This window comes from Lontra canadensis, unplaced genomic scaffold, assembly GCF_010015895.1.
Source record: "Lontra canadensis isolate GAN:19392208 unplaced genomic scaffold, GSC_riverotter_1.0 scaffold5, whole genome shotgun sequence".
Lineage (NCBI taxonomy): Eukaryota > Metazoa > Chordata > Mammalia > Carnivora > Mustelidae > Lontra > Lontra canadensis.
In genome coordinates this window covers 16,651,223-16,723,311 of record NW_022630999.1, presented here as the reverse complement: position 1 = coordinate 16,723,311, position 72,089 = coordinate 16,651,223, and the positions used below count along the sequence as shown (strand labels likewise).

At 41.9% G+C, this 72,089-nt stretch overlaps 2 protein-coding genes across 4 annotated transcripts in view; one reads left to right on the top strand and one right to left on the bottom strand.

Moving 5' to 3' along the window:
* The window catches only part of SMIM3 (small integral membrane protein 3), an 18,874-nt gene extending 4,096 nt beyond the window's left edge, over positions 1–14,778 (bottom strand). The window contains exon 1 of one of the 2 annotated variants that reach the window (XM_032851576.1): positions 14,278–14,778. The gene's annotated coding sequence lies outside the window, so the exon portion shown is untranslated. Of the gene's footprint in view, positions 1–13,802; positions 14,085–14,277 lie in introns of those variants that run through there. The other variant, XM_032851577.1, reaches the window with a different exon arrangement.
* Positions 14,779–35,623: 20,845 nt separating this feature from the next.
* DCTN4 (dynactin subunit 4) lies at positions 35,624–65,310 on the top strand. 2 transcript variants are annotated; one of them, XM_032851569.1, is made up of 14 exons: positions 35,624–35,788; positions 38,650–38,720; positions 40,943–41,121; positions 48,070–48,113; positions 49,531–49,638; positions 50,744–50,764; positions 51,185–51,258; positions 51,485–51,597; positions 51,928–52,037; positions 56,362–56,435; positions 58,389–58,443; positions 59,455–59,562; positions 61,217–61,314; positions 63,743–65,310. In XM_032851569.1, exons 1-14 carry the CDS (start codon positions 35,654–35,656, stop codon positions 63,954–63,956), a joined length of 1,404 nt encoding a protein of 467 aa, XP_032707460.1. In that variant the 5' UTR covers positions 35,624–35,653; the 3' UTR covers positions 63,957–65,310. The 2 variants fall into 2 exon arrangements, with proteins under 2 accessions (XP_032707460.1, XP_032707461.1); XM_032851570.1 differs by lacking the exon at positions 50,744–50,764.
* Positions 65,311–72,089: the final 6,779 nt, after the last annotated feature.

The window sequence follows — 72,089 nt, the reverse complement described above, 5'->3', positions numbered from 1 at the left end:
GATTACATCAACAGCTAGCTTGCCCTGGGCCAAAAGAACCCCACAAAAGCCGTTTCTGGTAAACCCATTAACATCAAACAGTTTCCGTGACTCCAAATGCCAGGAATAATTTCCCTGGCTGACTTTCATATGGAAAACCTGTCATTTACAGGAACTCAGCCTTCAGGGCTCATTCACCACCACGAATCACAGCAGCTACAGCCAGCCATATTTCACAGAAGGCTAAAACGGATGTCTGGAGGTCTTTCCCCGCCTTAACCCCACCTTCTTCCAGAATAATCATTCAAAGACATAAATCCGATCAAATCACTGCCTGAGCAACACAAAGCAGAAGAGAACAAGTAGATGAATAAATGAAACATTTTCTGTCACCTGTACGCTAGATTGTACTCTTTTGCACATGGCGTTATTTAGAACCCTGATCACAAGAACAAAAGCAGAGCTGCTCTAGGGGCTCCTGGGTGGCTCAGTGGGTTAAGCCTCTGCCTTCGGCTCAGGTCATGATCTCAGGGTCCTGGGATTGAGCCCCGCATTGGGCTCCCTGCTCAGCAGGGAGCCTGCTTCCCCCACCACCCCCGCCTCTCTCTTCATGCCTCTCTGCCTACTTGAGATCTCTCTGTCAAATAAATAAATTAATTAATTAATTAATTAATTAAAAAAAAAAAAAAAGCAGAGCTGCTGTAGAATGCCAGGAAGGAGGCAAAGGAGGGGTTTGGGGTTCCAGACTTTAGGACTGGATAAATATCCTTAGAGCCATAAGCAATAGAGATTAGGTTGCTCACCCCTTTCCCACATAAAATTCAAACTAAAAGCAATACCAAACCATAACACCTAAAACTAATTTTCCCAGGTGTTATTTTGGTGTCCCTGCTTACAGCACAGCCTGTTTACTTGGTACAGCACAGCTGTTTGGCTTCCCCTTAAGCCCCTGGGCTCCTCAGAACACAGTCTGAAAACCACAGGTTGTGATATTCTCCAACGGCCCTCCCAGGGCCACTACTGTTCCAGGGTTCCAAGACTGGCCATGACCATGGCCAGGTGTCCGAGCACACAGGGAGTTCTCACTCCTTGTTTCAACCTTCTCAGTCTTCAAACGTGCCCTCCAACGGGCTGTTTCTTCCCATGGAACACCTCTCCCCACAGTGAAAGACAAGTTTTGTCCCCAAAATAAGAACTATGTAAAGCAGATGCCCAGCATCTTTAACGGCACACTGGAAAGTTTTCCTTGAGAAAAAGCAGGACTCTAGGCTTCTGTTAGCTGACTTCTGTTTGACCTCTATCTGGCATCCGGGTGCGTGGTTCCTTGTAAGTGCATAAAACCCTGTTTCTTGGCACATCTAATTAATAACCACAGATCAATCTGCTTATCATTTGCTTTGCAGATACACTGCTTGTTATTTCTGATGAATGGGTCACGTCAGACTGTGGCCCAAATGATTCATATCACAAATTTAACCGTATCACAGATAAAGATGTGATGTTTTTATGACCATGGGAGGTAAAACAGCAGTTAGGACTAAACTCCTGTCAATTTAAGCCGGCATACTTTATCTCCTAATGACCTCATTAAGTGAATAAGTAAGCACTGACATATGTTCAATATAAGTTTGTCTAAGAAGCTGTGTTAACACCACTCTGCGCTGACAAGCAAATAGGCCACTGGCATCACCAGCCACTGATGCCATCTGGGCCCTTCACCACGAGCCCTATGAGAGGCCAGTTTTTATAAGCAAGTGAAAATCTTTTGCAGGAAAAACAAAAATGATCATTCCGGCCAATTCTACCATATGGCAAATTTTCTAGCGCCGACAAAAGATATATAAATTTCATATATTAAAATTTCCTGCAGTCCATAGTTTTAGAATAACTGAATGCAGGATGACTACTCTGTGCTATCTACCCACCTTTCCATCACGAGACTCACTCCCTAGCAAGCAGCTCTCACCCTCTGACGAAGTAATATTGGTTTTGGTTAAGCCCCCTCAGGACAAGTAACTCTGTCCAGGATGTCTGTTTGTTCGTTTGTTCATTCATTCATTCATTCATTCATTCATTCAAATACTTGCTATATACTAGGTGCTCTCTTAGGAATTACCGTTATTTACTCAGAAGATATGACTCACTTCCAGGAAGCACAGAGAAGTTAAGCACCCCTCTTCTTAAATACAGCATCAAACAAGCCAGCATTTAACAAATACCAAGTGCTAAGTACTGGGCAAGGCCTCATCCCACACATTAACTTACTTAAACTTCACAATAATTCTGTGTTGGATACATTATTTTACAGATGTGGAAATGAAAGCCAGGAGAGGTTAAGCAGCTAGTGATCATAAAGCTAAGCAAAGTGACATTCAGACTCAGGTCTCCTGTCCCTATGTTCATCTCCACAGCCTCCACACAGACCCAGGAGTAAGAGAATGGACTAGGAATATGCCAGATCCACAGCTTTTTTTCCTAAGTCTCAGTCAGACGCATTGCTTTTGGCCAAATGCATTCTAGTTTTAGAGAATTAAGAAAAGAGACACAGTCTACAAAAATCAGGACTTTCACTTCTGGTGATGGCAAACTAGACCATTCTGACCAAACCTCCTACTGAGGACAACTGGAAAAATTGGACCCCCCCCCCCAAAAAAAAAACAAACAAACCTAAAAAACTGCCTGAAGGCACTAAGAAGTAATAAAATAACAAGGACTTGCCAGGCTAAGATCTAGAAACAGACAGAAATCCAGGGAGGTGAGCCTGGCATTTGAAGCAGCATTTCCCCTAGTGGAGGATGGAGACTAAAGAGTTTCTGACAGACTCAGGGATCTAAGAACTGCCAAGACAGGGAGAATAAAACCTCTGCATTCTGAGGTGGGACTTCAAAGGGCACTCAGTGCTAAGAGTGAACTAGAAGCTTTCCAACCCCAGAGACTGCGACCCAGGTTTGAATCCTCACAGTCCCTGGAACTGAATTAAGGTTGTCTCACACTGCCAGTTCCTCCAGGGGCCAGGCAGCAGCAAACCTGCATCCTCTCCGGAGGAGGGCACGTCACAATCGGCTTCAAAATTTTTTTATTGAAACGTACTGTCTAATGCAAAACTGAGAATAATCGGGACTGAAAAAAGACAAGATGACAAGAACAGAACCATCAGAAACAACAGACAATAGAAAAAGATCTACAGGGGCTCCAGATATTGGAGCTGTCCCTCAGGCACACCCTTTAAATAACCTTGCTTACTATGTTCAAGGAGACTGAGAATTTTGACAGAGAACTGGAAACAATAAGAAAGAACATGACAGATTTTTTTTTTTAAAGAATCAAATAGAAATTCTAGAACTGAAAAATACAAATAGAAATAAAAATTCAACAAATGGGCTTAACAACAGATGCAACATAGAAGAAAGAAGAATTAGTGAACTAAAAAGAAAAAAAAAACACTTAGAATGAAGCAGAGGGAAAGAAGAGCACATTATTGTAAGTCTGCTGGGAACCATAAAGAGAAAAAACAGTATCTTCAAATGAAAACCAATTAGACTGACATCTAACTTCTCAACAGAATGGAATCTGGAAAAGAGCAGAATGATATCTTTAAAGCGCCAAACAAAAATAACTGGCAAGGGTTAAGATGATATAAGACATTTTCAGACAAAACAGAATTAAAATAGCAAATAAATAGTAAAAGAAATAGAATTAAAGTTTTCTAGATTTCTTGCATTGTCTGGAAAGGGCAGAAGAACCAAATAATATTAGACTTTGTTAAATCAGAGATATATACTGTAATCTCTAGGATAGTCATTTAAAAATAGTGAAAGAGTACATAACTTCCAGAGAAAAGGGAAAGAGGGAAAAATAGAACACACTGAACAAAGAGAAAACACAAAGAAAGACAGTAGATTTAAACTTAAACCAACAAAAACCACTGGCATATATATATAACTTTAAAATATATACAAATATACATTTTTTATAAGAGACACATGGGGATTCAGAAAGATTAAAAGTTAAAGGACTATAGGGGCGCCTGGGTGGCTCAGTGGGTTGAGGCCTCTGCCTTCGGCTCGGGTCATGATCCCAGGGTCCTGGGATCAAGCCCTGCATGGGCTCAAGCCCTGCATTGGCTCTCTGCTCAGCAGGGAGCCTGCTTCCCTTCCTCTCTCTGCCTCTCTGCCTACTTGTGATCTCTGTCTGTCAAATAAATAAATAAAATCTAAAAAAAAAAAAAAGGACTCAAATACCATCTATTCACGAGTTGTTTAAGCTAGTAGAGCTATCTTACTGTCAGAGAAAGAGTTTTAGGCAAATAGTATAACTAGGGACACCAAAAAATAAAATGATTTTTAATTTTTCTGTACCTAATTTCAGAATTATAAGGAGAAACAGATGAAGCCACAGTGCACTGGGGGAGTTCAACACAACTCTTCTGAATACTGATAGAACAAAAAGTTTTTTTAAATCAGCTAAGCACAGAGAAGAGTTCTTAAATTAATAGTTTTCTATAATATATGATTTCCAATATAAAGTACTAAAACTAATTAAATATAAAAAGTTAACATTTAAATTTTTATCTCTGGGAATAATTTTTATGTATTAATATATTTACTATAATATTAAATTTAATATTTAACATATATAATGGGAATATACATTATGCTATATTTATATATATGTATATAAAATTCCTAATTATGTAGTAATATAAATTCATTTAATGGTATTGGAAGAAAATAACTTTGAGGATAAGTACATGAGAAAAAAGGGAAGGACAAAATACTGCATTAAAAAACAAGTTGAAAGCAGAATAATTTTAGTGTAAGAACAAGTGGTTTTTAGAACTGATTTTATATGCTAAGTCATTTGACCTAACTCACAAAACAGAAAGTTGGTTCTAGTATGCTCAGAACTGTAAAGAGGATATTTCTATAAAGCGACTGTGGTAAGTAGAACTCTAAGATGAGCCCCATAATCTCTGTTCCCTGGTGCCACCCCTCAGATTAGGTTAGGTCACATAACAAGCATGAAGGGATTTTGCAGATGTAGTTAAAGTTCCAGATCCCCTGACTTTAAAGTAAACAGAAAGATCATCCTGGGTGGGCCTGACTTAATCAGGTGAGCGGCCTTCAGCCAAGGACTGAAGCTTTCCCTGAGGTCAAAGACGCTGCTCTGCTGGCCTTGAGTTACAAGAAACAAATCTGCCAACAACCTGAGTGAGCCTGCAGGCAAAGTCTTTCCTAATTCATCCTCCAGAGGGAAATACAACTTGGCTGATACCTTGACTGAAGTTTTGTAAGGGCCCACCAAGGAAACTATGAGGTCATGAATGTATTTTTAAGCCACCAAATTGGTGCTGATTTGTTATGGCAGTAACAGAAAACTAACACAGCAATACTATTTCATAATGGGTTTATTCTGTGGAGAAGAAATCTCTACAGAGTCATAGCATTCTAGAAATCTACAAAGAATTTAGATACTACCTAGCTTAAACCACACAGCCTCCCTTCCATTTTATAGGTGAAGGAAATGACTTGCCCAAGGTCACACAGCAAGTTAAGGGCAGAACTAAGGGGAAAACTCAGGCCTCCTGGTCTGCTCTTTTTTTTTTTAGATTTTACTTATATATGTGAGAGAATGAAACAGAGAGCGCACTCATGAGAGGGGAGAAGCAGACTCCCTGGTGAGCAAGGAGTCCAATGTGGGACTCAATCCTGGGACTCCAGGATCACCACCATAGCTGAAGGCAGTTGCTTAACCAACTGAGCCACCCAGGCACCCCAGCATGCTCTTTTCAAATGCCATCGCTCTCCTGTTTAAGATGTTTACTGGGAGAAAGTAAGGAGTCCAGGTGGAGAAAGCAACAGAAGGGAACAAACTGATAGCCGAACGACAGCCAGCCAGGCTTCTTGATTCTACCTCTTTACTGCGTAAAAGCCATGGGAGCCTTGATGCCCTGAGCCCTAGGCCACATCACAGTAGGTGGGACAGGTGAGACGGTTTTTCAGGGACACACACACACACACATACACACACACATACACATACACACGACCCTCAACCAAAAATAAGTCCTGTCAGAATCTCTGGTGAATGCAGTTCCATCCTGATTCAAGGTCCAAATGCAAATGAATCGAGGGAAGAAGGTAGTGGCGAAGCCTGTAACTAGCATCCCTCACCGTGAGACCATCAGGGAAGAGGAAGAGACGCGGGCACCTTACTCGTCGTGGGAGAGCCCACCAAGGTGGAGAAAGGCACCATAAGCGTCTGGGAGGAAGGACGGGACAACGGGCCTGGGTTCCAGCTCTGTCACAACCCGGACTTCACAGCTCATTCTCCTCTCAGAAAGCACCCCCTCTACTCAGCGGTAGGGGTACTGAACACGCGGGTCTTGAATCAACAACTGCCCGAGCTCCTGGAGGCTGTAGGGTGATGGGAGTGCATCGGAACATAAGGAACACTTGGGAACAGTGGGGAATTCTCCTCCACACTCCCACAACAGTGCTAAGAGCCCAGGCTCGGAGGTGGCTTGGGTATCCATGTGACTCCACCACTTTCTCGCTGACCTGTGTCAGATAAGTTATCAAACTTCCTGATGCTTCCATTTACTCAGTTGAAAACAAAAGCAAAAATGGCCAAATAATAGTATCTTCCCCATAGGGTCAGTAGAAGTCCATGAGAGGATCACATGTAGTACTTGGCAGTATTCTGACCGGCGACGGGCACTCCACAAACACTCACTCCATGATTAGTCATTCCTGGCTGGGGGGGACGCGTGCACCCAAGCAAAGAGCCTCCCCACGACCCCCACAGTTAGAATTTATTAGGATCCTTGATCAGTGCATGTCTTCCCTTTATCAACCAAGATGACAGAGGCTCAGGCAGAGGCTCTGTCATCTTAATGTCCGTATTAATGGAATTTTTAAAATCAACCAATGACATGCTTGATTAACCTGACAGACTCCTCCAGTCCGAGCAGGAAACAGAGGGCGCAGCAATTCAGTACACACGGACGGTGCCGTGATTCACGCTGGGCATCGAGGAGTGGGGGCAGAGATGGAGATGTTTGTTCCTAAGAAGCTCACCCTCTTCTGCAGGGAAATGACATCGCTGGTAAACTGCTGGTTGCCATACAAGGCAGAACACTCCGACTTTGAAGGTGTAAAGCACACGCTCTTGGAGAAGAGGAAGGAAGCAGAAAGAGAAAGAGACCGCAGGTAAGACGATCTTTGATCTGAATGCTGCTTTCCATCCTTATCAGACGTGTGACTTGGGGAAAGTTACTTAAAATCTCTAAACCTCAGTCTTCTCGTCTTTAAAATAGGGACACTAAGAGCCACTATATTGAATTCTACTTTTGTGAGGATTAAGCGAGACAACAGGCACATAGTCCTGAAACATAACAGATGCTCAAAGAAATACTCATCTTCATTCCTTTGCTCTTATCTAAGTAAAACAGAAAAAAAAAAAAAAAAAGAAGGGGAACTGGGCGCCTGGGTGACTCAATCGTTAAGTGTCTGCCTTCAGCTCAGGTCATGATCCCATGGTCCTGGGATCAAGCCCCACATAGGGCTCCCTGATCAGTGGAGAGCCTGCTTCTCCCAATCCCCTTGCTTGTGTTCCCTCTCTTGCTGCCTGTCAAATAAATAAATTTTTTTTAAAAAGGGGGGGACTTTGATATAGGCTTTGAAGAGAAGTAGGTGTTCAAAAGGAAAAAATAAAGAGAAAGGCAGAATGAATAGACTAGCTACATCAATGAAGCCCCACGGTGCTAAGATATAGGGCATGCCGGGGGGCATATGAAGCCCTTATGGCTTAGGCAAGAAGCTTAACCGTTCTAAGCTTCTGTTTCATCTGTAAAATGGGAACAGGAATAACTACTGGTAGTAGCTACTTGTTCGGGATATCTTGGGGTCTGAATGAGCTGATACCTACAAAGCACTGACTTCAGACCATGCCTGGTACACATAAGGGCTTCATCCACGTAACACTGAGCTGGGGGACACAGCCGAGCTCCTAAATTCAGAGCATTCAGGGGCCCCACTCCGAGGCTGATCTAGGAAAGCACAGGGATAGTTTCAGACGCACAGCCTTTGAGAGTCTGTCCAGGCTTTGATCTCCCGCAGGAAAAGCACACCCTGCGCATCTGAGCCCAGCATCTGAGCCCAGGTAGCAATTAACTTCCGAGGGATTGCCCGTGGTTATCCAACCGGTTTTACCACCAAGGAGCTCACTGAGGAAGAAGGCAATAAAATAAATGACTTCCTGCTGGCGGGCAAGCTTAATTATCCCAAAGTGGGAGAAAAAGCAGACGGAGGCTGGTGGCTTCCTACAGGTGTGGCCTCGGGCCAGCACTGCCAGGGCTCTGAGCAGACAGCTCTGGGCAATGAGGCCAGAGAGCAGGCAGTGGGCCCCAGCTCTGAGTCACTGACGCCAGTGCTATCTCTTTGGGCATCCTGCCAAATAGGGAGAATGAGGCTGACCGTTCCCACCCAGGGAGCAGACTCGGGGGCTTACCAGCATCATTCCACTGACAGGACCCCTTCCTAAGGCTCTACCCTCAGGAGGAGCTAGTGCAATCATCTGAGAAGAATGGAGCATCTAGGCCAGACAGAGAAAGCAAGTCCCGAGAAGAGGCTCCACTGACCACTTACTAGCCTGGGGCAGCTACTGTCCTGATTCAAGTCCTGCTTGCTGTTCCTTCTCCTTAGAATGCTCTTCCCTGCAGATCTTGCTTTGCCACGACCAGTGTCTCAGTGTCCAGGTCTCAACTTAAAGGTCACCTCTTTGGAAAAGCCTTTCCAGAACCACCTCGTTAAATCACTACCCTCCTTCGGCCATCACGCTCTGTCTCAGACCTTGTTTTAATGTCTTCAGACACTGTTCACAATCTGAAAATTAGCTTGTTTGTTCGCTGGTGTGTGTGTTCTTCCTGGCTATCGTTACCCACTCAAATGCAAGCACAGGAGAGCAGAAGACTTGCCTCCCATTCCTGGCTGTACCGCCAGCACCGCTCATGGGCCCTGGCACACAGGATGTGCTCACTAAACCTAAGATGGGTGAGGGGGGAGTACAGACAGACAGGAGAACTTCAGACTTCAGCTTCGGTGGGACTTAGCTGTCCAGAAAGTGTCCTCACCCCCATGATCTTAAAAGTCAGAATCCCCTCTCGAAAACAAAATGCATCCTCTAACTTGATCACTTTCCGGGCTCTCTGTGCATGCACAAGGATTATGAGGGGCTCCTCCTTTCCCAGACTAGACTGTACCTACCAGGCAGAGAAGGGAGGAGGGCTGACCTTTCAGAAGAACGTTCTCTAGGATTCCCTGTGCTCCAGAGCTGGGCATGGAGCTGAGTGTGGGGGTGGGGGAGTTGCGGTCCGCAGTAGGAAACTTTCCTTCTCTGTTCTCAGAACAGAAAGCTGATAAAAAGGGAGGGGATTTCCCAGGCTTACTCCTGGGTGGGGGGGGGGCGAGCATCCCCATCTCACATTCACCCTCGGAGACAGTCTTCTTCCCCTTCTGTAATAGCCTCAAGCATTTACCAAGCCAAGCCATCTCACTAGGGACCTCTGTTCCAAAGACGGGGCCAGAGGAAGGGACGGGCAGGACACATAACTATCAAAAATGTGAAATGAATCAAATCAGAGGACTTTCTCCAATAACCCGAGGTCCCCGAGGAGCACTCTGTTCTTGTTTTGCCCCAATTGGCTTCTGTCTCCATCAAAATTCTTAACAGTCTAAAGACCTTTTCCCTGCCTGAGTTTCTATCTGCTCTTCTGTGGCTGGAAAAATGGAAAAACACCAGGATATTTCAAAGAGATCAGAAAGACAGCCAGAGCTATTCAAGTCTGCACGTACCCATCAGACCCAGCCAATCACAGAGTCTTAGAAACCAACAGGGAGCCAGCAGAGAAGCCCAGGCCAAATCCACAGCATCCTGCTTAAGCCTCTACCATCCATCACGGTTATTTGCCAGTGACTAAGTGCGTGCTGTGTGCTGGGCCAACAAAGGAGACTCTCCTTGGGGTGGGCTGGGAAGGGGAGAGGGTAGTTAGGTCAGTGACAAAGCTGCAAGGGCACCACAGTGCTGTGACTCCCCTACAAAGCTATGTGATCAGGAATAGTCAATCTCCTAAAATACAGACAGCAGACAGAACAGCGGCCCCTCGAAGATGTTCACGTCCTGGTCTCTGGAACCGTGACTATGAAAAAGGAAGCATGACTCAGAGGGCAGAGTCATGAAAACAGGGGCAAAGGAACTCTGCAGATGTGATTAAAAGACTCTGAGATCAGGAAATTCTCTTGGACCACCAAGTGGGCCCAGTCTAATCACACAAGTCCTTTAAAGTGAAGAGAAAGGCAGGACGGTCAGAGAAATATGGCATGAGAAGCACCTGTCTCACTGTTGCTTGCTTTGAAGACAGAGGAAGCTGGCTATGAGCCAAGGAGTGAGGAGGTCTGCAGAAGCAGGGAATGGCCCCAGCTGACAGCCAGCGAGGAAATGGTGACCTTGGTCCCAAAGCCACAGGAACTGAATTCTGCCATCTGCTCAAATTAGCGAGGAACCAATTCTCCCCTAAAGACTCCAGAAAGAAATTCAGCCTACCAACGCCTTGATTTTCTTCTAGAAAGACCCACACCAGACTTCTGACCTGGCGAACCATAACAAACAAATTTGATTTTTTTGAAGCCACTAAATTGATGTTATGTTGTTACAGCATTAGAAAATGACTACACTGTGTGAGCCTGACTAAGTCCCTCCTTCAAACTGGGCCTCCTTCTCTCATCAGTCAGTTGGAAAGGGTGGCCACGGTGATCCCTAAAGGTCCAGCTGGCTCTCCAAGTCTTACTCTGCTCCCCTGACACCCTACCTCCTCTAGAGCCCTGACCCAGGTCCAGGATGGTCTTAGGTTGAAGGCCATTAAAGAAAAAAAAAGAAAAAAGAAAAAAAAAGAAAGGACCAAGGAGTGGAGAACATGAATCTTTAAAAGCCCCAAGGTGTTTCCTAAAATGCTACCCAGCATCGTCAAAAAAAAAAGTCTCCCGTTTTGCCATTTGTTACTTTCTTGACCATCTCCGAGAGGAATGAGGTGGAAAATCTGGGAGAGCAAGAAAAAAAATCTCCAGGATCAATTGGCAGAAGCTGGCCAGAGCACCGAGTTAAGGATTACCTAGCCTTGCAGAGATTCCAAGGTGCAAAGCCCCGATTGTCGATTGTCGCTTGTCAGCATCAGCCTGGGGTAGGGGATTAGGACTGATGACAGGCAAGCCACACATAGGTCACCAGCACTTGACACTGACTTGGGGAGTTTAGTTTTCTCTGTCATTCCTTCTCCCTCCTCCATTTCAATCTCTCTGATCCTATGTAGTTGGTCACCAGCAATTCACAAGTCCAGTTGGCCAATCGGAGTCCAGATCAGTAACATAAGAAAACTAAAGCTATGCACCACTAAGCGATGTAAAGTACACAATGTAGTTGTTGAATCTGGTTTGCTGTCATCCACTATGCTAGCCAGGGATAGTTCCGGCCCATTCCTGGCCACCGCTGAGCTTTTCTCTTGGATGTTTCTGTTTCCCTAGTGAGTTGGAAGGATACTAGGGTTCCTAGCGATTTACTAGTCCAGTGGCTGTCAAATTCTTACTTATCCTCCCCTCAGTCACCCTGCAAGTAAGTGACAAAAGCAAGATCTGAACCCAGATCCCCATAATTCCAGTGAGGTTCAGAGGTTCAGAGCATAGGCCCTGAAACCTGGGTGTAAACTGCAGCTTCCTGTGATCACGGGTGAGTCCCCTACGCTCTCTGGAGCTCAGTCTTCTCAACTATAAGATGGATAGAATGGTGGTCTCTACCTCATAGGATTGTGGTAAAGACTAAATGAATTAACACATGTAATACGCTTAGAATAATGCCTGGCTCATAGTCAGCACTCAGTAAATGTCAAGTACGATAATTTTTTAAGTAGGCTCAACATGGGGCTTGAGGTCACTACCCGGAGATCAAGACCTGAGCTGAGATCAGGTGTCCGACACTGAGCCAACTGAGCCATCCAGGAGTCCCTCAAGTATGATCATCACAACATTTGGCTTGTCCGGCCCATTGGGGAGAGTGTCGCAGGGTGTAACACCAGCATTTACTCCTATAAACTGTGAGTGTGAGTATACATGTCTATCTTTGAATCCACTGCCAACAGTGGCAGTGTAATACCAATGAAGAGAAAGATTCTCATTCCTTGGAGATATTTCCTTTATCTGAAACAACAGAGAAGAAACAGATGCACGCTTTTTAAAAGAAGGATCAGAATACAGGTAGGAAAGCCCCTGAAACTGAGACTGCCACTTACCCCCTTGGCCTGTCTCACCTGGGTCCCATATGTGACCCAACCACAGGAGGCTCCCAAAGTCTCTAATTTGGTTTATGTCTCAAACACCTCACCCCCAGCTCAGTGACTCTTAGGCTATGCCAGAGACAGGGGATCCCCAGACCTTTCACGCAGTGGAGCCCACAGCTGGGATGCCCTGAGAGGTCACTGTTTGGAACATTTGAGAGAGCATGACTTGTAAGCTCTGTGGCATGACTCATAACCCCGGGACAGCTAGAAACAGGAGGTCCCTGCTGCGGTGGAGAAGTGCTTCTCCTCAGCTTTTTCGGTCACTGCTTCATAAGTACATGATGTCCTGGGGCTTGGCTGGGCTGTCTTGCGTGCACTCACGGGACAGTTGGCTGGCCCATGGAACCCAGAGAGCACATCATGCCCAGCCGTAGCCACCCAGCTGTTCCATCCCTACTTCATTTTACAGACGTGGAGAGCCGGGTCAAGATGGGGAAAATGTCTCATCAAGGTGACTCCGAATGTCTCCTGACTTCCAGAGACTTGTCCTTCCCACCCCACCCCCACCCCCAAGCCCCATTTGGGCATTTGCAAGCCTTCCTATTCGCCCACTGCGGTGATACCACAGGTCCTAGCAGCTGTTCAAGGAATCTTTGAGACGTCAATGTCTGAGATGCGGTCACTACCACCGCCAAGAACTCTGAGGACTCAATAGAGAAAGACCCCTGAGAACCGCCCCCACCGCCCCCCACCCGGGGTGCCAGCAGGACCAGGGTCAGTGGGGAAGAAAGGGTGCGGCTGCAGGAACAGGAGTCCAGCCCCGCTACTCAAAATAACAACCTCCCACAACTGTGCAGGTTTTCAAGGTTTACACCGATCCTTCCTCCACACTGTGAACAGTACTGAGCACCTGGGCCAAGTGTTCAGGAGGCTTCGGAGATGGGCCACGGAGAGACAGTCTCCACCCTCAAGGAATTTGTGGAGGGGTGGGGAGAGAGGGGTGGGGAGAGAAGGGGTGCAAGAGAACCCACGACTGGAACAACCAAGTCCGAAGTAAGGAGGCAGGAAGAGGAGGGCACCTGGAAGGAAGGCTCCTCTCCATGATGCTCTGCACACCCCCTCTCTCATTTGATTTCTGTACGCAGAAGATTATTTTCTCCCTTTCACAGATGGAGAAACAGGGCCGCGAGACAGGATGGGGAAACTGCTGGTGCGGGACCAAGGGAACCCACACCCCACTCCAAACTCCTGGTGCCTCCCACGCGGGGCTTTGGGAGAAGCCGCCGGCCGCGGGGCTGGGCTCACCCACCCGAGCGGCGGCTCCCGGGAGGCCCCAGATCGGCCGAGAAGGTGGCTTTGGCAAGTTCGGGGCTGAAAAAAAACAGAAAAGGGGAACGCAAAAGTGATGACGGGGAGGAAGGAGGCAGGAGAGGGGGACGGAGAGGACAGTCGGGAGGACGCTGGGGTAGGAACTACGGGAGAACGGAGCCCCACTCACCCCGGGATCCGCAGAACCTCTCCGCAGGAAAGCCCGAGGTCCCCGCCGCAGTCGGATCGCGCAGGGTCTGCCGGAGGCTCGGGGCAAGGCACGGCTCCAGCGCTTCCCCAGGCTCGCGGCGGGAGGCGGTCCAGCCCCGGGGGGCGTCTCGGCGCGGCACGTGCCCGGCCCTCGGAGCCCGCGGCGGCAGGAGCGCGCAGGAGCGGCCCGGACGCGCGGCTCGGTCCCCGGGCTGCGCTCGGCGGCGCTGGAATGCGCGGCCGCCAGGGACCGCCCCCGGAAAGCCCGGGCCCCCGGCCGCAGCCGCGCCGCCCCGCGCCGCCCCGCCCCACCCCACCGCCCCACCCCACCGCCCCCTCCGCGGCCCCGGCTTCCCCTCCGCCCCCGCGGCCGCCCCGGCTTTTCCTCCGACCCCGCACGCACTGCGTGCAGCCCCGCGCGATCTCTTCCGCCGTCGGGGCTCCGCTGTCCTTACCGTGAACACGGAGGGTCGGGCGGACCAAATTCCTTTCCGGCCAAAGTCTGGCGGACGGGAGGGGCGGAGACTCTCAGCTCCTGCTGGGCGGTGTACGGAGTGTGGGATCCTTGACGAGACTCTTCGCAAAGTGAGGCTAATGACACCTGTATCCCAGCCCTGCTGTGAGGACGGACTTAGACGCCAGTGGGAAGCTGGTTGGTTGTCTGCTGTGACACTCCCCTGAGCATCCTGTTCGTTTTTGTGACAGCAGTGAGATGGCCCGATCCAGGGTGCTCATGGGCCCGGGAGACCTGGCTTCTGAGGTCTCCACGCCCCGCAGTTCCCGGCCCAGCTCCCACACTGGACAATGCGACTGTGCGAGCTCCTGCAGCCTCTGTGATGCACTGGGGACAGGGACTCGGGTCCCATCTTGGTACCCACAGCTTTGAATTCAGCAGTCGAGTGCTTTTCAGTCTTGCTCTAAAAAACAGGAACTCAGGCCTTGAGCATCAGTGTGACCTTGAGGAGACTTGGAGCCCAGTAGTGTGTCAGTTTCTTCCTCTGCGCACTAGGTTGAGAACTAGCTATACTGCCTTCCCAGACCTAAATCGGATATGGTGTGGGGGCTGAACTTAGCCCCTACTGTCTTCTCTGAGTCGGGGATGAGATCAGCAGAAATGACATCTAAATCATCACTACCAGATGCCAGTTTTTTTTTTTAGAGCGGAAACAATGAGGATGAAGGGAATTGACATGAAAAATGATTTGACAAAAATTCTAGGAAATGTCACCCAACATGTTTTAATCAAAAGAGACGTGTGGAAACTTAAAAACAAACAAGTATCACACAATTCTGAATATTTTAATACAAAACTCTCAGTGGAAAAAAAAAAGTTAAGGAGGACAGTCTCAATTTAATACAACATGTTCCCTGGTTAGTGGAAGGAGTAGGGGATTACTCTGGATGGACACCTGGTAACTCTCTGTGCCCGGTGTGAATGCGGGCTTCCATCGGAGAGAATGCAGAACCCCAGGGCTGGAGCCAGCACTAGCAAGACAGTCTGCCTTTCCCAGGTCACAGTCTTTCAGTACCTCTTTAATAATGATTTGCCCTGGGACCCAAAAGTGAGCCAAAAGAGAAAATTGAATAATAACCTATGGGAAACATACTACATTAGCTCTGTCTCAGCTGGGTTGATTTTGCTGAGGGAGCTTTGGAAGAGAAGAATAATGGATGCCGTGTTGGGGTAGGAGGAGGGGGAAAATAGCCAATTTCAGTACCAAACTTTGTTACAGCAAAACCAAGGGAACAACTTACATTTCACTTCCTTGGTCCTCAATTACAAGTACTCCAAAGGGAAACCATCAAGAATTTAAAATAATAGGGCCGCCTGGGTGGCTCAGTGGGTTAAAGCCTCTGCCTTCAGCTCAGGTCATGATCCCAGGGTCCTGGGATCGAGTCCTGCGTCGGGCTCTCTGCTCGGCGGGGAGCCTGCATCCCTTCCTCTGTCTCTGTGCCTACTTGTGATCTCTGTCTGTCAAATAAATAAATAATCTTTTTTTAAAAAAAGGAATTTAAAATAATAATAATAATAATAATAATAATACCAGAGATCCCCCTGATAGTTGGGGGGGAGGGGATTTGATGGAAAGAAGTTGTAGCCTAACAGCATTCTACCAAAATACTGCCTACCAGGGTCCCCACTAGGATACAATTTATCTCAGAAACCCTCTCAATGAATCACACCTACGCAAGAATTTTCTTCTTTCATATATTTTTCATTTGCACAAGTACATTTATTCAGCTTGGGGAAATAATGTGGTAAATTGGATTGGAAGCCAGGAAACCAAAATTATGAGTCTATCTAAGTAGCTAAATGATCATCGATGCCTCAGTTCCTCACTCATAAAACAGTAAAATGAGGGCACCTGGGTGGCTCAGTCAGTTAAGCATCTGCCCTTGGCTCAGGTCATGATCTCAGGTCCTGAGATCGAGTCCTACCTCGGGCTCCCTGCTCAGCGGGAAGTGTGCTTCTTCCTCTGCCCCTCACTCTACTTGTTCTCTCTGTCAAATAAATAAATAAATAAATAGTAAAATGAGACCTATTCCTTCCATCTGATACAATTATTGTGTGTAAAGATTTTATTCTGTATTTCTTTATTCAGAAGTATTCACTGAAAGTCTCATTTATGTTCTAGGTACCGAGGAAGACAAATTCTCTTTATCGTTTGACATCTAGTGGGGGAAATGTTCACCATAAATAGGCAAACAAATAAAAAAGTAAAGCAATATCAATTTGTGGAACCATGAAGAAGATAAAATGAGATGAGGTAATAGAGTGATGGAGCACATTTTATGTCTTATCATGGACATTGTAGTTAATCTGAATTTCTTAAATTGTTTGTATTATCAATGATTCTATTATTCTATAATATATAAGCTTAAATGTAATTTTCTAAGGTCTTTCATTACACTCTAGGAATTTAGACTGATATTAAATTATTGCCTGAATAATTTGTAAGGAAGATAGAATACAAAAACATTCATCACCAAGCATGGTTTGTGTGCATGCACACACACACACACACACACATTCCTTTTTCTCTTACTTTTACATGTTTGCGCGAGTGGATAAACCTTTGGGGTATATTAATGTATATGTTCAATTTTGCCACTTTAAGAAATGCAAATAGGATATATGTAGCCATAAGAGGTTTTACAATGCTTGCTTTGCTGGTCTGTAAAATGTTTGTATCTTTCAAACCATACTCAGTTACTTGCCTGCAGTTATCTACTTGAGGAAATAGAAGGTAGTTACATTGCTTAAAAGATATGATTTATGTGCTAAGAGAGTAGATCTTAATGTTTTCACCACGAAAAAGAAAGGTAACTATGTGAGAGGATGGAGGTGGTAGCTGATACCATGGAGGTGATCACTTTGCTATTTGTAAATGTATCATATTAACATGTTGTACACCTTAAGCTCATACTATGTTAAGGGTCAATTATAGCTCAATAAAGGAGGAAAAAAGAGAAATGGGTAGGATCCCATTTTACTCAATATGATGAAGACTTAAAAAATCTTTTTAAAATACACAAAATAAGATATGAACAAATGTATGAACATATCATTTTTCAAGAAGAAAAATCTAGTTTCTAACAATGCCAATTCTCTCAAATAAATGCATAAACCTAAAAAACATTGTAACTTATATGGGCCATTCAGACTATCTTAAGAATTGAAGTAGTAAAGAAATACAAATATAGAATAAGATTATGAGTGCAATTTTGTTATCAAGGGGAAAAAAGCAATTTCATCTTGAAGTAAAAAAAAAACTAAAAACTGTGCCTGAATGTGAAAGATTAGCAAGAGACAAATTTTGAATGGGTAAATTGTAGAAGTCTGATGAAAAGAAAACTTTGTTTCCTTGGTTTATAATACCTACAAATAACGAGTCTAGAAGGAAGCAATGAAATATGTTAAAATTTAGACAAAACTGGCTCTGTTTTAATGGGCTTACTCATAAGACTTTAAAAAGGTCTTTCTGGCAATTGTTACATTAATGCATGAGTAGAATTTGGCTTTGTTTTTCTCTGTGTTAAAATGACAAAATGGCCTTGGAATATTCAGTTTGGTTTTGTTTTTGTTTTTGTTTCTGGTTTTTGTTTTTTTAGAAAGGCAGATTGCCACATGTAGTGCCTCTTTGGATGTGTCTGGAGTTCTGAAAGTTTGACTACATTGCATTCCCCCAGAAATGGACCTTGAGATCTTGTTTGGGAGGATCTAGCAGGAGAGTGAAGTTTCTCATATACCCTCGATCCAATAATGGTCCTTCTCTATGGGAGAAGGTCATCCTCTTTCACTGCGCTCAGCTTCCAGGCAGGACACACAAGGAGCAGTGAGGGAGGAAGGGGACACCCATGTAGCCAGCTAGATCAGCCGAATCAACTCTGGCGATCAATGGGGTGATGTGTCGCAGCCAGACAGCACTCGTATCCTCAGTTTCTTCTTAATAAGAGATAGTGAGGGGTGCCTGCGTGGCTCACTTGGTTAAGTGTCTACCTTTAGCTCAGGTCATGATCCCAGCATCCTGAGATCGAGCCCCACGTCCGTCTGGCTCCCTGCTCAGCACAGAGTCTGCTTCTCCCTCTGCTCCTGCTGGTACTCTCTCGCAAATAAATAAATAAATAAAAATATTTAAAAAAAAAAAAAGAGATAGTGAAAGTTACTTTTAATTTCTGTTAATCTGCTCAAATAGCAGATATTCTATATCTGATCAGCATAACTTTTCTGTATTTTGTGCTCTGTCGTGCCCTTGATTACTTAAAAACAAAACAACAGAAGTTCCTCATTTCTTAAATAGCTAACATTCCTTATAATGATACCTACAGTTGTGTTTATTTAGTACTAGTGTGTTGTCACTCTGATCAATAGCCAGCCAAGCTACAAACCATTCATGGTTCCCAAGCATCTATGCTTCTGTCTTAAGCTAGGGATGATTTTTCTTTGAAAATACCTTCCCAAGATCAGTTGGATAGTTTATAAAAATGTAATGTGTTTTTACATATCAAAGCATCTTTGGTGCTTTCTAGATAGCTGAACTACCAAAGGCTTGGTCTCGCACCTGGTCATTCATAATCAGGAGGGATAGTAGGTAGAATTAGGTATATTTGAAATGCTCCATATGTCTTAATTGGCTCAATACTGTTATAAGATTTGTGTTATATGCTAAGCCCACAAAATGGAATAAACTAACCAATCAAAAAAGTACATTCTAACTTCCCCATGTTTATTTTGAAGAGTAGATTTGTCCTGGGGGGCGCCTCTGTGGGTGAGTGAGTTGAGCATCTAACTCAGGTCATGAGCTCAAGGTTTTGAGACCGGGCACCTTAATGGGCTCCACGCTGGGTGTGGACCCCGATTAGCATTCTCACCCTCCTTTTCTCTACCCCTCCCCTTCTCTAAAAAAATTAAATAAATAAAAATAAAAATGGAATTGTCACTGTGCCCATGTCCACAGTACACTCTTGAGAAAACACAGCCATAAAAAAAAATAACCCAATAGGATTTTACTCTATTCTGATATGGTTGTCTAGTCTAATAAGTTAACAGAGGCTTCAGTCTAATCCGCAACAAGTGGTTTTTGCTTTCTTTACACATATACTTGAAGTCCTAAAGTGTCTTCAACAAAGGACAGTCCCAACAACTTGGTGAGAAAGATTGTACCAGATACTCTTAACTGGAATAGATTTACAGAGTCTGGCTTCTCACCATAAGCTAGCATTGCGACCACAAGTAGCTATCTATAGACTGAACCACAGGACTGAATCGGGATTGTTCAGACTCTTTTTAGACCAGAGACAAAAAACTTCATGGAAGTATACTGTTGATCCCAAGTTTATGAATCAAGAATCAATCACATTAGCCAAATAAGTTCATGAAAGGAATGTAATTGTAGTTATTTGTTTTAGAATATTATTGGATTGTTTTTAATGCTTTGTATTTGATGTATTTATAAGGAAGTCTTTTTTTCTCCTTTTTTTTCTTTTATGCTTTCTTCTCAATCTAACTATAAGGCTCAATTTAGCAAGCTATGCTTATCAAACTAAAAGGAAATATTTTTTAATGATATCTTGTTCCCACTGACCCCTCAGAATTCAAGAGTGAGCACTTTATTGAGTCTCTAGCAATGTGATTTATTTGTAAAGATTGAAAGAAACCGTCGTCCTCTTTACCAAGATGTAACTGGACAAATCAATTACCAAACAAAGCCATCTAAAGGGTTTTATATTTGAGCAAAAAATTCATTTAATTGGCTATGATCTTGTAACCATTAAGGAAGAAGAGTTGTGCTTCCTGTGTGTACAGTGACGTCCCAGGAGACTGTTCTGGTGAGCCTATTCTGTGGCTCATACAGTCCCAACAGATGGTAAGATAGTAAAAAAGATCACTTGCTGGCAGGTCACCAACCTTAGCAAATGTTGGGGACCTTGAGAAAAGATGAAGTCTCTTACTTTTAGGGACTGCAAGTAGAGCCTGATAGAGATTAATTTTTTAGCTTTGGTTTTCTGGTACTGGAATAGATGAGCAAAGACATCAATCACTGAATAATTAAAACATTAACACTAGAAAACACCCACTTGATACTAAAGAAAGCAGCAAAGAAGGAATAAAAACAAAAAATACGTGTGAGATATAAAAAACAGTAAATGAAATGGCAGATGTAAATTCAACTCTATTGATGATAATATTGAGTGTGAATGAGTGACACAGTCCAATCAAAAGGCAGAGATTTTTCAGACTAGATAAAATAAAAACAGAGTCCAACTATATGCTATGTACAAGAGGACACTTTTGATTCAAAGACCTGAATAGATTGAAAGTAAAAGGACAGAAAAAATATATGACTCAAAGCAAACAGCAACCATAAGAAGGCTGGAGTGGCTGTATTGCTAACAGGAAAAAAATAGACTTTTAAACAAAATGTTACTAGAAACAAGGAGGCACATTTTATAACAATAAAAGTGTCAATCCATGAGAAAATTGTAAACATTTGCTCACCTAGCAACACACACACACAAACACACACTATAAAGGCTGATAGAATTGAGGGGAGAAAGAGACAATGTGATAATAATTTTCAGGGACTCTCATACCTCACTATCAATATTGGATAGAACAAATGGACAGAAGATTAACAAGGAAATACAAGAACTGGACAGCATTATACACATGATCCAAAAGGCAGATCTACCCAGTGACAGAAGAATACCCTTTTTACATGCACACAGAATATTAGACAGATTTCTGGCCATAACATAAGTCTCAATAAATTTAAACTGACTGAAATCTTACCAAGCATGTTCTCTAATCAGGCAACGTGTAATTGGAAATGAATAACAAAAAGAAATTTGGGATATTAATAAATATGTGGAAATTAAACAGCATACTATTAAATAACCAGTATATCAAAGAAGAAATCACAAAAGAAATGAGAAAACGCTTTAAGATGCCTGAAAATGAAGACACAACATACAAAACCCTATGGAATACAACTAACGCAGCAGACAGAGGAAAATGTATAGGTATAAATACCTACATTAAAAAGGAAGAAAGATCTCACATGAACAACCTAAACTACCACTTAAGACACTGGCAAAAAGAAGGGCAAACTGAACCGAAAGGAAGAGAAGGAAGGAAATGATAAGAATTAGAGTTGATATTAATGACAAAGAGGATAGAACAATAATTAAGAAAATCAATGAAACCAAAAGTTGCTTCTTTGAAAAAATCAACAAGATTGACAAACTTTTAGCTATAGGAAAAAGGAAAGACAAAGATGGCCCCCAAACTTGTGTGTATATTGCCCTCTAGGGCATTAACCAATTTTACATCCAACTTGTCAGTCTTTTTTTTTTTTTTAAGATTATATTTATTTATTTGACAGAGAGATCACAAGTAGGCAGAGAGGCAGGCAGAGAGAGAGGGAAGCAGGCCCCCCACTGAGCAGAGAGCCCAACTCGGGGCTCAATCCCAGGCTGAGATCATCACCTGAGCCGAAGGCAGAGGCCTAACCCACTGAGCCACCCAGGCGCCCCCAACTTGTCAGTCTTATTCCAGCATTTTTTTCTCATCCTGCCAGTTCCGTCATTAAACATTTAAGTAAAACTTTGATGCATGCTCACTGTAGGTATGTATAAAATTTATATTTCAAACATTTTCAAAATTACACGTTGAGAAACTGCTTGGAGAGAACTCAGGGCTGCAAACAGATCCCAGACTCCTTAAACTCATGCCATCCTCCCTAATGCCCCAAATCCCCAAGCAGAAGGAGGTGTGTGCTCATGTAGTTTAGAGATTTTAAAAATTTGAATTTGAATCCTGATTCTGCTAGCCACTAAATGTGTGACCTTGGGCCAAGTATTTAATGTCTATGAGCCTCAGGTTTCCTTTCTACAAAATGTGAATGACAATGCCTTCCTTGAGGGGTTTTAGTTAGGATGAAGTAGGATCAATTGAAATCATAAATGCGAAAGAGCCTGTGACTAGTAAGCATTACCTATTTTTATACATAACGTGTGGAGCATATATTCATGTATGGCTTTTTCTGGGCCCTGAAGTCGATGTCTTATTGTCCTCTAGAACATTAACTAATTTTGCATCTTATTTATCAGTCTTGTTTCAGCATTATTTGTCATCTTATTGGTTGACTGATACTATTGACAATTCTCCCCTTCTTGCACTTTCAATAAATTAAGACACTGCATGTCCAAAATTGAAGGGAAAATTAAAGACCATTTGAAGCAAACCTTTCTTTTACATGTGGGGAAACTAAACTGAGGCTCAGGTGACTGAGCAGCTTCCCAAGGTCACCAGCTGGTCATTGTCAAAGCCAGAAGATGAGCCCAGGACTGTCTAAATACAGAGCCAAAATCCTATGTCACAGCACTGTCGATTTTGGGTGGGGTCTGATTTTATCAAGGCCCTCAGTTCAGAAGTTGCAATATTGGTTGCAATATTTTCCTTTAGATCACTGGCACCTGGTGCAGAATGATGCTCTCTGGGGGTGAATAAATGACAGGATGTGGAGAGGAAGATGAGAAGTCAATGAAGACTTCTCTTTCTGGTTCTGAGGTTGTGCCTAAAGGCAGTTGGGTGCTTGAAGACTTACAGCATTTGTCATGGCTCTTCAAAGAAACCAAGCCAGTTGGGCGGGATGTGTGTGTGTGTGTGTGTGTGTGTGTGTGTGTGAGATCAGCTCATTAACAGTGGAGGTATGCAAGCAGAGACATATTGCAGAGAACTCCATTGGAATGGTGGAGGGCAGGTGAGATGGGGAAAGTGAGTGCACCATGTGCACGAGGGAAAGGGCACTGAACTAGCACCAAACAGTTCTAAACCATGGCTCATCAATAATTTGCCATGTGACCTTCAATGAGTCCTTATCCCTCTTGAGGGTCTTTTGGCCCCAAAAGTGAAAAGAAGGTAGTTAAACTAGTTTTTCTTTGAAGTCACTTGCATTTCCAATATCCTTTCAAAGCTAAGACTCAGGATCTTAAGATCACTACAATTCTGAGTTACAAGCATATCCATGCAGCATAACCCATCTTGCTCCACTTATGGAAATGTCCAGCTCAGATATCCACTTCCTGCTTACAGGTCCCTCAACAGCTTGGTTCTTCCCCAAAAGTCAGGCACTGGGCAGCAGAACTCCTGAGATGACTGTTCTCTCCTTTCCCCTCCCTTCTTGGAACAACTCCCAAGAGCATTTCCATCGTATAGATCCTTGAGCAAATGCCATCTTCTCTTTGGGGAAGTCCCCCTGGCTTGCTAACTTGCAAAAGAAACGTGCCTTTAACCTAAAAACTAGATGCAGGAATTATTATTTTTATTTTCATTACAATCTTTTCTATCGAAGTTGAAAGACCTCATTGAACTAATGATGAGGCAAGAAGGTAAAATGATGGGGTTTTCCAAACCCATGGCATTTGAGATGAAAACAAGTTGCCGGGCAGACAGGAAGGAAGAAATGGAGACAGAAGGCTTTCACATAACAACTTTCAGGCAGAGGGATGGTCACGTGGTCTCCATAGTGTGGTTGTAATTATCTGCATTCACTCGCATGGCTTAATTCCAAAGAGTTCAATTATAACCCTCATGTAGCTGAGAGGAAGAGAATGCCTATTACTGGCAGATATCACAGTCCAACCAGTATAATCTTTTTAATCCTTTAAAGATTTATTTATTTGTTTACTTATTTATTTTAGAGAGAGAGCATGAGCAGGAAGGGTAGAGGGAGAGGGAGAGAATCCCAAACGGACCCTGTGCTGAGCGGGGAGCCCCATGTAGGGCTCCATCTCACAAGCCCGAGATCACACCCTGAGCCGAAACCAAGAGTTGGATGCTTAACTGATGTGCCACCCAGGTGCCCCCCGCCAGTATAATTTTTGAAGTAAACTGTGATCTCAAGGAAGAAAAAGTTGGGACACCTGGGTGGCTCAGTCTGTTAAGTATTGGCCTTTGGCTCTGGTCACAATCCTGGGGTGCTGGGATCGAGCCCCAAGTAGGGCTCTGGCTCAGTGGGGAGCCTGCTTCTTCCTCCACCCCCTGCTCATTCTCTTTCTTTCCGTCTCTCTCTCTCTCTCTCAAATAAATAAATAAAACCTTAAAAAAAAAGAAGAAGAAAAAATATACAAAATAAAAGCCTTTGTCTTTATTTTTTTTCCAAAAAAGATTACCTAAAGAATGCTTCTTCTGAGTGGCTCAGTTGGTTAAGCATCTGCCTTTGGCTCAGGTCATGATCCCAGCATCCTGGGCTGGGCTCCCTGCTCAATGGGGAGTCTGTTTCTCTGCCCCTCTCCTGGCTGGTGCTTTCTCTCTCTCTCTCTTGCTTGCTCATTCTCTCTCTGTCTCTCAAATAAATAAATAAAATCTAAAAAAAAAAAAAACCAAAAACACTTCTTCAGCGTTTGCTGTGTAGCAAGGATCTTCCATGCATCATATCACTGAGATCTTGCAACAATTCTGTGGTGCAAACATTATTAACCTCCATTGTATACATGGGAAAACGGAGCCCCAAAGAGGACATGCTGACTTGCCCAAGATTACTCAGCCAGGAAGTGGCAGGACCATACCTAGTGTCTTGAGGCTAACTGCCTCCTACTGGGTTCAGGCATCTGGAGCCTAGCCTTTGTTCTCTGCTCCAGGAGAAGGAGTACTTCCCGCCCCAGCTGATGCACAGTGTATGAGCTCGGTCAGACCATTAGATGCATGACTATGATAGAGTGGGGAGGACAGGAATTGGGGGAATCAAAAGGAAAAATTTTTTTGAAACCCAAGCAGTGCTATTAACTTTTAGAGAGTATTGGTAAATATTATTCAGTTCGTTTATTTTTTTTGTCTTTAACCCCAAATCCTTTTTTAAGTTTTTATTTATTTATTCATTTAAGTATCTCTACACCCAATGCGGGGCTTGAACTCATGACCCAGAGATCAAGAGAGATCAAGAGTCCATGCTCTTCCGACTGAGCCAGCCAGGCGCCCCTAGTTGTTTACTTTAAATATGCGTGTAAGTTTTATTTGTCCCTCTGGAATCACCCTCCACACACACCCCCCAGGAGCAGCCCTTGGCCAAAGATGTGGTAGAGGGATAAACACTTGACTCCTTCACCCTTTGATGGAGATGTTTTAAGGTGTGTGTTTATGTTGTTCCCCAGAATTTCTCTGTGGGACTAAGCTCCAGCCACCAGGATTGCCTGTTTAACGACCCAGTTTTATCGGCCTCCTCTTCCCTGTACCAGTTCCTCACTCCTCTACTAGTGTTCCCTGAACCTCTCCATAGATGATTTCACTTAAACCCTCATCTGGTTGTCTGCTTCAGAAGGAAGCAAAACTAAGATAGGTTTCCTTGATGTCCGACCTCCTGCAGGGTTCGGCTAAGGGGGAAATGGTAGCAGAAGCTGAGGCATTTTGCATTGTACCTTCTGCCTTGAGGATGCCAATGCCCGGCTCTGTCCTGGACCCAAAGGTCCCAGCTCCTGCTCCTGTAAGGGGGCCCTCTTCACATTGCTCTAACTCCAGGTTCCAGTAAGTGCTTCCTCCCCTTACCCCTTCAGACCTCAGGCCATAAATGGCACCCTGCTTTTACTAGCCCTGGGGTGGGTGCTGCAGTATTCCCTGTGATTACACTCCACTCCACTCACACTCTTAAACAAAAACACTAACTCAGATAGATGGGCGCCCCTCCATGTTCATTGCAACATTATATACAACAGCCAAGATATAGAAACCTAAGTGTCCATCAATGGATGAATGGATAGAGAAATTGCGGTGTGTATACGATGGGTATTATTGAGCCATAAAATGAATGAAATCTTGTCACTCGTGACAACATGGATGGACCTCACAGGCATTTGTGAAGTGAAATAAGTGAGACAGAGGAAGACAATTACCCTATGATCTCTTCACTTACAGATATGCCCTGGAATGTCCTACAGATAGAATGCTAAAACAAACACAAAAACAGAAAACCTTCCCTGTGATGGCAGGAAGATTCTCAGACAAAACACTGACAGCTCAAAATCTAAAAGGGCTCCCCAGATAGGAATCTAAGAGGGGACCAAGAGGCACAGGGAGGAGTATAGGCAAGACTGAAAATCCCAATTATCCAAACATAATAAGAGAAATCAACTTGGTGGTCATTTGCTAAGCTAGAGATCCAGTTTCACTCCAGACAAACCACTTCCTCTTGTCTGAACCTGTTTTTCTACCTGTGAATGAAGGCATTAGACTAAACTTGGTAGCCTAACAGCAAATACTTACTAGCAACGTAGTATCTTTTATGCTCTACCCACTTTAACTTCCATTCACTTGTTTTACCTTCACCGTAAAGGATAAAGCTTGTTTGCAAGAGCCCTTGACACTGTTCCAAAGGGACTGGGCTCTCCCCCACCAGCGTCCCCTCCTCAGCCCGTGCTGGAGCTCTGAGGATCTGATGAATGTGTTTAGCAACGGACTGGCTCTTCTCTTGGTCTCTTGTGAAATATGCTTTCCTGTGTGGTAACCCTCATGCTTTGTCATTTGGAACAAAGTAAACTAGAGACCGGAGAAGTTAGGTTCATCCCCTTCTTTTAAACATAAAAGCATCCGATCCTTTTCGTGATGTTTTTATTTTGACCTCAGAAAAAAGAAACAGATTGTCTTGATAAAGAAATAAATTTCCAGTAGCTGAATTCAGCCAAACCATGAAATGGATTATTCCCAGACCCAACACAGGCCTCTGTGATGCGTGACTCCTAATCACCCTTCATGTGACAGTCTGTGTGTGTGACATGCCCAAGCTGGGCAGCAGCAAATCCCGTAGGCTCTACCTTCAAAATATAGTCAGAATTTCTGGTCCATGGCATGGTCACATCCTGCCTGGATTACTACAGTAATCTCTGAACTGACCCCTTGCTTCTATCTTTGTCTTTCTGCAGTCCATCTTCAAAATGGCATCCAGAATGACCCTTGTAAAATGTAAGTTAGATCATGTCACTGTTCAGCTTGAAATTCTGCAATGGCTCCCTACTGCCTAGAGCAAAAATACATTGTCCTTAAAATGCCTTTCAAGATCCTACATGAGCTGCACCCTCCCCTTTACCTCTGAGACTTAATTTCCTAAACCTCCCCGCCTTGCTCACTCCTTAACAGCCCCTCTGCTTCCTTGTTCCTCAGTTAGGTCTGAGAGACTTTGCTGTCCTCTGCTCGGAAGGATGTTCCTCCAGATAGCCACCAGCCTACTTGCTATTTCCTTTAAATATTTGCTCAAACCCAGCCTTCTCACCAGGCCTACCCTGACCATACTATCTAAAACTACAGTCTGCTTTCCTTCCCCCACTTCTTTACTTTTCTTTTTCTTTTTTTTTTCTTTTCTTTCTTTCTTTTCTCCCCTTTTCTTTTCTTTCTTTCTTTCTTTTTAAGATTTTATTTATTTATTTGACAGAGAGAGAGAGAACAAGCAGGGGGGAGGTCAGGCCTCTAGAGGGAGAGGGAAAAGCAGGCTCTGCACTAAACAGAGAGCCTGACATGGGGCTCAATTCCAGACCCTGGGATCATGACCTGTGAAGAGAGCAGACACTTAACTGACTGAGCCACCAGGTACCCCCGCCTTTCTTTCTTTACCTTCTAAAAGAAGGAATTGCTTAAATATCAAAAGGAAAATATTTTTTTTAATTCACTGACTTCATCTGCCAGCAAGTTCCAGACAGTTGAAGGTAGTATTCATGTCTTCAACAAATGCTTATCGAGTGCCTGCTGTGTGTCAGGCATTGGGTTAGGCAGAAATTCAATCTTCAATTCCATTTTAGTCAAATCAACAATCAATACACTGGTGGTCTAGAAGCCAGGTTCAGAGTTAGGTGGTGAACTGTGTAGAGATGGGGGTCCAGCCAAGCGTAATGAAGGTAATAAACTTGGAATGAAGACCTGTGTTCAAACCTTCACGTCACCTCTAACTTCCTCTGGGGTCTTCCCAAGTCCCTTCCCTTTTCTGGGATGGCTTTAGCTCATCTTTACAGTAAGGAAAGCAGAATAAATAATCTTTAAGGTCATTTCTGGCTCTACTGCTCCATGCTCTTACCCGTATTTCACGAGAGCTACAGTCTCTAGGGCTAATTGTGAGTTCCCAGGGGTGAGTTGGCAAACAAGCAGGAGGAGGAAATGAGTGGATTGCATGGCCACGAGTTGTCTGTCCCTTATGAGCCAGCACGTCAGGGGCCAGAGGTCTGCCTTAAGCACTAGCAGCAGTTGGGTAGCAGCTGCAGTGGTTAGCCCGAGGTCACCCTGTGCCTCCTCCAGCTGAAGGAGGACACCCAGCTCATGTCTCCGCGTCCTCAGGAGAGCACAGAGGAAATGTTCCATGGGGCCACAGAACTGACATCAGCTTTCCGTTGGTCTACTAAGCCCAGAGAAGGGACAGTGTACGGGACAAGCTTTGCTTTGGCTTGAGGTGTGCTTGAGAAAATCCCATGGAAGCCAAGGGGAGAGCACTCAGAGATGTGAGTGAATGAAAAACAGGCTCTCCTTGTTTTTAAAGTGTTGTTAGAGGAGCAAGTGGTTTCTTACTCAGCTGTGGATATAAATTAACAGATGCGGCACGAAGCAGGGAAGTTCATTTATAAAATCAGAAAACATGATACTGGGGCACCTGGGTGGCTCAGTTGGTTAAGCATCTGCCTTCTGCTCAGGTCACGATCCCGGGGTCCTGGGATTGAGTCCCGCGTCAGGCTCCCTGCTCAGTGGGGAGCCTGCTTCTCCTTCTCCATCTGCCCCTTCCCCACCATCCCCACTGCTGGTGCTTTCTGTCACTCTTGCTCTCGATCACCTATATCAAATAAATAGAATCTTAAAAGAAAACAGAAAATGGAATACTGTACCAGGAATCAGAAAACCTGTGGCATATTTAACTCTCTGTGTCTTGTTTCTACTGTCCAAAAGATGCAGGGATTCAAGCGGGATCTTTCTGGTATGTGATGATTCTAAGTCATCCATCTGCTACACCAGGATGCTATCATAGGCAGGAGACAGTAAACTCCAACCCATGGCTACTGTCTGTTTCTGTGAAGCCTGCAGGCCCCACTGAGGCAGCCTGGCACTGTAAGCCTTGGCAACCAAGCCAGGCATCCTTCTGTGCCCCTCTTCCCCTCACTGCTCCCAGGGCCTGCCTCCCAGCCCAGTACCTGTGCCTTGCTGCTGTCTGGGTCTACGCTGGTAGCTACCTACACTGGGGATTCTGCTACTGGTGACTGCCAGTTACTGAGCAGAGGAATCTCAGTCTGCCCCAGCTGAGATGGCCAGGCTCTCTTGGGAGGAGAGCAGGGCACCCAGATGCAGGTCACTGGGGAAGAAAGTTAAACTGAGCACGACGGCAGTCTTTCTGTCCTGTCCTTTACCCCACCCCCTTGCCGCTGGCCATTCCCTTTGCTGGGAGAAAGTCTCCAACTTGTGGCAAGGTGTGCCCCGCATCCTGCAATGGGCAATCCAGAAAGATGGGACAGTAGTTTTCTCTCTTGTTATTATATAGCTACATGATATCCTTGATTTTACCTCTTGGCCTGCAAAGCCCCAAATATTTGCCAACTGGCCCTTTACAGAGCAAGTTTGCCATCCCGTGGGCTATCACATAATCTGTAAGATGGTATGAGTATGGAGTTAGGTGACTGGGTTCATCCACTACCTATTGGCGTGAACTTGGGCAAGGTCCTTAACTTCTCTGAGCCCGTTTCCTCACCTGTAAGATGGAGTTTGTAGTGACAGTAATTGCCATAGGCTCGTTGTATGTGTATGCTAGGTGACTTGCAAACAATACCTATCAGGCAACGTGAGCAGATTTAGCAATTTGTGCATGTAAAAATAGTCCCAGATGTATGTCATCAAACAGAATTTATTGAGTCCCTATTCTGGGCCGGGACCTTTGCCAGACCATGGTCTGGAGGGGAAGACAGATTTGCTAAGAAAACAAAAACAATGCAGTATATCCATTGCTCTAATGGGACACAGCTGTGGGACAAATGCGAGCGTGTCCAGTTCCCTCTTTGTAGGTCCAGACAAGGTTTCACTGGGGAAATGAACCTTGAGCCGACAAGCAGATGAAAGTCATACCTGGCGAAGGGAAGTGCACATCCAGAGGCATGACGGCTGACAAAGACATTGCACATTCTTGTTGGGGGCCCAGCAAGAGTTAGATAGGCCTTGAGTCTGAGTAGGCAGTGTCTGGAAGATGAGCCTAAAGAGGTAGGCAGGCCCCAGGGCCTGGGGGACCTTATACGCTATGCCAAAAGTTTGGTGGTATCTCCTGTAGGTGTTGGGAGAGCCATTGGAGAAAGCAGAACAACAAAAAAGGATCAAGATCAAAATCTGGCTTCCAGAAACATTGCTCTGGCTCAGTGTGGAGAGCAAACTGAGGAGCAGTCAGGAGGTTATGACACACCCAAGAGAAAACTGGTGAAAACCAGTGAAGGTGGTGACTGTGAGAATGAAGAGAGGCAGTGGCTGAGCTATGCAGGAGGTAGGATTGAAAGGCAAGACTCACCTAGGAAGTCTCCAGGTTTTTGGATGGGGCAGCTAGGTGACCGTAAGGGAATAGCTACAAGAGAAGAAGCAAGGAATCAGGGCAAGGTAAGAAGCTCTGGAAAAACAATTCTGAGTTGAATCTATGGCCATGCTCCCAGAATGAAGGCACAGCCACAGCCCTCTCCCATGGTTCCCCTGGGGAAACAAGCCGGAGCCAGCACCACCACCACATTTCCCAGGCAGCGCCCCTCAGGGGAAACAGAAGGGGTTTGAAGAAATGGGGGACTTTTTTCCTTCTTCCTCTGCTCACTTACTATGGCTTTTAGGTGAGCGTGCAGATTCAATGCAGGGAAACCTGTGGTTAACACCATTTTCTCACAGGAAACCCAAATAAGAAGTGTGGCCCAGGCTGAAGGCCTGCACTAGATCAGACTAGACCTCCAGGATTCTTATGCTGCAGAGGACCCTGAGCCTTTGATGTGGGGGCTCGATTTCAGGTCCTCTCTGCAAGATCTCATTCGACCAAAGTGTGACCAACTCCAGTTTTTTTTTTTTTCTTAGTTATTGTGAATTTGCTCTGAATGATTCTTTAGAGGAAGGAAACCCCTTCTGAGTTTTTCATATTTGGAATAATCAGGGACCGTTTCTTACATGTGCCTAGTACTTCCTGCCTCCCAGATTGCTTTCTCAGCCATGGTGATTTTCCTATTCACACCAAAACAGGGATTATTCTTTCCATTCTATGGGTTATGAAACAAGACTCAGAGGTAAAAATGGCTTTTTCAAGATCACATACCTAGAAAGCATAAAATTATTCACCCATATTTGATATAATATTCCATGTTGGCAAAACAATGGGGAAATGGGAGTTTCAGATACTAATGGCGAGAGTGTAAACTGGTCTGGTCTTTTCACAAGGGCTCACTGCCAATAACTACTAAATGTGGTTACCAGTTACCTAGCAGCTCCATTTGCGGGTCCCTATTTCACCTCAACTCCCCTTAGACAACAGAGCTTGCAGGCAGGGAGCTGGGAAAAGTCGATCAGTCGAAAGGAAGGTCAGTACAAGAGCATGTTATTAAACTGGTCACCACTGCATGTAACTAGGGCTTGATCCTGCTGGTACCCTCTAAAGACACAGTGAGAATGTCTAGGAGAAAGAAGAAGGGGCCATTTATTCACAAGATCCCACACTACATTGGTCAATGATGGTCCCATAGAATGCTCACTCTTTCACATCTCCAGGTTTGCCAAGTGGATTCCCAGAAGGATATCAAGAAGGTATTCATGTTGTAATCAGATAGTTCCAAGTAAAAAAGATCTGGGGAGGACCTGGGCCCAGGGACTGGAGTTGGCCCTGGAACACAGATCTCCAAAGTGAGGTCTAATCTTCAGAGTCTGACAGGTAGGGCTCTGTGGAACTGGAATCATGGAGATAGAATCCAGCCCCCGAAGGCAGGGAGAGAGGCCTGGCAAGAGATAGGCAGGATGCTTCTGTTTTCTGCGACTGGAGACTTTCCATATTCCATAGCACAGGGGGAAGAGGAACATCTGATAGGCAGTGCTACCAGTGATCAGAAAGCAACAGAGACAAGGCCTGCCATGGTCAGTCCTGGGGCCAAAGACAGAATATTAAACAAATGATTACCAAAAAACAGTGGTTCTCTAATTTTGTGGGCATGAGATTCACCTGGAAGCTTAACAGAGATTTAGATTTCTGGGTCCCACCCCCAAAATTCTAATTTGGGTCTCTCTCTCTCTCTTTTAAGATTTTATTTATTTATTTTTTGTCAGAGAGAGAGCAAGCCCAAGCATGGAGAGAGACAGGCAGAGGGAGAAGCAGGCTCCCCATTGAGCAGAGCCTGATGTAGGACTCCATCCGAGGACCCTGGGATCATGACCTGAGCTGAAGGAAGATGCTTAACCCACTGAGCCACTCAGGCACCCCCTCATCTGGGTCTTGATAAGGGTCTGGAATCTACATTTATAACAGTAATTCTCAGTGTAGGTGATCCAGAGCCATACCTGAGAAACAATGCCCTAGGGCCTAGGCTCTGTGCCCTTTGAGGGCAGGAACTGTCCCATTTATCCTTGGTTCCCTCCCTAGTACCTGACACATTGGGACCAGATAATTGTCCACTGAACTGAATTGTTCAACAGCTGTGCTCCAAAAGGTATGTTTCATGTGAAGTCGGCTCAAGTCTGTAGCGTTTCTCTACCTACAGGCTCTGGGCAACAAGAGCAAACATAGACAAGTGGGATTCTACCAAACTAAAAACCTTTTGCAGACAGGGGTGCCTGGGTGTCTCAGTTGATTGAATGTCTGCCTTTGGCTCAGGTCATGAACCCGAGATCCGGGGAGACTGGTTCTCCTTCTCCCTCTGCTGCTCCCCCTCCTTGTGCTCCCTCACTCTATTAACAGCAAAAGAAACAATCAACAGAATGAAAAGGCAACCTACACAATGGAAGAAAATACTTGCAAATCATGTATTTGATAAGGGGTTAATATCAACAACATATGGCTAAATAAATAAATACTCCAATTTAAAAACGAGCAAAGACCTGAATAGATATGTCTCTGAAGAAAACATACAAATTATCACCAGATACATGAAAAGGTGCTCAACATCACTAACCATCAAGGAAATCCAAATCACAACCACGATGAGCTATTACCTCACACTTGTTAGAATGGCCATTATCAGATAAAAGATAACAAGTGTTGTCCAGAATGTGGATAAAAGAGATCTGTTGTACACTATTGTGGGAATGCAAACTGGTACAGCTACTATGGAAAGCAATATGGAGGTTCCTCAAAAAATTAAAAATAAAACTATTTTATGATCCAGTAGTCCCCCTTCCAGGTCTATAGCCAAAAGAAAAAAAATCAGAATCTTTTTTTTTTTTTTAAGATTTTATTTATTTGACAAAGAGAGCAAGAGAGCACAAGCAGGGGGAACAGCAGAAGGAGAGGGAGAAGCAGACTCCGGGACAAGCAGGACGCCCAACGAGGGACTGATCCCAGGACCTCAGGATCATGACCTGAGCTGAAGGCAGACACTTAACCATCTGAGCCACCCATGAAATCAGAATCTTAAAGAGATAGCTGCACTCCCATGATCATCTCAGCATTATTTACAACAGCCAAAAAAGGGAAACAACGTAAATGTCAACAGATGAATAAAGAAAATGTGATATATAAATATATACACAATAACTGAAAAATAATATAAACATAAATATATCAATATGTATCTCCTGCCATTTGAAGCAACAGGATGAACCTGGAGGACAGTATGCTAAGTGAAATAAGCCAGACTCAGAAAGATAATATTGCATTATCTCACTTACATATGGATTCTAAAATAATCAAACTCACAGAAGCAGGGAAAAGGGTTGTTGCCAAGGTCTGGGGGTCGGTGCGGGGCGGGGAGAGGAAGTGAAGAAATGTTGGCCAAGGGGTACAAAATTTCAGTTATGCAAGACGAATAACTTCTGAAGATTTAATGTGTAACAGTGTGACCCTAGTTAACAATTTTGTATATGATATCCTTGAAATTTTCTAAGCGTGTAGATCTTAAGTGTTCTCATCAGAAAAAAGAAAAGAAAGAGAAAAAAAGAAAATGGTAGCCATGTGAAGTGATGCATATGTTAATTAGCTTGAGTTCATTATTTCACAGTGTATATCAAATTATTGAGGTGTACACCTTAAATATATATAATTTTAAGTTGTCAATTTTACCTCAATAAAGCTGGGGGAAAAATATGCTAGAGGCAGTATGCATAGGTGTAATGCATGCCCCTCTGGAGTCAGAACAGGGTTCCACTGCTATCTATGAAATCTTAGACAAGTCATTGTAATTCTCTGAGCCTGTTTCCTTTGGAGCCAAATAAAAATGATAGCACCTGCCTTTTGGAGTTCTTGTGAAAATTAAATGAGACAATGTGTGTAAAGTTTGGTCACAGCGCCTTGCACTCAATAAATATTCAACAGACGTTAGCTAGTATTAATATTCAGTTCCACTTCTTTTCACCAGCTCCAACATCAGACAGGTAAAGAATGCATTAGTACAATGAGAGGAGCACAGAACTGGTGGCGGGTAACCTGGGCTCCTGTCTCTGCTAGGCCGGTTCAAAGCAGTCATTTTATATATCTAAGCCTTAGTCTACGCACTAGAAAAAATGTAAATGATACCTAGCAACATTGGTCAATGATTTAATTCCTCCATCAACCAATACTTACTGAATGCTCATAATACAGACTTAGTCCTAATTCTAACTACTCAAAACCTGGAAATGAATGAGCCATGGCTTCTGGGTGGAGGAACTCAGAGTCTAAGAAATTTCAAACGAGATAATGTCTGTGAAGATTTCCTACAGGTCAGTGACAAGGCAGTCAAAAGAAAGTGCTGGTATGACTATTAACTTTCCAATTCCCAAGGCACTCTGTCCCTGAGACCCTCCATCTACCTTCTGGAAGTCTTCCTGGAAGGTGAGGGCAGGAGAGGCCGTTGTAAATGAAACAAAAGTGCAGCCTTTCTTTCCGGAAGAGACAAGGAAACGGAGAGCACTGGCCTGTCTGATTTGATCTGGGATTGCGTACTCAGTGAGAGAAAGCTCGGACCTCGCCCAGGCAGACAATGCTCGCTGAAACGCTGGAGCAGAAACCGGGGATCCCCAGCTACGCAAGCGCACTGTGACTTCCGTCCGGCGCCGGGTCCCACTAGTTCGGAAACCTTACGCAAAGTCTCAGACGAAATACGTAGGAAAGGCGCAGAAGCAACGCAGGCTCTCGGGTCACGTGACGCGGCGAGAGCGTCGTTGACTCCTCCCCCTCCAAGATGGCGTCCTTGCTGCAATCGGAGCGGGTTCTCTACCTAGTCCAGGGGGAAAAGAAAGTTCGGGCCCCGCTATCGCAGCTTTATTTCTGCCGCTATTGCAGCGAGCTGCGGTCGCTGGAATGTGTGTCTCACGAGGTAATGCAGTCGTCCGGTGAAGAGTGTGTATGTGTTGGGGGAGGAGGGGGGAAGGGTTCGCCCTAGTCACCGCGACGGGCGGGAAGTCATTTTCCTAGTTTGCTGATTGGCTCTGTCTTCCGTCACTCAGATTTGCTGGCGATTTAATTTGCTTATAATTTGTCATTTGGAAAGAAGGAGCGGCCTTGGGTGGGGCTGAGCGGATCTTTTGGTTCTAGAGCGCCCTCGGATTGGACAAACCTGACTTTAGGGACCTTGGCCGTCTCTTGGGGGGGGTTGGTAATTGGGTGGGTTGGGGAGGAAGATGTGGGGGTGATTATTGAGGCCACTTGAGGGGCGAGATACCGTCTTTCCATGACTGACTGTAGGGTGGTGCCCATGGGCGTTCTCATTCATGCCCCTCCCATCTTGGAAGTTCTGCTCTTACTTTGGCCAGAAACTGGGCCTTGCTGTGTTTTGTGGCTCAGACCAAGGCGTGCAGCAGGGAAGAGGTTGGGTTGGGGCGAACTGGGTTGAAAGCGCTTAGAATAACGTCTGTTCGTGTAAGAAGCTCATGGCGCTTCTCCAGAGGGTATGGTGCTGTCCTTCGCAGGAACAAGTGGGCGTTGGAAGTATGATTGCTCATAACGTAAAACACTCCACCCCATTAAAAAAAAATTACCAAATAACAAAATCCCCAAACTTCTACAGCACTTAGCACATCTTGTTCATTCTGTAAGCTTTGGGGATTAAAAGACGAGTAAGACATAAATCCTGCTGTTGAGTGACTCACAGTCTAGTTAAAGAAAAGCTGCTGGTAACAGTTAATGCTTATTCAGTGCTTTCTATACGCCATGTGGTTTATGTAAACTCCTTTAATCATCCTACAGGCCAATAGAATGAATATTCTTTAAAAAAAAAAATCAACAACAAAAAACTATAGTTAAAGCAACAGACACAGTGTTTGCCGTAGGTTACACAGTCAAAAATTTGGGGGTGGCAGAGAGGACCAAGATTTGAAACTCACGGCAGCCTTTCAAATCAGGATTTGAAACATGATTCAGAGAACTTCACTGAAGATACCTGGACTGTTAAAAATGCGTATGAAAACGTGTCCTGTACATTAAGCCATTTTACTGATTTTTTAAAATATTTTATTTATGTATGTATTTGAGAGAGAGAGACACACAGTGAGAGAGGGAACACAAGCAGGGGGAGAGGGAGAAGCAGGCTTCCCGCTGGGCAAGGAGCCCAATGTGGGGCTTGATCCCAGGACTCTGGTGTCTTGACCTGAACTGAAGGTAGACGTGTAATGCCTGAGCCACCCAGGTGCCCCATTAAAATTTTATTAGGTGTATTTTTCTTAATATTAAGAATAGACACAGAAAGGAATTAAGTAATACAAGAGAAAAATCATTGCTATATTATATACAGGATATTTCTTGTTTTTTTTTTTTTTTTTTTCCTCTCCATTAGTATCTTCTCTGTGTGTATCTCTTTAGCAGGTCCTTTGTCTTTTAGATGTTTTCCTGTTCCAGCTTCACCTCCACTTCCAGAATTTATTGGATTAGATTCCCATGTGGTGGTCATTAGAGAGCTCAGTCTCCATGATTTTTAAGGATATCTTGAGCTAGGACAGTCTGTCTTACTGTATCTTACTGACTTGTGTGTACTTCCACCTGTGAAGTGGAGGCCCTTTAGGATTTGGGGAAGAGTGAGGCCAGTAAGGGCTTGAGGAGTCCAGAAAGTTCTAATGGAGAACCTGGGATTGGAGCTGCACATGAAGGGACAGGCGGAATTTGAAAAGAGCCACAAGAAGGAACAAATTATAGTTTGCTTTTTATGATGAGTAAGTGCAAATATTAGTTAACAGTACTGTGCTTTATGTTCCTAGAGGTTATTTGAGCAGCGACTTTATTTTTTCAAAGGTGGTCCTGTGTATAGCAGATGATGAAAAAAAGAAGCCAGTTTCTATCATAGTATTTCTATTCATTTAAATTTGTCTTTACATCTGTAGGTGATTAAAGTTCTAGAACTGTCAATAGGATCTACCTATATTAAAGAAAGTAATTATTCAGAGCTTTAAAAATACAGTGAATTTATTTTCCTTCTTTGTTTTTGAGTTAAATACAGTAAGAATATCTTGCTGGCTTAGTAGTTTAATTTGCCATTTAAAAATCTGTAATCGGACACCTGGGTGGTTCAGTCGTTAGGTCTCTGCCTTCAGCTCAGGTCATGATCCCAGTCAGGCCCCCTGCTCAGCAGGAAGCCTGCTTCTCCCTCTCTCACTCTCCCTGCTTGTGTTCTCTCTCTTGCTCTCTCTCTCTCTGTCAAATAAATAAATAAAAGTATTTAAAAATAATAAAAAGTATCTCTGATTAGAGATTAGAGAACTTTTGTGAACATGTAACACTTCAATAATGAGAAAACTTTTAAAGTTTTCCTTTAACAATGTAAGTGCGGTCAAGTTATTACAGTCCATTAAAGCTAAACAGTATAAAACGATGAAGGGATATTTGATCAGAGCTTCACAAATTGTGTTATTTTACTTATTAGTCTGTTCATTAGATTATCATAGAGTTCTTCTATTCCATGTCTTTTCCAAGACAACTTGTAACACATCTATTACATAAAATCCTAATGAAAGGGAAGAGGAAAGATCAGAAAGGAAAACTGGAAGGGTTTTAGGAAATACAGAAAATAAGAAAAAACATGGTTGAAGAATAAACCCTAAGCAGAAAACAGTCTAGGTTCTTTGGCATATCATTGGTTTCTCATGTTCTGGTGCAGTATATTTTAGAATTCACTATTTGGCATAGATGTAGATACAAGCTAAACTGAGTGTCTTTTCCTCTGATTTTTGATTTCTTGTTTCTTTCTAGGTGGACTCGCATTATTGTCCCAGTTGCTTAGAAAATATGCCATCGGCTGAAGCCAAATTGAAAAAGAATAGGTAAGACTGGGATCCGTTTGTTTGTTTTTTTTTCTGTTTTCCTCAACTATTTTTTTAATAGCTGGCAAGGAAACTCATGGAATTAACTCTTGTTTTTAACTGGCTGGTTTTCATTTTTTAGCATCACCTTTGCCAAAGATGAAATGTCCTTTGATTTTTTTAAATTAATTTTCTATTTTAGAACAGTTTTAGACTTAAGAATTATTGTGAAGATGGTACAGAGAGTTCTGTGTACTTAATACATAGTCTCCCCTATCATTAACATCTTGCATGATTATGGTATATTTGCCTCAATTAATGAACTACATGGATACTTTGTTATTAAATAAACATTTCATTTTATTCAGATTTCCTCAGTTTTTCCCTAATCTCCTTTTTCTGTTCCTGGATTCTATTTAGGATACCCATGTTACATTTAATAGTCATGTCTCTTTTGGCTTCTCTTGCTATGACATTTTCTTAAACTTTCCTTGGTTTTGAGGACCTTAAAAGTTTTGAGGAGTACTAGTAAGATATTTTGTAGAATGTCCCTCAGTTGGAATATATCTGATGTTTTTCATGTTAGCTGGGGAAATGTGTTATGGGGTACAAGACAATAGAGTTAAAGTGCATCTTTTATTACATCCCACGAAGGGTACATACTGTCAATAGAACTTATCACTGTTGATGTTAGCCTTAATGACCTGACTTGAGCTAGTGTTTGTCAGGTTTCTCCAATATACAGTCATTCTTTTTTCTCCTTTTTTATACTGTACTCTTTGGAAGGAAAACACTCTTCTAGCGGGGAGTTATGTTCCCCCTCTGTGAGGATTCTCTACGTAAATTATTTGGAATTCGTTTAAATGGTAGATTTTTCTCTCCTCCCCTATTTATTTATTTAATAATTTATTTAAATATTGGTTTTATACCATAGGATATAATCCAGTACCACTTTATTTATTTATTTTTTTGCTCCGATTGTTCCAGCTTTGGCCATTGCCAGCTCTTTCGGTAGACTCCTGTATCCCTTTGGTGTACCCCTGTTGTTGCATGGGCTGGGGGTTAGGGGAGCTGTTCATTCATTTGAGCATTCTGTCATTTTTTGGTCGTACAAGATACTCCAGGCTAATCCTGGAACTCTGCCTCAGTCCTTGAATTAGCCATTTCTCCAAGGAGCCTTGGTTCCTTTTATTGGAAAATGGTATTAAAAACCGAGATCTGGGTAGTAAGTGTGCTCATTGCCCCTGGATGCCATTTGGTTTTTAGCTTAAGCATGAAAGTCCTTTGCTACCAGTCATACCCTTATACCGCATGGATGTGAACCACCATGACTTTTCTTTCCTGAACGTGAGAAATAACTCCTAATAAGCCAGACACTGTTTGTTTTATGATTAAAAAATTAATTTTATGATTTAAATTAAATTTAAATCATAAAATTAAATCACGTTAATTTTGATTTAATTCTCAAACTATCAGTGAGCAGTGAACAGTGGGTAGATACCATTATTATCCTTATATGAGGACGTTATCCAGATGGCAAAATACTGTAGATAATTAGAATTGTAGAACAGAGCTTCAGAGTAAGTCCAGGACTAGGAGTGGAAATCTTGATAATCTCAGGTGGTGAAAAAGCTACAAGCAGCAAGGCGCTGGGGCCCTGAAGGGGAAGTGTTGGGGAAGCGCTAGGAAGAGTGGTGCCTAAGGAGAAAACAGAAAGCCCTGAAAAGGCACTGCTTCTGAACTGTTGCAGTTTGAGAACATTCTTTGGTTTTTATGTCCGCTCTCTGGCGCAGCAAACAAGCAGTTGTTTTCCAAACCCAGTTACATGGCCTATTATATTGTTGCCTCTCGAGTTTTCATTGTGCAACTGCTCAGTCCTTTCTAAAGGCATAAGTGGTGACCTTCCTCTCCCTCAGAAATCTTCGTGGTCTGTACAAGCCTAAATGGAGTCTGAAATGGTTAAACCCAGACTGTTTAGCAGTGATTGTCTCTGGAATAGGATTGGGTCAGGCTCTTAATTCTTCAGGAACTTTAGTGATGATTACATTTTTTAAAAAAATAAATGAACATACAATACTTAAATTTTAAAACAAGATTTTAATACTTTTTAATTTCCTTTTCATTGAGAGACAGTCCTCCCTTATAGTCCCTCTTGAATTCCTAACACCTAGGACACTGTGTGGTACATAGCAGGTGCTTGATAAAGACTTGTCGAGAGAATGAACAGTGGTCTTGTGTTATAGGTGTGCCAACTGCTTTGACTGTCCTGGCTGTATGCACACTCTCTCTACTCGGGCAACAAGTATCTCCACACAGCTTCCAGATGACCCTGCCAAGACCACCATGAAGAAAGCCTACTACCTGGCCTGTGGATTTTGTCGCTGGACATCTAGAGATGTAGGCATGGCAGACAAATCTGTGGGTGAGTCAGGTGGACTTCAACACGAGATTTTATGGAATTGGCAGTGTTAGAATTGCCCACAGATGATTGTTTCTGTTACCTGTTTACCTGTTGGAATGCGGGAGCTAAATTCAGAGCTCAATCTTCTGTGTTTCCAAATCCTCACATTTATGGACCATAATGTTTCATCTAAGACTGGGTAAACCATTTAGTTTTCTTAGAGCTGGTAAAATAGTGTTGATAAATCTGACACTTCTTTACAATCAAAATATTAATGCTCTCGGGGTGCCTGGGTGGCTCAGTGGGTTAAAGCCTCTGCCTTTGGCTCAGGTCATGATCCCAGAGTCATGGGATCGAGCCCCACATCGGCTCTCTGCTCAGCAGGGAGCCTGCTTTCTCCTCTCTCTCTCTCTGCCTCCCTCTCTGCCTACTTGTAATCTCTGTCTGTCAAATAAATAAATAAAAATCTTAAAAAAAAAATTAATGCTCTTCATAAAACATAAATACTCCTAATGATGGTAGACACCATGAACAAATTTAAAAGATAAAAATGACAAACTAAGGGGTGCCTGGGTGGCTCAGTGGGTTAAGCCTCTCTGCCTTCAGCTCAGGTCATGATCGCAGGATCCTGGAATCAAGCCCGCATCGGGCTCTCTGCTCAGCTAGAGCCTGTTTCCCCCTCTCTCTTTGCCTTCCTCTCTGCCTACTTGTGATCTCTGTCTGTGAAATAAATAAATAAAATCTTCAAAAAAAAATGACAAACTAAGAAAAATATTTGGATCATATATAACAGACTAAAGTAAGCAAAAATGAAGAACCCTTGTAAATCAAGAAAGAAGCCCCAAAGAAAGACTAGGCAAAGGATAAGAAAAGCAGCTCACAGATGTAGAAATAAAAATGATGAATAACCAAAATGTGTACATGGTAGGGCCCATAGTTAGGTTAAAATTATCTTTATCGTGACTCCAAACTCCTCCAAACCTTGCAGATTCCATGGAAAGACCTTAACCTTTCATAAAGTTACAGCTCAAGTTTGTGTTTCCCTCCCCTGACATTTTTTTTTAAAGATTTTATTTATTTATTTGACAGAGATCACAATCAGGCAGAGAGGCAGGCAGAGAGAGAGGAAGGGAAGCAGGCTCCTTGCTGAGCAGAGAGCCCGACGCGGGGCTTGATCCCAGGACCCTGAGATCATGACCTGAGCCGGAGGCAGAGGCTTAACCCACTGAGCCACCCAGGCGCCCCCTCCCCTGACATTTTTTAGCCCTTTTTATTTCGACTCTTTTTTGAGTATCCATAAATTGCCTTGTACTATTAATGCAAATTAAAACTTCATTGATTTGGCAAATTTTTTAGATCTGGTGTTGGCAAGAATATGGCAAAATAGTTCTTTCCTATATTACTACCTTGGAGAGCAGTTCGATAACATTTATTAAAATTTTATTTTTTTTAAATTTATTTTGTTTTTAAAGTATATTTATTTATGTGAGCTCTGCACCCAACATGGGGCTTGAATTCACAGCCCTGAGATTGAGTTACATGCTTCTCCCACTGAGCCAGCCAGGTGCCCCTGTTTTGTTTTGTTTTATTTTTTTAAGATTTTATTTATTTATCTGAGAGAGAGAGAGAGAGAATGCAAGTGGGAGGGACAAAGGGAGAAAGAATCTTAAGCAGACTCTGTGCTGTGTGTGGAGCCCAATTTGGGGCTCGATCTCACGACTAAGATCACCACCAGAGCTGAAACCAAGAGTCATACACTTGACAGACTACACCACTTACCTCCCCCCCCCCTCCATTTTTTCTTTTTCCCCAAACTTGGGGCTTGAACTCAGGACCCTAAGATTAAGACTCAAGCTGAGATCACAAGTTGGACGCTTGGGTGCCTTTGTGGCTCGGTTGGTTAAGCAACTGCCTTCAGCTCAGGTCATGATCCTGGAGTCCTGGGATCCAGTTCTGTACCGGGCTCCCAGTTCTATGGGGAGTCTGCTTCTCCCTCTGACCTTCTCCCCTCTCATGCTCTCTAAATCAATCAATCAATCAATCAAATCTTTAAATTAAAAAAAAAAAAAAAGAGTTGGACACTTAACTGAGCCGCCCAGGTGCCCCAAAGTGCCTCTATTTATATTTGTTTTTATTTTAATAAAATAAATGGCATTATTTATTTAAATTCTAGTAAACTTACAGTGTTACTTTAGTTTCAAGTGTAGAGTAGAGTGCTTCAACAATTTTGTACATTACTCAGTGTTCATCATGTTAGTGTATTCTTAAAAACCCCTTCACCGTTTTTTGAAAATAAATTGCTTTTATCCTCCTGCTCAGCATTTCCATATCCAAATATCCTGGAGTATTAAGAACATGCTCAAAGATGTATGTATTTACATAAAATGTTTATCAGTAAAACAGAAAAATTGTGTGTGTGTTTGAACCTAAAGACCAGCTAAGGTGCCAATCACTTTTCCATCATTTGAGCATTTCAGGGTGGAGATGGCACTTACCTTTATTAAAGGAAACTTCCTGTATTTATCTTTTTAAAATTTTTTTAAGTAAAAAAGTTTATTAAGAAACAAAACAGGGGCGCCTGGGTGGCTCAGTGGGTTAAAGCCTCTGCCTTCGGCTTGGGTCATGATCCCGGAGTCCTGGGATCGAGCCCCACATCGGGCGCTCTCTGCTCAGCAGGGAGCCTGCTTCCTCCTCTCTCTCCGCCTGCCTCTCTGCCTACTTGTGATCTCTGTCAAATAAGTAAATAAAATCTTTAAAAACAAAACAAAACAAATGAACAAAGGAAAGAAGAAACAAGCAAAAATAGACTCTGAACTATAGAGAACAAACTAATGGTTACCAGGGAGCAGGTGAGTGTGGGGTAGGGGAAGTAGGTGAAGAGGATCCAGAGTATACTTATTTGAGCACTGAGTAATGCGTAGAATTGCTGAAGCACTATGTTGTACACCTGCAACTAATATAACACTGTACATTGATTATACTGGAATTTAAGAAGTCATTAAGTGTTAAAAAATTCCCACAAAGAAAAAAGGAGTATTGTGTGATAAGCACCGAGTAATTTATAGAATTGTTTTGGGTTTTTTTTAAATTACTGAATCACTATATTGTACACGTTATCTAACACTGTACGTTAAAAGCATATTCATCATAAAAAAATAATAAAAATACATAAAAATAAAAAGTTTAAAAATAGATCTTAGTAACTCTCTAGGGTGAATTCTCCAGCGTTGTTGTTCTTTAAGATTATGTGGGCTATTCTATTTTTTTTTAATTAACATATAATGTATTATTTGTTTTAGGGATACAGGTCTGTGATTCATTAGTCTTTCACAATTCACAGCGCTCACCATAGCACATACCCTCCCCAATGTCCATCATCCAGACACCCCCTCCCTCCCACCCCCCTCCACTCCAGTAACCCTCAGTTTGTTTCCTGAGGTTAAGAATCTCTTACGATTTGTCTCCCTCTCTGGTTTCATCTTGTTTCATTTTTTCCTCTCTTCCGCTATGATCCTCTACCTTGTTTCTTAACTTGCACATATCAGTGAGATCGTATGATAATTGTCTTTCTCTGATTGACTTATTTCACTTTGCATAATATCCTTCAGTTCTATCCACATCGTTGCAAATAGCAAGATTTCAAATTTTTGATGGCTGCATAATATTCCATTGTATATATGTACCACATCTTCTTTATCCATTCATCTGTTGATGGACATCTAGGCTCTTCATAACTACTATAAACATTGGGGTGCACATGCCCCTTTGGGTTACTACATTTGTATCTTTGGGGCAAATACCCTGTAGTGCAATTGCTTGGGTCGTAGGGTAGCTCTGTTTTCAACTTTTTGAGGAACCTTCATACTGTTTTCCAGAGTTTCTGCACAGCTTGCATTCCAACCAACAGTGTAGGAGAGTTGCACTTTCTCCATATCCTCACCGACATCTACCGTTTCTTGACTGGTTCATTTTAGCCATTCTGACTGGTGTGCGGTGGTATCTCACTGTGGTTTTGATTTGTATTTCCCTGATGCCGCGTGATATTGAGCACTTTCTCCATGCGTCTGTTGGCCATCTGGATGTCTTTGAAGAAATGTCTGTTCATGTCTTCTGCCCATTTTTTGATTGGATTATTTGTTCCTTGGGTGTTGAGTCTGATAAGTTCTTTATAGGTTTTGGATACTAGCCTTGTATCTGATATGTCATTTGCAAATATCTTCTCCCATTCTGTCGGTTGTCTTTTGGTTTTGTTGCCTGGGAAACTTCCTTTATTTTTGCATTTCCTGTACTCCATGGTTAACATCAGAGTAGAAACTCTGTATAAGTCAGTTCAAGATCTTGAGTTGCTATTTATTTTTTATAGAAATAGTGGCATTGCTAACTCCCCATTGTCTTTTTTCTTTCTGAATTTTCATTCAATTTTCTGAAACTTTGCAGACTTGGTAAGAATTCCCATCTTGGGGGCCAACTGAGTGGTTCAGTTGGTTGGGCATCTGCCTGTGGCTCAGGTCATGATCCCAGGGTTCTGCCTTCCTGCTCAGTGGGGAGTCTGCTTTTCCCTCTCCACCTGCCACCCTGTTCGTGTTATCTCTCTCTCACTCTCAAATAAATAAATAAAGTCTTTAAAATTTCAGCCTACTTACTAGTCTGTGATGAAGCCCATAATTAACTCATGTCAGTTGACATAACTAAAATGAAGACGGACTTTAAGTAAAAATTTCTTACAGATTTTTACACAGTTTGGAAATAAATATGGGTCAGGTTTCTTTATTCTTAAAAATTCAATCCTTGATTCTGTTGTGTTTGCTCTTTGGTTTAGAATGCTTGAGCTCTTAATTGTTGCTCATTGGTGGATAGATACTTCCTGAAATGTGATTTTTATTAGAAAGATTCTATAGCACCTTTAGATTGTCAGTAAATGTGTGTTTTAATATCACTATAGCAAGTTAGTTGTTTGAATTTACTTATGAATGTAAGTTAAATAAGAAAAACAACCTCAAAGTGGCAGAGTATGTACGCCTCGGTGAATTGAAGAGTATTTTTTTTGGAATGTATTTTTCTGTGTTTGTATTTTGTCTCTTGTCAAGGTAAAGAAACAAAGCCTAGAAATCCAAATAGATTTCTCAGTGTTACCCTTAAGAGAATGTTTTATGCTTTTTAGATTATGAGCCATTAAGGTTGGATAATTTATATTTCAGAGCTTAAAACCTGTGTTTACTTCTAGAAATCTGTCTCCTCTAGGGTATCTTGACAATAATAATTGAATAGTAGGAGCTCTTGAAGAGTACAGATAATTTTTTCTTTCATGATGTTGTTGGTGTCTGAGAAGCTCTGAAACCACTTCAGAACTATTTGTTTATTTATAAGTAAGCCATTGTGTCTGTAATGTGCAGAGAAATGAGATAGTTATGTTTCCCAAAGTGTTCTTCAGAGTAAATTGCCAGTTCTAAAGCAATTATGTAAAACACTCATTTAGATTTTTTAAAATATTACAAGTAAAACATTTCTTTTACATAATTATTTTCGTGATTGTCTTAAGTAAGGCAACCTTTAAAATATTACTATACTAAAAGATGTTGTTGCCATTTCTTGCAAGGTATGCGTCACCTTTAACAAGCGTCCTTTGTGTTTTGAAAAAAGGTTATTTTTACTTACACAGATAATACACATTCATGTATTTATCACCCAGCTTCAGATAGTAAACGTAACCCAAACAGTGTAAGCCCCTTGTGTAGCCTATCCCCACTACATTCCCTTCCTCACCCTCCTGGAGCAGTAACCACCCCAGTCCTGAAATCAGTGTTTATCGGTGTCAGGTGTCCATGCATGCTTGTAGCCACTAACAGATGTTTTTTTTTAATATGAAACAAATGGAAACATACTGTATATGTATCCTGCTACACCTTTTCTCTCTTAGCATTCTGCTCCTAGTACAGAGCTGACTTATGCATAAGAGTAGACTACCCGTTGTTCCAGAGCCTTGGCTGCTGTAGTGTTGTGGGACTTACTTCATTTTTCCAGACTGATGGTTGTAAAACTGTATCTCATTGTAGTTTACTTTTTCCCCTTTTTGGGGGGTTAGCTTTATTGAGATATACAGTTGACCCTTGAACAATGCAAAGGTTAAAGTGTTGACCCCCAACTGTGGGGAATCTGTGTGACTTCTTGACTCCCCAAAAACCTAACTACTACTAGCTTACTGTTGACTGGAAGCCTCCCTGATAACATAAACAGTTGATGAACGCATACTTTGTAAGTTGTATGTATTGTATATATGTAGTCTCATAATACAGTAAACTAGAAAAAATTAAAAATACAGCTACAGTACTGTATTGTATTTGTTGAAAAATATCCACATATATGTGGACGCTCACAGTTCAAACCCATGTTGTTCAGGACTCAGCTGTATTCATCATGGTTTTACTTTTAGCTTTCTGGAATAATCTTTGCCATTGTGATTTGTGCTGTTTGTTTCTTATGTAAGAAATTCTTCTCTGAATCAAGGACATAGAACATAGAAATTGCAGTGTTACAGATAAGAGCAGGGTCTTAAGAGTCAGACTGCATGAGTTTGAATCCCAGCTTTACCACTTAACTATCTATGTGACTTTGGGCAAGTTAATTAACTTCTCTGAGCCTCAATTTCATTTGTAAAGTGAGACTAATAATAAGAATCCCCATGTCAGACAATTATTACATAAAATGAAATGTAATACATTTCAGATGCTTGTCACAGAAGCTATGCATGTCTTAGTTGTGGTGGCAGGGCTGTTATCTTTGTCACCCTCATTATTTTTAATGAAAATTTCATTGTGAGTGTTCTGGTCTATATAACTCATAGGACTATTTCTTGGAAGTTCTGTGATTTTGTGTTTTTAAATTTCATTTTGTGGCCTGCAGATGAACTGTTTTTATGAAAATAAAAATATCAAGTTATGAAAATTTGTTTACTGTCCCTTTGTTTTGCAGCTAGTGGCGGTTGGCAGGAACCTGAAAATCCTCACACGCAACGGGTAAGTAAAGCGTCATCAGAGAGAGGATGATCTAAGAAGAGATGGAGAAAAAGACTGATGATCTTTCATTTTATCCATGGATATGGCATATGCTTAGAAATCTGTGATGTGTATTTAGGTGTCTGTTACACACAGAAAGTGCTTCTCATAAGACATTAAATCACAATGGCAGTATTTTCTAGTCTGGCTTAAGTTGATAGAGAAACCTAGTTGTAGCTTTAGTTCTGTAGTCAGGCTGTGACTCAGAAAAAGAAAACAGTATGTGTTTATTTTTGGTGAAATAAAAAGTTATAAAATAATATGTTTTTCCCCTATGTGAAAAATACTTTCTTTCAGACATAAAAAAGCTATATATCTATACTCAGGGTTTTTGTTTTAATGTGTGCAATGTGTAATCACATACCCATATGTGCGTGTAAGAAAGATACCTAAGCTGATAATTGCAGATACCTTTACTGAGGGGAAGAGTGACATGGGCACAAGAGATAAAAGAGAAGTTTTGCTTTGTTTAATGTTGTTCTAAGTTTTCACAGTTAACAGGTATTGCTTTTAGGATTAGGACACATTTTATTTTATTTTATTTTATTTTAAGATTATTTATTTATTTGACAGAGAGATCACAAGTAGGCAGAGAGGCAGGCAGAGAGAGAGGAAGGGAAGCAGGCTCCCTGCCGAGCAGAGAGCCCGATATGGGGCTCGATCCCAGGACCCTGGGATCATGACCCGAGCTGAAGGCAGAGGCTTTAACCCACTGAGCCACCCAGGCGCCCCAAGGACATACTTTAAAAATGAAAACAAATGAGTGGGGGAGAAGACACAGTACAAGATGTTACATTCTTAGAAATAGGTAGGCCTGGGGCGCCTGGGTGGCTCAGTGGGTTAAAGCCTCTGCCTTCAGCTCAGGTCATGGTCCCAGGGTCCTGGGATTGAGCCCCGCATCGGGCTCTCTGCTCGGCAGGGAGACTGCTTCCTCCTCTCTCTCTGCATGCTTCTCTGCCTACTTGTGATCTCTGTCTGTGAAATAAATAAATAAAATCTTTAAGAAAGAAAGAAAGAAAGAGGCCTGTGGCCATACAGAAAAAATGGGAGTAGTTGTAGGGCGAAATAAGTAATGAAGTAAAAGGAAGTAAAAAAGTAAAAAGTAAAAGTGAAGTAAAACAAGAGGGCATGAAATTTCCTAGCCTTTTCATTACCCATTTCTTCCCATTGTTAAACTTAAAGGTTCCATTTTAATTCTGAAATTATACAGAGAAATGTAATGAAAAGAAATTCTTTTTGAGGAAAAGGGCAAATTTGCCCACTGTAGTAATTTGTCTTCTCTGTTCATTTTGTGTCCAGTTAGTGTCATTGCTTAATTTTTCATACTTCCTGTTAGCTTCCTCATGAAAACAGTTACTGCGTCTTCAATTTCTTACAGATGAACAAACTGATTGAATATTACCAGCAGCTTGCTCAGAAGGAGAAGGTTGAACGAGATCGCAAGAAACTGGCACGGCGTAGAAACTATATGCCTTTGGCTTTTTCGGTGAGGACGTGGTACAAAAAGGAGTGTGCAGTTCATTGTTCACAAGGCCTGTGTGCCTTGAGAACAGTGACCATTTCAGAAGGTGGCCACTGACCTTAGATTTCTGAATGATGGGTAGCAAAGAAAGGTTTCTCAAATTACAGGTTTTTAAGTCCAGCAGTTAGGCTTTTGCCATATCATTCACTCTATTTGAGTTCTTTGAGTCTTAAGGACATTTGTGTTCCTTTTTCTATCACTGCCCTCTCTCTTCTGATTATTCCCCAGGGCTAGTGTTTAATTTTGTAGATATGACACAACTACAGAGGAAAGGAGGCAAGTGTTAGATTTTATTCATATTAGACAGGTAGGCCACCTTTGACATCCTATAGTAATGGGTTCCCAGCTCAAATTATTATTTCTGGTACCGTCCTGTAGTTCTCCAGTGTGAAGAACACTGACTCTTACACAGTGCATTTTGCATGGTTAAATAAATAGTAATACATGCCAGTGTCATTGATAGGAATTCTTCACAGAAGTCGTTCACTACAGTCTGTCTGCTATCCAGAAGCAAAACATGAGGATATGGAGCTTTTGTTATTGTCCCCTACGCTTTATTTGCTCTTGTGGAACAATTTCTTTTCTGTATGCTTGCTTGGGGTCGAGCAGGTTGACATTGAATAAATAACATTGATTGAAGGACAGTGATTTGTCAGGCACTATTCTAATAAGGACTTTTCACATATTTTACACAACAATCCTGTGGTGTAGATTGACAGCTGAGGAAATGTAACTTGTCATACTGCTTCTGTATGAGAATTAGTTAGGCCATTGAATCCCTAAGGATTGGTGGGGTCCATATAAAAATATTTAGTTTAGAACAAAATAAAACATTAAGACATGCAAAGCATCTACATTACCAGAGACTTTAATGAAGTCTAAATGAAATTTTCAGAATAGCCCCGTGGTAGAATCAACATATGCCTTAGTGTATGTAGGAGAGGAGTTTGAATTAAAGGCATTATTCTTTCAGCTTCCCTTATAACCTGCCTGCTGTATGAGTTTGCTTCTGTCTTATGCTGCATTTTTTTGTCTCTGTTGCAACCTGCTGCTATTTGGGGGCCTACAGCAACACACTATTCATGTAGTGGTAAGTTCTCTTTTATGATTCTTGCTAACCCTGAAGAAGTTAGCAGATGATCGCTGGTGTTCCAAGAAGACATTCATCATTTGCCATAGACACTTCACATAGTTCTGGTCTAAGTCATAGCTTAGATATTTTTAGATTAATAGTTTAAAAAAAAATCACATTTAGTTCAATTTTACTCTACTAATGTAGTTTCACTCTCCATGTTTGGTGCTTTTGCTAATTATTTTAAAAATAAGATGATGTGGGGCTACAAATTACTTTCTTTAAAAGGAGCTTTCAAATTAGCTTTTTTTTTTATTTATTTTTTTTTTTTGCTTATTTCCCTGAGCTTCTCATGCTGGCCCACCCAAAAGTCTTTCTTGTGGTAAATAGGATGTATAAACGTAGTATTTGTAATTGGAATTTCTGAACTCTTTTTAGGACAAATATGGTCTTGGAACCAGGCTTCAGCGACCACGAGCTGGTGCAACCATCAGTACCCTTGCCGGACTGTCGTAAGTTTGGACATTAAATGGCTATGAGGAGAAAAGCGGGTATCCAAATGAATTGGAGGAATGTGACATAAAACACTTGCTACTGGGGAAGAAGATTGTCATGCTTAGAAAAGACCCCAACAGAGAAAGAATGTTCTGCAATAGAAGAATACTTCAGTTATTGATATTGTAGACTTTGAAGGCAATTAGGTGGACCTTTGAGAAATTAGTGCTTTTTATCTTTTAGCCTTAAAGAAGGAGAGGACCAGAAAGAGATAAAGATTGAGCCAGCTCAGGCTGTAGACGAAGTGGAACCTCTACCTGAAGATTACTATACAAGACCAGTAAATTTAACAGAGGGTAATATTTTACTTTTTTTTCCTTGGTTTCTATTTTACACCTAATTCTGCTTTTGTTACTAATATGCCCTGAGTTTTGAGATTTTTGATGGTGTCATGGTTGTTAGTAACATAAATCCAGTAACAAATGAAATAGATATAATCACTTGAAGAGCTTTAAAATGTCAGATTTCTCTATTGTAGTTTTTTGAAGAACTATTCACAAAGGAAGTGTTGTTTCATGTGTTGGAAGGACTGTTCACAAAGGAAGTGTTGTTTCAAGTGTTATCTCATAAGTCTAATTTTGAGTGAGTCATTGTAAACTAAGCCTGGTTTCTGCCTTTCATGCTAGTGACCACCCTTCAGCAGCGCCTCTTGCAGCCTGACTTCCAACCAGTCTGTGCTTCACAGCTCTATCCTCGTCACAAACATCTTCTGATCAAACGGTCCCTGCGCTGTCGGGTAATTACTCCATTCTGTAGAGTTGCCGTTTGTACCAGAGAAAAGCAGGAATGAAATAAATATTGATATCTGGCCAATGTCGAAACTTCCAGAATGTAGTAAATATAAAATACGCTTATAGAGAATATACTTGGGTGTCCAGTTACCATTTTAAATGCTTTCAAGATAAAAATCCTTAAAACTATAAGATGTAGGTACTGTTGTTACCCCTGTTCTACAGATGTGGAAAATGAGGTACCTGAAAGTCAATAAATTCATAGCACTAACCCCTAGAAGAGTAGTGAAAGAATGTATGACTTTCAGGCTGATAGAGAGGCAACAAAGAGGAGTAATAAAATAATTTAAAAGAAAGGAAGAAAGAAGAAACATTAGCAAAATCCAGCCTCTATGAATTTATAAAACAGACAGCTGAGTTTCTTCAATAAATACATTGTAGAAGAAAACCAAAAGAACATGGAAAAGAAACCTTGTAGATCAAAACAGCAATACAGAACTTCCTCAGCTTGATAAAAGCCATGTACAAAAAGAACAGAGGGAAAAGAGCATAAAACTGGTGGTTCAAATAGAAAGCATGTAGTGAGATAGATTTACAGCCAACTATTTCAGTATTTATATAAATGCCAGTGAAGTAAATGCTTCTGTTAAAAGACTAAATATTTAAAACCAACAAAATGCCTGCCCATTCTATGCTAATCACAAGAAACAGAATTCAGAAAGGTTGGAAGTGAAGATAAATGGGAACGACAGATCGTATAAATAATAAATTTTTAAATGGAGGCATAATTCATAAAGGAAGAAATAATTCACAAAGAGGATGTAACAGTTCTAAAATTATATGCACTGAATAATGTAGACTCAAAATATCGAAACATTGGAGAAAATTACATTATTTTAGACAAATGATTTGGGGAAATTAAACATGCTTCGCTTAGTAACCAAGAGAACAAACATGTACCCAATTATCTGCAGAATATGCATTCTTTCCAAGTACACACAGTACACTTATAAAAATTAACTGTATACTGGTCATAAAGTCAGTCCCAAACTTTTTCTTTTTTTTTTTTCTTTTAAAGATTTTATTTATTTATTTGACAGATAGAGATCACAAGTAGGTAGAGAGGCAGGCAGAGAGAAGGGGAAGCAGACTCCCTGCTGGGCAGAGAGCCCAGTGTGGAACTCGATCCCAGGACCCTGGGATCATGACCTGAGCCGAAGGCAGAGGCTTTAACCCACTGAGCCACCCAGGCACCCCTCAACATTTTTTAAAAGATGATATTATTAGAATATATTATTTGATCAGAGTGCAATTAAATTAGGAATTAGTCATTCCTGTAGAGGAAAACAGGACACAGCTAAGACCATGCCTAGAAGTAAATCTGTATATTAGACAGGAAGAAATAAAAGATCAGTGTTTCAGCAGACATTTCAAGAAGTTAGAAAAAGAACAGCAAAGTAAGTACAAGGAAACATGAAGGAAGAGGATACTAATGAGTTAAGAACCACTGTAAAGGGGCGGCTTAGTGGGTTAAAGCCTCTGCCTTCAGCCTAGATCCTGATCCCAAGGTCCTGGGATCGAGCCCCACATCGGGCTCTCTGCTTGGCATGGAGCCTGCTTCCTCCTCTCTCTCTGCCTGCTTCTCTGCCTACTTGTGATCTCTGTCGGTCAAATAAATAAATAAAATCTTAAAAAAAAAAAAAAAAAACCACACCACTGTAAAATACAAAAAAGCAATAAAACAAAAAGTTGATTCCTTTAAGGAGATTAATGATAGTAAATTTTAATATGTAAATTCATAAGACGTTATACAAGATTCATGTTGACTGTACAATTCACCAGATTTATCAAAAGTAAATAAGCAGTTGCCTATTGATAATCTGTTTTCAGGGTAGGTGGGCTTCCACAAATACAAAATGTGCAGATTATGGTATATCCATGAAGTGAGTACTATAACTCTAAAAAGGAATGTACTAATATGGGATATATTTTTAAATGCAAAAAGTAGGGTGTGTGGCAGGTACACAACTTTTTGTGTAAGGAAGGGAGGGCAGGAAGGAAAACAAATATGTGTGTGTATAAACAAAAATTTTTTTTGATATGCATTTATATAGGTTAACAGACTTGGAACAGAGTAGAGAAAGAAACAGACTCATGGGTGTGAGAAAACTTGGTATTTACCAAATACAGCATTGCAGATCACTGGGGAAAGAATAGCCTGTTAGATTTTCCTAGGTCAAATAATTACATGAAAATAAAATTGGGTCTCTGTCTCACACCATTCACAAAAGTCAATTTCAGGAACATTAGAAACTTCTTTTTTTTTTTTAAGGTAATTTTTATTTATTAGAGAAGAGTGCATGAGCCGGAGAGAGGGGCAGAGGGAGAGGGAGAAGCAGACCCTCACTGACCAGGGAGCCCAATGCTAGGTTCAGTCCCAGGACCTTGAGATCGTGACCTGAGCCGAAAGCAGATGCTTAACTGACTGAGCCACCCAGGTGCCCTGGAACATTAGAAACATGAATGAGCAAATATGAAGAGCAAAACTTCTAGAAGGAGACAGGAAAATCTTTGACTTCTGGGTAGGGAGTATTCCATAAATAAGGCAAATCAGCACAAACTATAGAGGAATCAATGCTATATATTTGACACAGTGAAACTTATACCTGCACTCCAAAGAAAACCTGTAGTAATGAAAAGATAGGCCATAACCTGAGAAAAGTAATTTATAAGATATGTAATTAAAGGATTAGTGTCTAGAACATGTAAAGAACTTCAGCAAATTAGTAAGGAAAACATACTCCAGTCAGTATGTGAAGATCCAGTAAATACTAACATACAAGTCACAGCAGAGGAAATCCCAATAGCCAATAAACATGAAATATACTCCTCCAGAAATCAGAGAAATGTCTGTTAAAACTGCAGTGAAATACCATTTGATAGTTAACCAGATTAGCAGAAATTAACACATATGGGAAATGACTGATATGCAAGAATACTTACTCGTTGCTGCCTTATTTATAATAGCAAAATCATGGAAACGTCACAGATATCCATCAGTGTGGGTATGGTTGAATAAGGTACAGAAATGATCACAGTAAGATACAGAGATAGCTCTGTGTGTGCTGGTATAGAATTCTAAGATCGATAAGGAAAAAAGTAAAGGGCAAAAGAGTATATAAAATGCTCCCTTTTTTGTTATTGTAAAAAAGACAATGTGTGCACATACTTGTATGTGCACAGGCTGTTAATGAGAAAACACATGAGATACTGGTAGGACTCTGGGGAGGAGGACAAGGGGACAAGTAATGGGTACCTTTACACTGTCCCTGTTTTGTACTGTTAAGAAATTTTTTAACCAAGTGTATGTAGTACCCGTTAAAGAAAGTAAAAAATTGTTAATGTATTTTAAAGCATGGGATCTGAAATCACACTACTTGGATTTAAATCCCAGCTTTGATTCTTTTTTTTTTTTTTTTTTTTTTTTAAGATTATTTATTTTAGGGGTGCCTGGGTGGCTCAGTGGGTTAAAGCCTTTGCCTTTGGCTCAGGTCATGATCCCAGGGTCCTGGGATCCAGCCCCACATCGGACTCTCTGCTCAGCGGGGAGCCTGCTTCCCTTCCTCCTCTCTCTGCCTGCTTCTCTGCCTACTTGTGATCTCTGTCTGTCAAATAAATAAATAAAATCTTAAAAAAAAAAAAAGATTATTTATTTTAGAGAGAGCATGAGAGCATGAGGTGGGGGGCAGAGGGAGAGAATCTCAGATAGACTCCCAGCTGAGCGTGGAGCCTTAACTTGGGGGCTCAGTCCCATGATCCAAAAATCATGACCTGAGCCTTAAACCAGGAGTTGGATGCTCAGCCAACTGAGCCACCCAGGTGCCGACCCTGCTTTAATTCTTACTGGCTCTGTGGAGTTGGGTAAGATGACTTACGCTTCTTGTGCCCCATTTTCATCATGTGTAAAATGGGGACAATAACAGTTTTGGTACCTACACTTACCTTATGAAGTCAGTGTCATGTTTAAATCCACTTAAGGAGCATATGGTTCAGCACACTTAGTATGTTCTCAATATGTGTTAGTTGTTATTTCAGTAGTTATTAAGCACCGCAAAGGTATAGTATCTGATAGGTTCTTGCTTATGTCCAGAGAAGGCCAAAGCATCATCTTTTGCAAATGTTGGCAATCAGAACATGCGGTCTTATAACAGAATAAAACAAAACAAAACTCAAGTCAGTGCTGTCCTTCTGAATTTAGTAGCTATATGGATCCAGCAGAGATTTTTTTCTTGTTTTCCTCTAATACATACTATAAATTTTTCTTTTTAGAAATGTGAACATAATTTGAGCAAGCCAGAGTTTAATCCAACATCTATCAAATTCAAAATCCAGCTGGTTGCTGTGTGAGTATTTTGGGATCAGTGTTTTTAGTTATTGTTCTTTGACTTTTTTCAACACAAAATGTATTTACTCTGGGCTTGAAAAACGTCATCAGAATTATCTTGCTGTTTTTTCTGTTTAGGTTTCGAGTTCTATACCCTGAACTTTAAAACAAATTACAGACCTAGAATCAAGGGTGTTTGCATCAGGGACACAGTGATGGTATGGTCTCCAGGTGGTGATTGTTAATTAGTTATTGGACAGAGAGACACTGGCCATTGATTGCAAGTTAAAACGTACCTAGTTTTGATAATGATGCAAAATATTAAGTAAAAAACCAAGTAGAACAAATCAAAGAGGATCCCTGCAACAGTGTTCATTGAGTGGGATAAAAGTGATTATTAGTGTTAATTCACTGGGACTTGTCAATAGAAGGGAATTTTGTGAATGAAAACTGCTTATCAAAAATATTTTGAAAAATTAGGAAAATACTGTCTTGGCTTCAGGGCAAGAAATGCGTAGAGGGAATTAGTAAGGCAGGAAACCCAGAAACCGCTAAAGAAGAAAATAGCTGACCGTTAGCAAAAAACAAAAAAAAAAACCCACAAAAAACCCATAAATTGTAAAAAAATATATCTACATATATTTTTACATTTATATATTTGACAACAGAATCCTGAGACAGACAATAGAGCAGGAAAGAATATTTGCTACTCCATGACAGATAAAAATTTAATGTCCCTGGAAGACAGAATTCCCACAGATTGGAAAGATGAAAATGTGAGTAGGACAAAAGGATTTGAACTGGCAGTTTATAGAAGAGGAATTTCAAATGGTCAGTGAATACATGGAAAGATGCTGAGACTTGATAGGAAAAGTTTAAAATAATAAAGGGCATTTAGTGCTTGTGAGCATGTGGGGAAACGTATTTGCATACATTGTTGGTAGGTTTGTGGATGGCTAGAGTCTTTTTGGAGAGCGGTCTGGAATGTCAAGACAAAGTTACATAGACTAAACCAGCAGTACCATCTCAGGAATCTATTCTGTTGAAACAAAGCCACCAATATCTAAAGATACATATGTAAGGATGTGTATTGTAACATTTTAATGGCAAAAAGCTAAAAACAATTTCAGTGTCAAGCTGATTAACCATTAACAAATAGTTGATTAAATTGCGGTACACTGAGGTTATAGAATATTCTGCAGCAATTAAAAATAATTATTCCTTCCATCAGTCAAGAATGTTGAGAAATGCTGGTCTGTTGACTTTGGAGGAAAGAATAGGTATATAAACACTAAGCTGAGATTTGACCCTGGGTGATTTTGAGTTCAGACTAAGCACATGTGAGTACAGTATTCTGTTGTCCTTCTTGGGCAGCGAAACAGTGGTTAAGGGGAAGGACCCTGGCGCTACACTGCCTGAGTTTGAATTCTGGCTACTCACCAAGTTACTGCTTCTTCCAAGCTTAGTTTTTTCATCTCTGTAACGGGGGTGATGGTAATAACACCCCTCTCATGCAGTCACAGTGAAGATTAAGTTAAAGTGTTTAAAACATTGCCTAGCACACAGTGCTTTATAAAAGTGTTTGATAAGTTTGTGGTAGTGTGTTTCAACCTCTGCAGTGTGTTACTGAGTCAGTTGTGGGTCCTGTAACCAGTTGCCTTTCAGATTTACAGAAATGAATTAATAAAATCTCAAAAAATATATCTAGCAAATGTATAAGGAAGATATCTAGCATGATGCACACAGATATATAGGCTCTATGTAGAAGTGTACATACGATTTCAGAAAGAACTCAACAGTTGGTTTCATAAGTCTTAAGTTCTTATTATGATGGTATGATTCTTTAAAATTCTTTTTCTGTGACATGTTCTGATTAACTTGAAGAAATCTTCACTGAAATCACTTGAAAGGAAAGTAACAATGATTTTAAGAGACTTCAATGGACATTAATGTATTTTTTATTCACACATAGCAATTATATCCCAGAAGTGAGAATCATGTCAATTCCCAACCTTCGCTACATGAAGGTTAGTACTTTGCTTATTAGCAGGAAGATAAAGAACTGATAAGAAATGTGTGTGTGTGTGTATGTGGGCAGCTGTGTGTGTGTAGCATGAGATTCCGGAGCAAGGGAAAGAAAAGAAAGTTTGAAGTCATAAAGGGATTGGGATTTTTAACTTCTTTAAGCTGGGATTCTTGGCAACAGCATCTTTGACATACATTTAGAAGGAGCAGCATGTACATTATGTAAAGATGAACTCATGGGTGGGAAAAGAAGGAAGATGTTTTATCCCACAGACATCTTTAGCTCTTCTCCAACCAGGAGACTCTCCACATCCCATGTGTGTGCATGTGTCAGATACCAGGAATCAACGGGATTTCTTTACCACAGCCCCTCTCTTCTTTGAGTTCCTTATCTATGCCCCCTCTCCCCCACCATGAGTGTAGAATATTCTCCAACAGCCCCTTTTGTTCTTTGCTTTCATGCTGCTTATGGAGTCCACGTTCATCTGAAAGATTTTGCTAACCTCAAGAAAGTACCAAACAAGGGCAAATTATGGGACAAGAAGTCTTAAAAGTCTTTTAGAGTCCTGATGAATTTTTTTTTCTCTGTCTGGCTACCCTGTGGCTCTCATGCTTTATGAGGACTTTCAGACTAAGCTGACTTAAGTTGTTGCTCAGGAGTCCTTAAGTGGAGGACTGGATGAAGCAAGAGTTGTAAACTTTAACCACTTAGATAATGTACATTCCTCAGAACTTCTGAGTCTAGTACCTGGCCCTTTCTATGGGATCTGCCCTATTTCCTCATGTAATTTAAGGAGCTCCATAGCATATATAGCCTAATATAAATAGTAGAATAGGAATCTGCGAGCACTTTGAGAATGTAGTGATGTAGAGGTGGGTGTTACTGCTTGGGAATAATGGGGGGCAGGTGCAGGAGGTGACGATTTTGTGAAACGCTTGGTACAGCAACTAAGAAAGTGGACCAAGGTGGCAGTAGTGGAACATGTCTGAGAGAGGCTTGTTCTTTTCCCCAGGAGAGCCAGGTCCTCCTGACGCTTACGAATCCAGTGGAGAACCTCACCCACGTGACGCTGCTGGAGTGCGAGGAGGGGGACCCAGATGATATCAACAGCACTGCTAAGGTAGGAGCATTTTGAGGGACCGTGACTTTTCCTGGAGGGGCCTTTTGACCTGGCTTAAAGGACTCCACACTGTCTTCCATTTCCACATTCAAGCAATCATCAGTTTCTTTTGATTTCACCTCCTGAATTTGTTTATTTTTTTTTTAAGATTTTATTTATTTATTCATGAGAGACAGAAGGAGAAAGAGAGAGAGAGGCAGAGGCAGAGGGAGAAGCAGGCTCCCCACTGATCAAGGAGCCCGAAACTCTGTCCCAGGACCCTGGGATCATGACCTGAGCCAAAGGCAGTGTTTAACCGAATGTCCTACAACACGCTGACCTGCCATGCAGGCACCCCTGAGTTTGTTGTTGTTGTTTTGCTTTGTTTTTTGTTTTATTTTATGCACAATCACACTGCCACTGCCCTGTTTGAAGGTCTCATCCTTTCTTACCTGTACTGTGCCAGTAATGTCCTTGCTGACGTGTTCGGAATCCACCCCCACTGCCATTCCAGCCTGTCGTCTGTCTTGGTTCCAAAGTGATCTTTCTAAAATCTAACTCTGATAGGCAGACTGATCATTTGGCATCCCTCTGACTTAGGGAGAAAATCCAAATTCCTCCACATAGCATAAGCGGTTCTCAGTGGTCCCCCCCATCTGTTCTTCCAGGATGACCTTTCCCCAGATCCTCAAATCTAGCATTCTCCAAATTACACATATTAATGCATATCCTCCAAGCAGATGCGATGGGAATTGCAGATGCTATTCTTCTAGCTCGAATGCCATTTCCTGACATACATACCTGCATTTCTCTGTCTGACTCCTGCTCAGGTCTCAAGACTCCTAGGAAATAACATATCCTTCTAAATGCTGTGCCTCCTCTAGATGCCCTCCACTTACATACAGTATACACAGCGCTAAATATTAAAATAGGTGATTTTGACTTTCTGCAAATGTTAATTGAATGAATAAAATGTGGCCTTTTTTTCATTTTGTTACTTGGCGATTCATCTAGTACTTGAAATTTTAGATCAAGAACTTTACTCAATGGGTAATCTATTATTGACTCGTAATTCAGCATGATACAACAAAAGTTGATAGAAATGATTCCTATATCTTTAATTAGCTATTATTTGAAAAAAATACTTATTAGTAGGGAATTTCTTTATCTCCTTTTTCTTTTTTCCTTCTGCTTTTTAATAATTTCACTTATTAGCATCACTTTCAAAGAGTGGTGACACTCATCTGTCCTTGCTCTTTTTAGTAACGCTAATAACCTGTTCCTGTGAGACAGAAATAAGTGCCTGATGTGTACCCCAGTTTGTAGACTTGCTATCTTTCTCTTTATACCTCCCCATCCTCATTCTATCCGTAATTACAAATGTGGTTGACATCATTACCTGCTAACCTCTTGACATAGCAAAGTTGAGGCCTAGTAATAACATAAGGCTTAGTCTGAAGACTGCTGCTTAACTGTTCTTTGTTCTTGTACTTTCACTAGAAATGTCTGTGTTCCTAACAGTTTTTAAACTCTGTATAAGTGAAGTAATACTCTGTTTCCTGAAACTTCCTTCGGTATGTTTAGGTTGGTGTACCACTGTGTCATATGTTGTGGAATGAATGTCCTACAACACACTGACCCGTTCTGAGGCAGCCCTCTCTCTTTTACTCTGCAGGTGGTGGTGCCTCCCGAAGAGCTCGTCCTAGCTGGAAAGGATGCAGCAGCGGAGTATGATGAGTTGGCAGAACCCCAGGACTTTCAGGACGATCCTGAGTGAGTGAGAGCTTAGTGACCCTCTCCCCCAACATAGTACAGTTAGCTAATGTAGGAGGCCCACTTACAGACCCCAGTTTTTTTAATCTTGATTTTTTAAGGTGATTTTTTCTTGTTTATAAAAAATTACTGTAGAAATTTGCAGAATATATATATGAAACCATGAAGAAGGAAAATAAAATCCCACTGCCAGAGATGAGCACCGTTAACATTTTGGTCTTTGTCCTTCTATATATTTCTTCCATCATTAGGATCATTCTGTAAGCAGTTTCTAATCTTTGTTTCCATTTAAGTAGTAAATATTTTCCCCTGTTAATTAAAATTTTCAAGTGCATTATTTTTAATAGTTACAGGATACAGTATTCTCTTCTATAGTTTTATCATTAGATTTCTCCACATACCCTCCCCACCTGCCCTTTGAGTAATAGATTTGACTCTGTCTTACCTAATAACTGAAAGTAAAAAGCCAAACCTTTGCCTGGATGAGGATACATCAGTTAGGATACAGTCTAAAACTGCAACAGGTACTGTCCCTTCCTGGGTGAAGAACCATTGCTGGAGTGAGGCCCACAGGAACACCTTCCCCCACACATACACACAGACACACATATACACACACACAGAGGCAGCTCATAGGCAGGAGCAAGCCACTTCCCCGTCCAGGTTTCTAGGCTCCGTTAGAACCCCTCCATTGGACATGAGCCTGACAGGGAGCAGAGAGGAACAAAGCAGAGAGACATTGGTGGCAGAATCCTGTGTCACAAAGCAAGATACAGAAGGTTGACTTGGAGCTGAAAAGAACAGCTTCATATGCTGGCACAAGGAGCATGTAAGGTGTTTTGGTTTTTTTTTTAAAGATTTTTATTTATTTATTTGACAGAGAGATCACAGTAGGCAGGCAGGGGTTGGGGGAGGGACAGGCTCTCCGCTGAGCAGAGAGCCCGATGTGGGGCTCGATCCCAGGAGCCGGAGATCATGACCTGAGCCGAAGGCAGAGGCTTAACCCACTGAGCCACCCAGGCGCCCCACATGTAAGGTTTTTTTTAACAGAATGATAAATAAATAAATAAAGGGCAAAGATGAGTTTAGCACCATGATTGGCAAAATTGAGTTGACTTTGGAAAGCACCAGTGTTTTGTTTCATTCTGTAGAGTTCCAGGCCCCAGCCCAGAGATTCTCTCTGGAAGGTCTAGGGGTGCACCAGAAATCTGCATTTTTTAATTTTTATTTTTGAAGCTTCCCAGCTATCAGTGGTTGCCTGGTAAGTGAGGCTAGTAAGACACTTTTTCCTTCTTACTATTTTTAAATTTTAAAAGAAAACTGTTTTTTTAATGAATCCTACAAATCAAGGGTTTATTTACTACAGTACAAAATGTATTGAGTTAATACAATACAAAAGGCATTTTCTGTAATCATTGCTTTATGTGGATCCTTAAATGACATTAATTAGATATAGAAATTTGTTAAGCCAACGTCAACTGCTGGAAAGATCATCGGAGATATCAAATTCTAGTCAGATTATATGATAAGAGTAATAAAAAATTGAATTAATTATACTTCACATTGCACTTTTAGGACTTTCAGATACTTAGAAATAAATACTATACGATACTATGTAAATGTTTAAATCCAGTAACTTTTCTCGGAGTATCATTTGAATAGTAGATCAAATTCTGTTTCATTGCCCTTAGACTTTTTATTTGAAGCTAAATTATTAAAGCACAAACATGAAGTGCACGTCAGAGAAAGTCAAAACGGAAATATCAACTAAAGAGATTATTTTTCTATTCCAGAAATTTCTGATTTACAGAGCTTATTTATAAAAACACTAATTTTATGGTGTTCCAGAAGTTCCTTTAAAGTTCTGAGTTAATATCAGTCTGTATCCTATAGAAACATTACCACATGCACACATAGATCAACGTAAAGGGATATTCATGGCACCATTGTTTATGACAGGAAAATTGGCAATAACATCAGTATATACCAATTATAGTAAACCTATAACAAAATACTCTGCAGCCATTAAGTAGAATGGAGAAGATCTGTATATACCAGCATGGAAAGGTATTTGTGATAAACTGAGTGGAAAAAAAACAAGTTAATAGAACAAGTAGTGTGTCCCTTTTGTGTCAGTGCAAACTCATAGAAAAATACCTGGTAGGTTAAGAACCAAAGTGTTTGTAGTTTTTCTGTGTGCTGAAGGGGAAAATAAGGGAAGACTTAACTTTTTTCCCATTTGAATTTCAATTACTTAGGACTGTATTTTACTTTTGTAATATTAAAAAGGTAGATTGACATTTTGCTGAAAGAACTCTGTTGCTAATAAACAAGATGATGGTCATAACTTGTCATTAGATAAAATCTAAGTCTTAGTGGCTTGGCTGACTTGTGACCTACCTAACACTGTACTTACTTTTTTCCATAGCATTATAGCCTTCAGAAAGGCCAATAAAGTGGGCATTTTCATCAAAGTGACGCCACAACGGGAGGAGGGTGAAGTGACCGTGTGCTTTAAGATGAAGCATGATTTTAAAAACCTGGCGGCCCCCATCCGCCCCATCGAAGAAAGTGACCAGGGCACAGAAGTCATCTGGCTCACCCAGCACGTGGAACTCAGCTTGGGCCCGCTTCTTCCTTAAAGGTGCCACTGGTGGGGCAAAGGACACCACGAGCCCATGTTAACATGTGGAAGCCACTGCTTCATTTAGCCTTGTTTGTAATAATGTACCCATGCACTACTGAATCCTGTTCCTAGGAGGGTGGGGGCACTGGCAAGGCATTAGGGACTCAGGCTAACTGCTGTTCCTCTTGCTCTCACTTCTGTTCATACTAGTAATCTGTCTCCCTCACTGAACCCTGCACGTCGAATAACAGCAGCACAGTTCCCTCCCAAGAGAGGGGATGGCTGTCCTTTGGAGTGGCATTAGATTTACCACCCGAGAAACTCTGACCATACTGTCTCCCAGTCTGACCTCAAAAAGGGTTACAATCTCACAGATAAAATGATAACCGCAAGGCAGACCTGCTGTTAATGTCCCAGCGCCGATGTCAGTGTACCAACTGCTATCTGCATTCCGTGTAGCTATAATCTAGCAGTCTAAACATATCCCTTCACTTGCCACTATGGCTCCCATCTTGCCGTGGTTTCCATTGGACAGAAAAATAGAATTGTCACCCTGTCTTTCGTTTCGTGGTGTTTGGCAAAACCTGTGAGATTCTTAAGGCGCTCCGATTTGCCATCTTCTGAGTAAATACAGGATGCATATTTATCAGGTGCTCTTAAAATTTCTTTCTCATTAGAATATGGAACTTCTTTTAAGAATTGGAGAAGCAAGCAATCACATGTCATACCAAGGGGTTGCAAATTCCATTCACTTTTAAATGTTGCCGCAGTATCCAGGGGTTAACTCTGTCATCCGGAGGTAGCCCTTCTGTGTTTTGCTCCCTCCCCCCACATCTGCTCTGCCTCTTGAACTCAATAAGTTCTAAATATTTGGCACCTGGAAAGAGGCCAAAGAAAACTTGGTAGACGAGTTCACTTCTGGAATGCAGAAAACATTTTAAAGGTCAGATTTTTAGCATGATCCAAACTAATATTCTTTCCATTGATTTGAAGGGGAAAATAGCAGTTACAATCTCTTCAATCCCAAACTGGGTATTAAGATAAAGAACCTTTTCCCATCCCGAGTTTAAAATGTCTATCATAAGGTGTGTCAAGTAAGGCTGTTTTGATTGTAAAACACAAAATAGTTCAGCTGGTACCCCAGAATACTTGCCTGACAGCACGCATGCTGTTTTCTTTGGGTATCCTTGAGCTGGCTTGCTAACCTTAATTTCCGTGGCATTTTCTAAAATGAGACTTGACCAAGTAGACCACTGCCTGCACCACATTTTCTGTAAATGTATTGTTAGCACGTGGCCAACACATTTTGGGGGAAAAGAGAAATTTCCTTTTTATCCTCGTTTTGTTTTTAAGTTCAAGCTTTTAGTGTAAAAAAAAAAATTAAGATACATAGTAATCTAGAATACAGGCAGGACATAGTAACTTATTAGCTCCCTTTGGAAGACAAAAATATTTAGGAAGCCTTTGAAAGAACACTAAATCATACTTGAAAGGTCAAGCTGACTTTATGAAACATTGTTCCACAGAGTAATACATGTGCTGCAGCATAAGAAAGAAATACACATATCTCTAATATTATGACAGTAATAAGTAAGGTTTAGCCTCTTAGGAGTTGGGGCAGGGGTCATGTAATGACAAATTTGCAGACTAGAGAAATAGTTTTAATTTTTGGTGTCTCGGTTTTCATTTCACTACGTGCTAGAGACTGCTCTGAAGCCACGCCTCCACGCTTGCCCGTGGAGGACCCGGATGTCAGAGGAGAGAATGGTTCCTCTGTTTATATTTGCAGACTACGCACGCTTGTATACTGTATGTTTACGGCATGTAGTTAGTGTTTGTTCCCCAAAGTAATAATGTTGAAGTAATGGGTCTCATCACCCCCATGTAACACAGAAACACAAAAACATTTTTGATCATAGAATTTTGTTTTTTTCCTCAGAAGCCAAATTAACTTGAAGCATAACAGAGCCATTGTTTTACTCTTTCCTTAAGATAGTTCTCAGTGCAAGCCAGTATTCTGTGTATTAGTAGAAACGGTTCAACAGCTGCAGGAGGTGAATTCAGAATTCTGTTTATCGCTTTTTTATACTAGATCAGGTGTAGGATTGGCAGCGCACAGGCAGTCCACCACTGCTGGCCAGTGCAATGTCATTAGCACTAGAAGCTACAGTTTTGGAAACATAAAGCTAAGTTAATATGTATTTGTGGTTTGATTAGCCCACTGAGGTTTCTTTTGTTCAAAGTGCTTATAGGTGTAATGAGTTAAATAAATGTCACGTATATTTGTGAAGAAACCTCTTTTTTGGTCCCTTTTGGGAATGAGAGGCACTCCTTATTCTTTATGAATTACAGGCTCCTGTTTTGCCTTATAGCTTAACTTAATGTAGTGAAATAAAGCAGACAAACCTTGAGTGTGTCTTTCATTTGCTTTCATGAGGGCTGAATGGAATGGCTCAGAGTCAGAAGACTGGCTTGGAGGGAAGAGAGTTAGTAGGAGTGTCTGGGGTATGCTGCCTCTTCTGTTTCTTTAAACGAACTAAACTGAAACCCCCTATTGAGTTAGTTCACTGTAACCTAGAGGTCGGTGATGCTTGAGCTCCGTATAAACATATTCACAGAACCATTATATAAATGTCATGTTGTTAGGTCTCCATCAGCTTTTAGCCCAGGTCATTGCTCCCCAAAACATCTTTTCAGATAACCCAAAATGGCCTACCCCTGATAGGTAGCCCCTCCATCCCTTCTCCCTGTCCTCCTGGACTTCTTTCTTCCCTCCCAGTACTATAGATGAACTGCTGGCGCTCCTGTCTGACGCTGGCCCCACCACCGAGCGCAGCTGGTCTCATCCTCTCATCTGTTCAAGGATGTCACTTACACAGTTCGCCCTCCGCTCTCCTGCATCTTTCCATCATAGTGCTAGGGTTTCTCTCAGCTTAGAAACTGACCTCACGCCCTTCTTTAGCTGATACCCCATATCTCTACTCCCTTTACAGCGGAACTCCTTCAAAACCCTTGAGTTCCTCTCCTGTTCTCACCTGAACCTGTTCCACCCCAGCACATTACCAGAATTGCTCTCATCAAGTTCTCCAAGATTCCACACTGTTAAAACACGTGGATGATTTTCAGTCCTTATCTCCTTAATCTTTCAGTAGCATCTGGCAGCTGATCTCTCCCTTCTTAAAAACCTTTCTTGACTTAGTTTCTGGAACACAAAGCCCCTGGTTTTGCTTCTATGTCAGTGACAACTTTTCTTCATAAGGAGTGTGCCAGATCTCATTTTCTTACACTTTTCTCTCTGCTTACTCACCGTGATCTCACTGTTTTCAAACCATCTATTCAATTTACATACTGGGGTGCCTGGGTGGCTCAGTCAGTTACTTACACAACCGACTCTTGACTTCAGCTCAGGTCATGATCTCAGGGGCATGAGATCACGCCCAGTGCAGAGCCTGTTTAAGATTTCTTCCTCTACCCCTTCCCCTGAGTGCACTCTCTGTCTCTCCGAAAAATAAATTCACATACCAACTCTAAAATAGTCTCTGAAAGTTCAAAACCACAGTGGACTTTCTCTCACCACATCTGCCTCTCCTGCGTTCACCCTTAGCTAAATGGCGACTGTATCCTTTCAGTCGCTCACAACAAAAATCTTGGCATCAACCTTGACTCTTCAGGTGCCACCAGCAGTAAGTCAGCAAATCCTATCAGCTCTGTCTTCAAACTGACCACTTCACACCCTCTCCACAATTACTGTCCTGGGCCAAATCACTGTAGACTTACAGACCTACTGCAGTAGCATCCAAACGGTCTGGAAACCACCCTTCAATCAGTGTTCAACACAGCAGCCAGAATGAATAAGGCATTTTCCACTTAGGTTTTTTAGCTTGCTGAAGAGCAAAACAAATACAACTCCTGACAATGGCTGATGAGATCCTACATGATACGAAACCCACCTGACCACTGCCTCCCTGAGTTCATCTGTTACTTCCCCGTGCTCCATAAACCCCAGCCACATGGGTCCCTGCTATTCTCGAGTCACCCCAGCAGGCCTCTTCTTAGGGCCTTTGCACTAGCTGTCCATCTGCTTAGAAAACTCTTCTCCCAGATACCTGTATAACTCACACCCTCATTGCAATCAAGCATTTGCTCAAACATTTCTTAGTGAGGCTTTCCCTGACCACCCTATTTAATGGTGTAAAAATGGCCATCCCCTAAACACATTCCCTGTCCTCCTTGGCTGTGTTTTTTTCCGTAGCACTAAACACCAGCATAACATACACCTTATTTTCTGATACATCACACTAGAGCATAAGCTATATAGGGCGGGGATTTTATCTTTTTTTTTTTTTTTTTTTTGCTGTATCTGCAGAGGCTAGAACACCTGACAAATGTTAGGCACGTGATCGTTTTTGAATAAATTAATGTCACCCTTTTCCTTACGTATGTAGCTGTTGATCTTTTAGCTTTATTTTTTTTTTAAAGATTTTATTTATTTGATAGAGATCACAGGTAGGCAGAGAGGCAAGGCAGAGAGAGTGGAGGAAGCAGGTCCCCCGCCGAGCAGAGAGCCCATAGTAGGGCTTGATCCCAGGACCCTGGGGTGATGACCTGAGGCGAAGGCAGAGGCTTTAACCCACTGAGCTACCCAGGCGCTCCTAGTTTGTTTTTTTTTTTTTTTTAAGGATTTTTTTTATTTGAGAGAGAGAAAGCACAAGTAGGGTGAGGAGCAGAAGAAGCAGACTACTCTCTGAGGGAGGCTGATGTGGGGCTTGATCCTGCGACTCCAGGGTCATGAACTGAGCCAAAGGCACGTACTTAACCAAGCCACCCAGGCACCTTTTTTTTTTTTTTTTTTTTTTTTAATACACAGTCTTTTTTTCATAAGCCAAATATCCCACTTGCCTTGAGCTTTTTTGTTCTGGTGTTTTCTCTACCTAGAATATGCTTCATTCTTTCTGCACCTTCTCCAGAATTACTTTCCTGCTCTCCCTTCCTCCCATCTAGACATGACCTTGATTGACAGCCCTGTATCTCTTCAATACATTTACCCCTTCCTTCTTTGTGGGCCTTTGTATACGGGTAGTCCAGTTACTGGATTGCAGACTTTCAGAGACAAATTCAGGCCCTTTGACATCCGTCTGCCCTTTATTCCATTGAAAGAGCAGTCTGGACAAAGAAAAAAACCTCAGGGCTGAGTTGCTTCCTCAGTGGCAATACTTAACTTGTTTATCCTCATTTTCTGGCGATCAGGAACATACATAGTGAAATATATTCCACAATGTGAGACATCTACACAAGATAATGACTTTAAGTATTAAATGAAAGTAACATTAAATAATACCGAATCAGCCAGTGAAAATACTTTCCTCATGCTTTTTAGCCGTTTCTGTTTAAAAAAGTATCAACACTCATGTTTGTAACATCTAACACTTCCTCTTCTTTTTCAACCTAGGCTTCTAGTTCAGAGCCTTCCACAGACAAGAGTAGCTACTTACTAAAACAAATACTGTTTCATTTTCACTGTACTTGTTTTTAAAGGCTACATCTGAACATGTGGTATTATTTTCCATTCCATTCCATGAGGTCACTCAGGAGCTCCACTTCTGCCTGTGGTATAGGTATCTGGAAGGAGTGTCACGTCCCTCTCAAAAAGAAAAGGTGGATAGATAAAATCATACATTTTACTGGATCTATCAGAGAGTTAATGTGGCAGAGCAGCCAAATAGTCTGAATTTCAAGGAGGGACAGAGCCTTCCAAGGAGAGATCAGACTTGTAGACTGGCTCACCTGTAGCCCAGCGTGAGCGGAAGAAGTGTTGACCATCATATGGCAGGTAAGAGGAAATCAATGTTAAAAAGGCCAAACTTGGACTAACATGACAGTATAAAATCCCTGGGAGCTTAAGACACCAAGGGAGCTGGCATGTACTCACAAGCTCTTCCCAAAACCTCTACCACATATTCATGGGAAAGACCACAGGGAGGGGAGGGTGCTGGAGCTCTAAAGAGCTTCCTGGGTTTGGAGGTAGCTAGGAGAGATCTGCTGCTACAGTGGGAAAGGCAGGAGTGCTTGCCTCTTCCTGCCCAGGCTCTTCATAAGGAGCAAAAAAGACCCAAGCCACTCAAGGAGGAACAGAAAAGCATGTCTTCCCAGGGCACAGGTAAAGACCCATTGGTAAGAATGGTAAGAAAAAAACTACTCTTGGGGGCAGGGGACAAGATTCAGTCCTGAGCCCCAGGATTCCCTACCAACCAATACTATTAAAATTCTACTACTGCAGGAAGGACCGGACACACTTCCCCACAAGGCCAGCTCCAAACATGAGTCATAGTTCCGATGCCACAGACAGAAGGGGCAAGAATGTGGAGAAAAACCATTCCCGAGGCCTGACCACAAAAGGACCTACCAAAGACTGAGGCTGAACCAAAGCAAGGAACCCCCAACCCATTCCCAACTACCAACCTAGCAAGGAGCTAGTAACAACAGCTGGTGAGGGACAGGCGAGGCTGTAGAGACTTACCACTGTGGTTCAGGTGTGCAGGACAGCTGACAGCTAAGGGCGACATATGAGGGCTTGAGAAAAGTACTTCAGCCCCATCCTAGAGCACAGAATAATGCTAGAGGATATGAAATCTGTAATGCACTGAAGGCAACCACAGCAACAACAAAACCCAAACCCAGCTCAGTTTCTGACTGGATTGATGAAATCCCACACAGCCTGACAGAACAGATCTACCCATTTCCAGGTAATACTCATCTACCTCAGTGTGTTACATAACGAGTGACTGGCATTCAGTAAAAAGTTTTGAGTTACACAAGAAAAAACTCATTTTTCATAGACAAAACAATAAGGCCATATACAGATACGACCGGATGTTGGAATCATCAGAGGGGGACTTGAATGGATTAATATGTTGAAAAATCTAGTAAAAAATATATGTATGAACATTTCAGCAGAGAGGCAGAAAGTCTAAGAAAGGGACAAATTGAAATAAAAAAAACAGGATCAGAGATGAATATCCTCTATGGTCTCATCGGTAGACTCGTCATAGTTGAGGAAATAATCAGGAAACTTAGAGCTATGTCAATAGGAATAACCCAATCTGAGTCCCCCGCAGAAAAAGTGAAACCACACAGTATTCAAAACCTATGGAATGGGGGCGCCTGGGTGGATCAGTGGGTTAAAGCCTCTGCCTTTGGCTCGGGTCATGATCCCGGGGTCCTGGGATCGAGCCCCGCATTGGGCTCTCTGCTTGGCGGGCAGCCTGCTTCCCCCTCTCTATCCGCCTGCTGCTCTGCCTACTTGCGATTTCTGTCAAATAAATAAAAATTAAAAACAAAACAAAAACCTATGGAACGATATCTGACGTGTATAATTGGAGTTCCAGATGGAGAAGAAACTAGGCAGAAGAATAAAGAAATGATGTCTGAGAGTTTGCAAAATGAGTGCCTGGCTGGCTCAGTCAGAAGAGCATGCACCTCTTGATTTTGGGGTCGTGAGTTTGAGCCTCATGTAGAATGTGGAGATTACTTAAATGAAAATTTTAAAAACTTAAAAGAATTTGTAAAACATAACAAAAGATAAACCACAGGGGCACCTGGCTGTCTCGGTCAGTAGAGCATATGACTCTTGATCTTGGAGTCCTGGGTTCGAGCCCCAGACTGGGCATAAAGTTTACTTAAAAATAAAAAATTAAAAAGGGGTGGCTGGGTGGCTCAGCTGATTAGGCATCTGACTCTTCACTTCAGATCAGGTCTGGATCTCAGGATTGTGAGACAGAGCCCTGTGTCTGGCTTTGTGCTGGGCATGGAGCTTGCTTAAGATTCTCTCTTCCTCTACCTCTACCCCACCCCAACTAGGAAAAAATAAAATCTTTTTTAAAAAGACAACAAACCATAGATTCAAGCTTAGGTAAGTCCAAGAACTTTCTCACATGAGAAAATATATACTTACCATTTGATCAAGTAATCACATTTCTTTGTATTTACAAATGAAAACCTATGTCCGTACAACATATATGTGAATATTTATAATGGTTTTATTTATATTCACTGAAATTCGGGACAACTCAAAGGTCTATCAACTGGCATATGGATTTTTTAAATCCCCCGATACATTTATATATTAGAATTCTCAGCAATAGAAAGGAAC

Excerpts from the sequence above, each read along its gene's own strand:
- DCTN4 (XM_032851569.1), top strand. The coding sequence starts at position 35,654 with ATGGCGTCCTTGCTGCAATCGGAGCGGGTTCTCTACCTAGTCCAGGGG. Across the intron at positions 51,598-51,927 it reads ACCAGTAAATTTAACAGAGG|TGACCACCCTTCAGCAGCGC; the intron begins GTAATATTTTAC and ends CTTTCATGCTAG. Across the intron at positions 56,436-58,388 it reads AAAATCCAGCTGGTTGCTGT|CAATTATATCCCAGAAGTGA; the intron begins GTGAGTATTTTG and ends ATTCACACATAG.